The 72,089-nt window shown below is 36.9% G+C and overlaps 3 protein-coding genes across 4 annotated transcripts; 2 read left to right on the plus strand and 1 right to left on the minus strand.

The window, feature by feature from the left end:
- The first annotated feature begins 7,392 nt into the window (after window positions 1-7,392).
- On the plus strand, window positions 7,393-9,156 carry LOC107761866 (aldehyde oxidase GLOX-like). The gene has a single exon (XM_016580156.2). It carries the CDS (start codon window positions 7,455-7,457, stop codon window positions 9,135-9,137), a length of 1,683 nt encoding a protein of 560 aa, XP_016435642.2. The 5' UTR covers window positions 7,393-7,454; the 3' UTR covers window positions 9,138-9,156.
- A 23,245-nt stretch (window positions 9,157-32,401) lies between these two features.
- On the plus strand, window positions 32,402-38,514 carry LOC107761872 (xylose isomerase). 2 transcript variants are annotated; one of them, XM_016580163.2, is made up of 21 exons: window positions 32,402-32,534; window positions 33,711-33,790; window positions 34,027-34,137; window positions 34,232-34,306; window positions 34,387-34,516; window positions 34,613-34,704; window positions 34,938-34,988; window positions 35,171-35,247; window positions 35,328-35,382; window positions 35,484-35,585; window positions 35,822-35,873; window positions 36,038-36,083; window positions 36,165-36,220; window positions 36,354-36,405; window positions 36,535-36,614; window positions 36,735-36,805; window positions 36,915-36,955; window positions 37,107-37,206; window positions 37,453-37,524; window positions 37,615-37,692; window positions 38,313-38,514. In XM_016580163.2, the coding sequence occupies exons 2-21, from the start codon at window positions 33,722-33,724 to the stop codon at window positions 38,346-38,348; spliced, it is 1,446 nt and encodes a 481-aa protein (XP_016435649.1). In that variant the 5' UTR covers window positions 32,402-32,534; window positions 33,711-33,721; the 3' UTR covers window positions 38,349-38,514. The 2 variants fall into 2 exon arrangements, with proteins under 2 accessions (XP_016435649.1, XP_075077452.1); XM_075221351.1 differs by lacking the exon at window positions 32,402-32,534 and adding an exon at window positions 33,429-33,487.
- A 1,380-nt stretch (window positions 38,515-39,894) lies between these two features.
- On the minus strand, window positions 39,895-56,585 carry LOC107761870 (ADP-ribosylation factor 1). The gene is made up of 9 exons (XM_075221352.1): window positions 56,469-56,585; window positions 56,178-56,309; window positions 56,009-56,047; window positions 54,391-54,453; window positions 51,572-51,590; window positions 50,082-50,193; window positions 41,119-41,166; window positions 40,650-40,780; window positions 39,895-40,187 (listed from the first exon to the last, which is right to left on the minus strand). The coding sequence occupies exons 2-9, from the start codon at window positions 56,278-56,280 to the stop codon at window positions 40,154-40,156; spliced, it is 549 nt and encodes a 182-aa protein (XP_075077453.1). The 5' UTR covers window positions 56,281-56,309; window positions 56,469-56,585; the 3' UTR covers window positions 39,895-40,153.
- Between the last annotated feature and the right edge of the window lie 15,504 nt (window positions 56,586-72,089).

Raw genomic sequence — 72,089 nt, forward strand, 5'->3', positions numbered from 1 at the left:
TCTTGGTAGTATCCACGTCCTCTTCCTCCTCTTTGTCCACGACCACGACCTTTGAATGTTTGGTGGATTTTAACTTCATTGTTGAAGTTGTTACCATTACTTCTTCCTCTTCCATGACCTCCTCGACCTCGGCCTCGTCCTTCTCCGTTTCCTCGATAGCTTGTTTCACCTCCATAATCCTTGAAGGATGCCTGAGTTTTAAGAAGTTGCTCCAATGGCACTTCTTGTCTCCTTTTGATCTTTTCTTCGTGGGTTTGTAAAGAACCTTCCAATTGCTCCACCATCATAGAGTCTAAATCTTTAGACTCCTCAATAGCACACACCACAAAATCAAATTTAGGTGTTAAAGTGCAAAGGATCTTTTCTACCACACGGACATCTTCTATGTCCTCCCCGTATCTTCTTAGTTGATTTACAACAGCCTTCACTTTTGAAAAATAATCCGAGATGCATTCGGATTCTTTCATTTTTAATGTTTCAAAATTAGCCCTTAGAGTTTGAAGTTTTACCTTTTTCACCTTGTCAACTCCTTGAAGAGAATTTTGTAAAATCCCCCAAGCTTCCTTTGAGGTGGTAGCATCTGCCACCTTCTCAAACATGGCATCATCCAAACATTGGTGGATGAGCGTGAGGGCTTGTTGATCCTTCTTCCTTGTCTTTGCCAAGACTTCTTTTTCATTTTGAGGCAGAGCTTCCTCATTATCTGGTTTTGCATACCCTCTGTCTACAATTTCCCACACATCTTGGGAGCCAAGAATGGCTTTCATACGTAGACACTATTTCTCATAATTATCTTTTGTGAGACGGGGATACTGAAAAGATAGCGAACTATTATTTGCCATGGCTCTTATACCACATTGTTGGGATAAAATAAATAATCCCGCCCAGGAATAATATCCACAGTAAATAATAATAACACAAGAGAGTAACAATGACACCAAATATTTTAGCGGGATAAAGTACAATATCCGAGTGTATCAATATTACCACTATAATATTATAACTCAGTAGTGTCAAGAGACTACTACAACTTTGAAAGAAATAACACTCTTTATATAAAACACCTCACTACAATATTACTACCACTCACTAGTTATCTCACAGACAACAATCTGTGGATTACTCTCTCTAACTTCTATTGTTTCTCTCTTATTTTGGTGTGTATTAAAGGAGAAATGAAGCCTGCTATTTATAGGTAGATTTTCACCAACCAAACCAATTTGATTGGTTAATCAATGTGCAAATTCCAGCATCCCAATCTTGAAAAATCTGAAGTTTTTTTTTCTTCCGTCCATCACTCCTCTTCCTTTTATTCAATGTAGTAGGTGAGTCAATCACTCCTCTTTCTTTTTCTTTTATTCAATGTAATAGGTATGGACTCCACAAATCTCTCCCTTAATTTTGATTTTTCTTCTTATCCAAGTCTTGATCTCAATCTTTGAAAATCTTCAGACTTGAGAGCCTTTGTGAAGATATCTACAACTTGATCATGAGACTTCACATATTTGAGCTCGACTTCATTCTTCGCAATGCACTCTCTAATGAAATGATACCTTGTATCTATATGCTTGCTTCGATCATGATACACTGGATTCTTCGCGAGTGCATGTGCTGATTTGTTTCTGTAGCTTCCATTTGTGGCAAATTGAGCTCCTTCAATAATCTTCTTAGCCAAATAGCATGACAGGTACATGATGTTGCTGCTATATATTCGGCTTCACAAGTCGAGAGAGTAACAATGGATTGTTTCTTTGAACTCCAAGAAATAACACAATCACCCAAGAAAAATACAAAACCAGTTGTACTTTTTCTATCATCAATATCTCCCGCATAATCACTATCACAAAATCACATAAGACTGAAATCACTAGAAGAAGAATAAAATACCCCAAAGTCAATCGTACCTTTTAGGTAGCGAAGAATTCTTCTAGTGACCTTCAAGTGAGTAAAGGTAAGAGCCTCCATGAACCGGCTAACTACTCCAACTGCAAAGAGTATATCTGGCCTGGTACAAGTCAAGTACCTCAAACTTCCCACAAGACTTTTGAAGAATGTGGGATCCACTTTTTCTCCTTTATCAAACTTGGACAATTTTGTCCCACTTTCCATCGGTGTGTTCACGGGGTTGCAATCGAGCATGTTGAACTTCTTCAATATCTCCTTTGTATAGCTTTCTTGAGAGATAAAAATTACATCCTCCATCTGCTTCACTTCTAGGCCCAGGTAATATGACATGGACCCTACGTCTGTCATCTCGAACTCACGGGACATATATTTCTTGAAAGCTTCAAACAAACTTGGGTTATTACCCGTGAAAATAAGATCATCAACATAAAGAAAAACAAGTAAGATATCTCCATTAGTATGAACTTTAAGGTAAAAAGCATATTCATGGAGACAATGAGTAAACCCATTGTCTTGAAAATATTTGTCGATGCAACTATTCCATGCTCGCGGGGCTTGCTTTAATCCATATAAAGCTTTCTTCAACCGCAACACTTTATCTTCATAGTTTTTGACCACGAAGCCCAATGGTTGTTCAACATAGACTTCTTCTTCAAGATAGTCATTCAAGAAGGCTGACTTGACATCTAGTTGATGTATCTTCCACTTTATTTGTGCCGCCAAAATGATCAGCAAACGAATCGTCTCCATGCGGGCAACAGGTGCATAGATTTCTTCATAGTCAATGCCTTGCCTTTGCTTGTAGCCTTTAACCACAAGTCGTGCCTTGTATTTCTCCACATCTCCATCAGCATTCTTCTTTATTTTGTATACCCATTTCACTCCAATTGCTCGATGACCCTTAGGAAGAGTTGTTAACTCCCAAGTGTTGTTCTTCTCTATTGACTTGATCTCCTCCTCCATGGCTTGTCTCCATCTTTTGTTTGTAACAGCTTCATCAAAGTTCATTGGTTCACTGTCAGCAAAGAGACAATATAAAAAATCAAAATTAGTAACTTCTTCAGTGTCATCATAGATCTTTTGAATGCTCCTTGTCCTTTGCGGCTGTTCATTTGAACTTTCTTGAGAAGAGGGAGATGCAACATTTGTTGGAGAAGAAGGCGGAGTTGTGTCCTGCACAAGTTCCACAGTCTCCGGTTCTTCTTCATCACCAAAGTATGGAAGAAAATCATATGAAGTTTCTTCCTCAGCTTCCCAATTCCATGCCAGTTCTTCATCAAATTCAACATCACGACTTATCACCACCTTACCGCTGCTTGGGTTGTATAGCTTGTAGCCTTTTGAACTCGTATCATAGCCAACAAACACATGCTTGACACTTCGATCGTCAAGCTTCTCTCTCCCTTGATGTGGCACATGAGCATAGGCTATGCTCCCAAAGATTCTCAAGTGCTTGACACTTGCCTTTCTTCCACTCCATGCTTCTTGATGGGTTTGATCTCTAACATTTCTTGTTGGAGACCTGTTATTCAAATAAACTGCACAAGAAACAGCTTCGGCCCAAAATTCCTTAGGCATACTTTTAGCTTTCAACATACATCTAGCCATATTAAGAATCGTTCGATTCTTTCTCTCTGCAACACCATTTTGTTGAGGTGAATAAGGTACCGTTAGAGGGCGACGAATTCCATGAAGTTGACATAAGTCATTAAATTCGTTTGAGGTGAATTCCCCTCCTCTATCGAACCTTAGAGCTTTAATTTCATAGCCACTTTCTTTCTCTACAAGTACTTTGAAATTTTTAAAAGCAGCAAAAGCTTCAGATTTTTGGTTCAAGAAATAAACCCAAGTCTTTCTACTAAAGTCATCAATGAAAAGCAGAAAATATTTTCTTTTACCAAAAGAAGATGGATTGATTGGTCCACACACATCAGTGTGGACAAGCTGGAGCGGCTTGGTTGATCTTGACATGGCCTCCTTTGGAAAACTCCTTCTTGCATGTTTCCCAAGAAGACAAGCTTCACACAATTGATTTGGATGGTTGATTGATGGTATCTCATGCACCATGTTCTTTTCCCCCATTGATTTGAGCGCTTCAAAATTTAAGTGCCCAAATCGCATGTGCCAACACCATGATTAATCTTGCACATTAGCCTTCAAACACTTTGCATCAATTGTTTTAAGATTCAGAGAAAACAATCTATTATTTGCCATATGCACTTTAGCAATTAGAATTCCACTTGAATCTCTAAGCCAAAGATGCATATTTTTCATGTGGATGTCATATTCCTTTTCAAGAAGTTGGCCCAAACTTAAAATATTACTTTTTAATTTTGGCACATAATAAACATCTTGAATTAACTTGTGACTACCATCTTTACAGGAGATCAGAATCGTACCTATCCCTTCGATTTGAACTTTTGAGGTATCTCCAAAGGACACATTACCTCTCACTGTTTTATTGATCTCCACAAACTTCTCTTTGCACCCACACATATGATTGCTTGCTCCATTGTCCAAATACCACGAGCTGCAATCATCTCTATCTTCTTCCTTGAGTGCCATCAACAACGTTGACTCATTTTCTTCTTTCTTGTCATCAACAAGGTTAGCCTTTTCTTCAACATTGCTACAACATTCCCAAGAGTAATGGCCAAATTTATGACAATTATAACATTCAATTTTTGATTTGTCATACCTTTGTCCATTATTTTCTTGGTAGTATCCACGTCCTCTTCCTCCTCTTTGTCCACGACCACGACCTTTGAATGTTTGGTGGATTTTAACTTCATTGTTGAAGTTGTTACCATTACTTATTCCTCTTCCATGACCTCCTCGACCTCGGCCTCGTCCTCGTCCGTTTCCTCGATAGCTTGTTTCACCTCCATAATCCTTGAAGGATGCCTGAGTTTTAAGAAGTTGCTCCAATGGCACTTCTTGTCTCCTTTTGATCTTTTCTTCGTGGACTTGTAAAGAACCTTCCAATTGCTCCACCATCATAGAGTCTAAATCTTTAGACTCCTCAATAGCACACACCACAAAATCAAATTTAGGTGTTAAAGTACGAAGGATCTTTTATACCACACGGACATCTTCTATGTCCTCCCCGTATCTTCTTAGTTGATTTACGACAGCCTTCACTTTTGAAAAATAATCCGAGATGCATTCGGATTCTTTCATTTTTAAAGCTTCAAAATCAGCCCTTAGAGTTTGAAGTTTTACCTTTTTCACCTTGTCAACTCCTTGAAGAGAATTTTGTAAAATCCTCCAAGCTTGCTTTGAGGTGGTAGCATCTGTCACCTTCTCAAACATGGCATCATCCAAACATTGGTGGATGAGCGTGAGGGCTTGTTGATCCTTCTTCCTTGTCTTTGCCAAGACTTCTTTTTCAGTTTGAGGCAGAGCTTCCTCATTATCTGGTTTTGCATACCCTCTGTCTACAATTTCCCACACATCCTGGGAGCCAAGAATGGCTTTCATACGTAGAAACCATTTCTCATAATTATCTTTTGGGAGACGGGGGTACTGAAAAGATAGCGGACCATTATTTGTCATGGCTCTGATACCACGTTATTGGGATAAAATAAATAATCCCGCCCAGGAATAATATCTACAACAAATAATAATAACACAAGAGAGTAACAATGACACCAAATATTTTAGTGGGATAAAGTACAATATCCGAGTGTAGCAATATTACCACTATAATATTACAACTCAGTAGTGTCAAGAGACTACTACAACTTTGAAAGAAATAACACTCTTTATATAAAACCCCTCACTACAATATTAGTACCACTCACTAGTTATCTCACAGACAACAATCTGTGGATTACTCTCTCTAACTTCTATTGTTTCTCTCTTATTTTGGTGTGTATTAAAGGAGAAATAAAGCCTGCTATTTATAGGCACATTTTCACCAACCAAACCAATTTGATTGGTTAATCAATGCGCAAATTCCAGCAGCCCAATCTTGAAAAATCTGAAGTTTTTTTTTCTTCCGTCCATCACTCCTCTTCCTTTTATTTAATGTAGTAGGTGAGTCAATCACTCCTCTTTCTTTTTCTTTTATTCGATGTAGTAGGTAAGGACTGCACAACCCGCAGAGTGTTGGTGAGTTGGGAGTAAGCCCGAGGGGCTGATGTTGTGTGCTGGTGAGTTGGGAGTGAGCCCGAGGGGCTGATACTATACTGAGATTTACATATTGAGCCCGAGGGGCAAGCTTTTGATTTATCCTTACTGTGGAAATTATTTGTCTTTACTGTTTTAAAAGAAGAATTATCTGATACTCACTGTTTTACTGTATAACTGATTTTACTGCTATATTGTGCCGTTATGAGATTTCATGTTTTCAGTCGTTATTTATTTTTATTACTCACTGGGTCGGAGTACTCACATTACTCCCTACACCATGTGTGCAGATACAGGCAGAGCTGAGTTCGCTCCTGAGCGCTGATTCTTTCCAGGCCAGGCGGTGACTAGGAGTAACGAGGTAGTTGTTGACGTCCGCAGCCCCGTTTTCTCCCTTATCTTTGTTATTTATGATAATTCCAGACTTTGTAAAATATTAGTAAACTCTATAGTAGCTCATGACTTGTTACACCCCGATTTCGGGCTGAGTTGGGATGGTTTTCCTTGTTTTATCACGTTTATTTCGTATTTAAAATTATATTACCCATGATTTAGACTTATTCCTGCTAAGTAATTATAAAGAGATGTACTGTTTTGTTGATTGGTTGGCCTTGTCCTCACGAGAGGCGCCATCACGACCGGGTTGGGATTTTGGGTCGTGACAATCCGCCCCTCGGGCTCACTCCCAACTCACCACACACAAGCAACGGCCTCTCGGGCCCACTCCCAACTCACCTGGGTACCCTGCGCTCACTAGGGGTGTGTACAGACTCCGGAGGGTCTCCTACAGCGCAAGCGCAATATCAATAGGCCTGAAAGCCTTCACACATCACACACGTGGCCTGAAAGCCTCCTCATATAACACTCGAGGTCCCTAGTTTTTAGTCAAATCTTCGTATCCGTATCCCTACCTGGATTCATATTCCCGAATCTTAAAATTTAGATAATGGCGGATCTGACCTCTAGATTCGCACCCGTATCCGAAACCCGCACTCGTATCTCAACCTGGATTCGTACCCCGAATCTTGAAATTTGGATCATGAAGAATCCGACCTCCACACCCATACCAGAAACCCGCACCCGAGTCCAAACAACTTAGGTAGTTAGGTAGGTAGTGCTTGTATCAGCTGGACTAAATTCTGGCAGCCCTAACATTCTGGACACATGAACAAACAGAATCCACTTCTCGTGCCAATGAAAAGCATTCGTTTTCTTTGAATTCTACTGCAATTCAGCTTGAATTCATTCTGATCTCACAACTAAAACTGAAGAATGAAAGCTATCAATACTTGCTTTGAATTTATATATAAATATATGGACACTAACTATTCAACTCCTAAACTCTATCAAACTCAGACCAATAACGAACAAAACCAAGAATATAATCCTACTACAACTTTCTGCTTTCTTTCTACCTTATGGACAATGAAACCATCATTTTCCTCTTATTGGTAATGTTTATCAGTCTTCAATCTCTAGTAGCTTCTCAGATGCTGGTTTCTCGTAGCGGAATCCAAGGCGAATGGCGGCTGTTGCATGAAAGTATCGGCGTATCAGCCATGCACATGCAACTCCTACGTAATAACAAGGTAGTTATCTTTGATCGGACAGATTTTGGCCGTTCTAACCTCTCGCTTCCAGGGGGCCGTTGTCGCTATGATTCCCATGACTTGGTCATAAGCGAAGACTGCTCTGCTCACTCCGTCTTATACGACGTTGGGAGCAACACTTTCCGTCCATTAATGGTCCAAACGGATACATGGTGCTCGTCTGGTGCGGTCCTCCCTGATGGAACATTAGTCCAAACAGGGGGATACAATGACGGGGACCATATTATCCGTACTTTAGCGCCTTGCACAGGCAAAAACTGTGATTGGGTAGAGCTTCCTAGAACTTTAATTCAGCGAAGATGGTATTCAACTGACCACATTCTTCCTGATGCACGAATAATCGTGATCGGGGGAAGAAACCAGCATAACTACGAATTCTACCCGAAAAATTCCAGAGACGATCCCTCTTCCTTTTCCGCGTTCTGGTTACAATTCCTTAGTGATACCCGAGATGGAGATAATGAGAACAACTTATATCCATTTGTGTTCTTATTACCAGATGGAAACCTTTTCATTTTCGCGAATACAAGAACTATAATTCTTGATTACAAGAAAAATGAGGTGGTGAGGGAATTGCCTTCAATTCCTGGTAATGAACCTAGGAACTACCCGAGCACTGGCTCAGCAGTCTTACTTCCTCTAGACGAAAATCGTCCTATGCAAGCTGAAATCATGGTTTGTGGAGGAGCACCTCGTCGTGCATTTGGACTTACAGATTATGGCGTTTACATGACCGCTCTTTCTAGTTGTGGACGGATCACTATAAGCGATGATCATGTTAGCGACAGTAGCTGGAAAATGGAGCAAATGCCAACGCCACGAGTCATGAGTGACATGCTAATACTACCCAGTGGTGATATTATACTCATAAATGGTGCAGCAAGAGGGACAGCAGGTTGGGAAAATGCACGAAATCCTGTCACCAGACCGATGATTTACAGGCCAAACAGGGCGGAAAACAACAGGTTTTCAGTCATGGAAGCATCAACAAGACCGCGACTTTACCATTCCACAGCCATTTTACTGACCGATGGACGAGTTCTTGTTGGAGGAAGCAATCCACATAAATTCTACAATTTTACTGGTGTGGATTTCCCAACTGACTTAAGCTTAGAATCCTTCTCTCCACCATACTTGGCGCCTGAATACGCGCCTCTAAAACCAACCGTTCTATCCATTGATGATATCTTGATGTACAAACAACCATTTTCTGTGACTTTCACAGTGCCTAAGTTCCTGAAAATGGGGATTGTTTCAGTCAGGATCGTCGCGCCTTCATTCACTACGCATTCTTTTTCGATGAATCAAAGAATGGTGGTGTTGAAAAGGGTTGCAATTTCTACTGTCTCTGATAATACATATAGATTTATAGCATTTGGTCCATCAACTAAAGAGATTGCGCCACCAGGGTACTATATGCTCTTTGTAGTACATGCTGGCATACCTAGCTCTGGTGTATGGGTGAAAATTCATGATATTTCTCTGTATTAGATTTTGTAACTTGACATAAAATAACAGGTAGCTCTTTTGTTAGTCAATGTGTTGTGTGCAAATTGATTCGGACATCACAAATATTAAAAACAAGGTCAAATACATTAACGGTCCCCTAAACTTGTCAAAAAAATTCATATTGAACACCTTATGCTAGTAAAATGTGTGCGAAATTCAAAAATAGCCAGATTTACAAGTGGTCATTGAATAATAGCCACGGTTTCAAAAGTAATCGAAATTTAGCCACTTTTCATGTAAAGAAAAATCTGAAAGAAAACACTGTTCAAAATCCGGAAAATATTAACTCTAGAGTACATTATTTGGAGTTCCAGCATAATATACTGGAGTTTCAGTATAATATACTGGTCCAGTATAATATGCTGGAAGTTCATACACAGGTGCTCCGATCTCCAGTATACTATGCTGGAACTTTTCGCGCATTAGAGTTTCAGCATAATATGCTAGAAGTTCATACACAGGTACATCAATCTCCAGTATATTATGCTGGAACTTTACGTGTTGCAGCAAAATAGTGGCTATTTTTTAATGACTTTGCGAATGCTGGCTATTTTTCAATGACCAGTCCGAAAACTGGCTAGCCCGTGCTATTTTTACCTATAATTAAGCACGTCACTAACAATGAACTAGAAAACAAGACACATAACATATAATCACCTTGACATGGCAAAATAACAAATCAAAACGAGACATTTGGCCATAGATTTGAAGGAAATCTTTATGTGACAAGGAATCTCCTCCTAAAAGGACACAATCACACAAAGTTTATGTGAAGAAAACAGGGATAAATAATTCAACTCTTTAGACTGAATAATAGAATAATCCTTGTTATAGGATTGACTATTGTATACGGTCAAATTCGGGCTTGCCCATTCCGTGCGACTGATCAAGACTGGAGAGCGATAAGTCAAGGATCAGTCTCGTATTATATCGAACTATGGTGCAATGTTAGATTGCCGAGCTCTAGACCCTGAGATCGATTAAGATCGAGACTGACCAAAATCGAGACCGAATAAGATGGAAATCAAGGGAAGCTTATTGAGTCGAATAACATAAAGATGAAATATCTGCAATCCAGTAAGGATCACGGCGCGAAACCCGGCACGTATCAAGAAAATGCTGATTAATTAGTCAATCATGGAATTTCTTACTGTATTCAGAATTATATCAAGAGTAAGATTCCCCTACTATATAAAGGGGGTCTGATCATTTGTAAACGGATCACATTTTATGCAATACAAAGTAATATACTACCTTTCTCTTAAGCTCTCAATACTCTGTTACTTTGTTCATATTTTCAAGTGAAATATTCGTTTGGTTCGAGGACGATCTAGCTTGAGGACCAAAACTATACATTTCCTTTGGTTTGCTTTTATTTCTATTTGCAGTCAATTTCAATATCAATTTACATATCTTCTTATTTTGTGCCAAGTTATATCACGTATTCTTAAAATCGCGTATAAATTCAATTATTATCCGTTTTTAGGGTAAACAACTATAATTAACAGTTACTGATGAGATATTAATGGAGTTTTAAAAAGCTGGTATGTGCATGCTTTTGCTGTTTGCCGTGGTATACCATTGTCAATTAAGTATATTTTGACAAGATTGTTGTGAAGAAATTTGTCAAATGAAAAGATTATATTTTCAGTTGGATATAAATACTTCTTATTGTCGCAGTTTCTTTAACATCTTTTTTGAAATTTTCTCTTTTGCACTAAACTTGTCAATGTTAAATCCATAAGCAAAGTATGAGCATATCTGGGCAGTTTTCTGCTGGATTACTCGTATTCTAGGCAGGAACCATGGAATTATTTGAAGGCTCCAAGCCCTTCAACTTTCAATTTATCACAATCAACTACTATATATAACAAAGCAAGATATGATTATCTGCAGGGGCGTATGCAGCCCTATAACACCGGGTTCAATTGAACACATAACTTTTGTCGCGGAGTACACATTTATATGTTAAAAATCACTAAAATCGCAATATAAATTATAGACGTGAACCCATATATTTAAGGATATAATGAGTTCAGTAGTAAGAATCTTAAAGGTTGAACGCATAGAGTTTAATTCCTGGATCCGCGTATGAGGTAGAAGCCGAGGGTCTCCTGGAAACAGCCTCTCTGCCTTTCGGAGTAGGGGTAAGGTCTACGTACATACTACCCTCCCCAGACCCCACTTGTGGGATTATACTGGGTCGTTGTTGTTGTTGTTGTTGTTGCGTATGAGGTAGAAGGGATACTTGCTGAAAATTCATTTTTCTTTTATAAGATTTACTGATCCATTTAAATAATATGAGTGTTACAATCTTTATGAACCCTCTAATTCTTCTTTCCAAGAGTAAATAAATAAATTCAATGGTCTTTGAACTTGATCTTAAATTCTATGCATTCTGATCCAAGGGCTTTAAACTTGATTTTGAACCTTTGTTTTGGTTTTTGAATTCTTAGAATGTGCCGTGATCTTCAAATACTTAGAATGCTTCTTGATCTTTGAATCCTTAGAAAAGATACTTGCCGCTTGTAGAAAAAACTATAATATTTGATCCACGAGGTCTTTTTTGTTTCTTGTTTGAATTTTGCTTTTACTTTAAGTCATGGGACCCCTATTTATAATCGTGGGAGAAAAGAGTTACGATGAGCGCAAACTCTTCTCCGTTAATTTGGTTAGTTGACTTGAATTATTGACCAATCCAATCAGATTGAAGCAATGACAAGGCAATATTTGATTGGCTACATATTACTTGTATACGTGGCACACTTCTATTGGTCTTTTTTTATTTGAGTTTACATGTCTTGTCATTTCGACACGTGACATGATCCTATTAGCTCTTTCGTTTGACTTAGTGTACCAAGTCATTTGACACGTGACACCAAACCGAACCTCTAGGATAAGACGACGCTTTGGACTTAATAAAGTGGGCTCATCATTTATATCTCAATCGAATGGGTTAGCCAATGCATTTGGGCCTATTCATTAAATTCATGGGAAATTACCAGCTATGTCCATTTATAAGTAGCTCATTACAAAAATTGGTCAATTGATAAAATATTACTAATATTAGCCAATTAGCTATTTGTAGCAAAAAAAAATATCAAATTTTTGATTTGTTTTGAGTGGGTGCTATTAGAATAGATTGGGCACAACTTAAGGAGTTTGAATCTCAGTTTTGGGATGATTTGGTGAAGTTTTGAGGTGGTTTGAATTGAAAATTCGAAGTAAAAACTGAACATGAAAAAAATGATATGTGTATCACACTGTGTATCACATATGTATCATATTTGTATCAATTATGTATCACATGTATACATATGTGTGAGATACATGCGTGATACATGTTTGATACATGTGTCGCAAAAGACTTTTTTGAACTCGATTTAATTACGAATTTTGATACAAAACCAGTCCAAATCACCTTCAATCTTCCTCAAATTTTGTATATTGACTTATCTATATATTTTCAATGAATTTCAACTATACCCATCGAAAAAGTTCCTTTTTTGTTTAGATTTTTGGAATATTGTATATATATTTTTATATTTCATCACCTTATTTTGCTACTTCATCCGTGAAATTTTCTTTCTGTCTTGTATCTAGTGTTGCTAATCACGCTTAAAAAAATGGAAGGTAATTTTTTCTTTGAGAGAAAGAACCCTATTATTTGGTTTTTCAATTTTTGTTGGCTAGTTTTAGTAAGTCTATGACTAATGGCTAGAGGTTGATAAGTTGAGATTTATTTGGGACATTTGTGTAAGTTTCCTAAATCCATATGTATTAGACTTAAATAAGACCAAAACTAGATATTTAATTAATCTAATTATTTAAGTCCAAATAAGACCAAAACTAGATAGTTTGACCCTTATGCTCTATTTCGAAGGATTAACCATCTTGCTTTTTAACCTGCAACAGTAAAAGAAATTTGTCTTTGAATTTGCTATGCAAGTGTTTAATTTCATGGCTGCAACAGGTTGTACCTCTCATTTGCATTGTCAGACGTCGATAGTTGAACATAGTTAAAGAACTTCCTCACATCCTTTGAATCCATGATGTACCTGTAGGCATATAAATTTTGTTAAAATTAAATTCATAAAAAAAAATTGGGTTATATTTTAAATTCAAGATATATTGGTCCAAATAAATATTATGGGCTAATATAGTTGGATTAATTATATAAATCCAATATATATGGATTAAATAAATAAGTCTTAATCCATTGGGCTAGCCCATTTAATTGGGCTAAAGTGATGAGTCCACTTCATTAGGCCCAAGATGGCAACTTCCTAGAGGCTCAATGCCACGCGTGAAATGACGTGGCACGCCAAGTCAAACGGAAGAGCCAGTAAGATTATGCCACATGTCAAAATGACAAGGCAAGCCAAATCAAATTAAAGGACCAATGAAACCGCGCCACATGTGCAAGTGACATGTTCTGACCAATCAAATGCGGTCTTGGTACACTTCAATTTGATTGGTTGGAAAGAGTGTTCTTATCATAACTTTTTCCTCCTACAACTATAAATAGAGGTCTTCATAACTCAGAAAAGACACCAGAAGTTATAACAAGAAGCAAGAGAGAGCTCGTGGATCAAACGCCGTAAATTTCTCTACAAGTTTCAAGCTTCAAGAAATCAAGTTCAAGTTCAAGAACGGAGAACAAATCAAGTTCAAGAACAAAGAACAAATCAAGTTCAAGATCAAGAACGAAGAACAAATCAACATTCAAGGAGTACGAGTTCAAATCAAAATTCGTGCTAATTGAATTAAGATCATCGTTCGTGGCAGCAACTACATATTCAAGATCAAGCTCAAAGGCCCTTGAATTTATTTACTGTTGGAAAGAAGAATCAGAGGATTCATAGAGACTGTAACACTCAAATATTTGATATAAAATACTACGATTGTTGCAATATTTTCTTGATTTTATTTTCTCGACGCAAATTTATTGTCTACAAATTCTGGCACGCCCAGTGGAACAATCTCTACCTCTCATCTCAACTTTTCGATCACAAAAGTTCAAGAACATCGAAATGACTTCAAAGAAAATCAACTCCAGTTCAACTTCCACCAAGGCTGCTAATTCCAGGTTCTATGCTGATGTGGAAAACATACTCGAAGTTACCTTTGAAAGCTTTAGACCAGTTACGAGGAGCAAAGCAAGCTCGTTAGGACAACAAGCACCCCGAAGATGCAAGGCTTGTCAATTCCATGCGAATTTTATTCATCAACCTCCTGTAGTGTTGCACCCGACAGTTGCATCCTGGCCATTTGACGCTTGGGGATTGGATGTTGCTGGACCATGCCAAAGTCCTCTGGTGGGCACCTATACATCTTGGCTGCAACTGACTACTTCTCAAAATGGTTTGAAGCTATTGCTCTTAAGTAAGTAAAAAAGAAAAATGTTGCAAGTTTCATCCGAGTAAACATTATCTATCGCTTTGGCATTCCTCATTACATAATAACGGACAATGGCAAGTTGTTCGACAATAGGTTGATGAACAAGATTTGTGAACTCTTTGGCTTCAAGAAATGTAACTCTTCTACGTACAGTGCTGCAGCCAATGGTCTAGCCGAGGCATTCAATAAGACTCTATGCAACTTGTTAAAGAAAGTCGTCTCCAAATCCAAACGAGATTGGAATGATCTTATGGAGGAAGCTCTGTGGGCATATAGGACAACTCACCACACGCCAACATAAGCTACCCCTTATGCACTCGTTTATGGAGTTGAAGTTGTCTTACCACTCGAGCGTCAAATACCTTCATTACGATTAGCTATTCAAGAAGGCATCACTGATGAAGAAAATGCTCGACTTCGATTAGCAGAGTTGGAGGCTCTTGATGAGAAAAGGTTGGAAGCTCAACAGAGTCTTGAATGTTATCAAGCTAGAATGTCTCGCGCCTTCAATAAAAGAGTTCGCCCAAGATCCTTTTAGGTAGGAGATCAAGTCCTTGCCATAAAAAGACCCATTATTACTTCCCATAACCTGTAGGGAAGTTCACTTCAAAATAGGATGGGCCATATGTCGTGCTAAAAGCTTATTCAAGTGGGGCTTATAAGTTGGTTGATGCAGATGGCATGAGAATCGGCCCTATCAATGGCAAGTTTTTGAAGAAGTATTATCCTTAAAGTTGCAAAGCTCCTTGATGCATGAGCCTAAACTGAATGTTCCTATACTCCTGGCCCGCAAGAGTATAAATTGTGTACGACCCAAAAAAATTCTACCCATTCTGAACTACGATATGACTTGATCCTCTTCACCGAGGTACGTAGGAAACTTAGAGTTTCATTCTGAGTTCAGTCGCATAAGTTCAAAAGATATATAATCCCCCTATCGTTGTTCGAATGAAGTACGATGGAATGTAATCCATTCAATTGGCACTTGAAAATAGAGCTGAGATACCATTATTCTGTTAAACTTTGGATCCCATTTGATTTAAAAGGGGCCAAACTGCTAGGGTAAATTGGTGTCTTCAATAAAATGATTAATATATTTTAGGAGGCTGCCAAGCATTTGCATTGAAGTCCGGGGATTCGCTATGCCTTCACGACATTTCAAGTTCAATGAGACTTGAATCCAAGATACTTGATGAGAACAAAGCTCTTGAATTTCAATTTCTAACAATTAAAAAGGTCTTACAATATCGAGGCTTCCACACCAAGATACAAAATTTTGGTGAAGTCGCGCTAATTTAGAACTATCGGCATATCAGAAACCGAAGTAGACTTCGAACTATCATCTGAAACTATCCTTAAGGCATTAAATTTTACATGTTCTGTATGTTTTAGATTTTGAAGTTTATTTTCTAAGAAATCAAGTGGTTTGTGATTTCGACGTTCCTACTTTAAGATACAAAACCTTTGGCGAAGTCGCTCAAATCTGAAATTGTCGGTGTGCCAGAATTTAGTATTGGCATTGAAATATTATCTAAATGTATCCTTAAGGCATTAAATCTTTCATTTTAGATATGTTATAGATTTGGAAGTTAATTTTCTAGTAGATCAAACGGTTCATGATTTCGACGTTTCTACAGTAAGATACAAAAGTTTTGGTGAAGTCATGCAAATCTGAAACCGTCGTCGTATCAGAATTTAATATTGATTTCGGACTATTATCTGAAACTATCATCAAGGCATTACATTTTGTATTTTGGATAGTTATATATTTGCAATTTAAGTTTTCAAAAAATCAAACGGTTTGTGATTTTGACTTTTCTACACCAAGATATGATTTTTTGGTGAGACTGCGCAAATCTAAAATTTTCAACGTGGTAGAATCTAAAGTTGGTTTCAAAAATATTATCTGGGGCAATTCAGAAGGTGTTTGATTTAAATTTTGGATATATTTAGATATTGAAGTCTAATTTTCGAGAAATCAAACGGTTTATTAGTTGGACTCTCCCACGATAAAATATGAATCTTTTGTTACAAGCACGTAAAGCTGAAAATTATGCGACTAAGATAAAAGTCGGACAATGTAAAGCAAAAGAGAAGCTGAAATATTTAAGCCTTCGAAGTCTCCAAGTTGAAATCTTCAAATCCGTTGGTCTTCACGTTCGTCACTCTTCAAGTTGAAATATTTAAGCCCTCCAAGTCTCCAAGTTGAAGTCTGCAATGTCCGCCAAATCTTCAAAGTTTTCCAATTGTTCAAGTCGACGTCATCAAGTCCATGAAGTCTTCGAGTTGAAGCTTTATAACTTTCCAATCTTAAGGTGGACATATAAGTCCCTTTGCACCTTAAATTGGCTTCTTCGTGGGTTTGTCCTTAAAAGGAAACTATAACTTTCCAATCTTAAGATGGACATATACCCCTTTGCACCTTAAGTTGGCATCTTCGTGGGTTTGTCCTTAAAATGAACTATAACCTTCCAATCTTAAGGTGGACATATGAGTCCCTTTGCACCTTAAGTTGGCCTCTTCGATAGTCGGGTCATTTTGAGAGTAATCTCTCCGGTAGTCGAGCCGCATTGAGAGTAACCTCTCTGATAGTCGGATTATTTTGAGAGTAATCTCTCCGGTAGTCAAGCCGCGTTGAGAGTAATCTCTCCGGTAGTCGGGCCACATTGAGAGTAATCTCTCCGGTAGTTGGGCCACATTAAAAGTAATCTCCGGGTCATTTTGAGAGTAATCTCTCTGGTAGTAGGGCCATATTGAGAGTAATCTCTTTGGTAGTCGGGCCACATTGAGAGTAATCTCTCCGGTAGTCAGGTCATGAGAGTAATCTCTCTAATATTCGGGCAGGGATGAGTACTTATCCCCTTACACCCTAAGATTGTCTTCTTCATGCATAGATCATCTGGTTAAACAAGAACAGATCCTTCTTGTTTCACCTACCAAAAAAAAAGGGACAATAGAATAAAGAAAGCACAAGAAAATAAGAAAAAATTACCTTCGCGTTAATGTTTCCAAGTCGTCAAAAGTAGACTCAAAGTGATTTGCAAACGCTCAAAGTAAAATTAATAGAATAAAGAGTATCGAATTTATAGAAGCCATAAGGCAGTTCTTGGAGGTGAATTGCTGGTGTGGAATTGTGTATTTTGCACTCCAGATAGAATTCGACTACTGTGTTACTTCATAATAGGATTGGTCTCGTCTCGGAATTGAAATGATTGGCGGCTGCTACAATTGTTTTTCATATAGGATTTGACTATGTGTCTTCTACGAGAGATTGGTTCAATTATGGTGACAACACTCCAAAAGCGACTCAAATTGTCTGTAGGAGTTTGTGAACAATATGGAGGTAAAAGCTTACCTGCACCGGGTGTTTACACCAAATCAATAGATATATGACATGTGTCTTGTATATGGACTTCAATCATTTAACCATAGTAAATTTTATGCATTCTCATCTAATTAAATTAATTAACTATAGTGAATAATATAATTTGATATAAACATCTGGTGTGGGTAGTATTTACCGAATATGAAATTATGTTTAATTATTACACTAAGACAAAGGTTCCTTTCCCAATAGGGAATGTAGGGATCACTGGCGTCTACGATTTCATGTGGAAATAATTTCAATGGTTTTGCCATTCAAAGCAAGTTGTCATTATGTTGCTTAGGTAATTAACTGGGTGTATATGTAACAAATTGCATGGATAAGCCTTTGTGCTCTAAACTAGCCTAAGCCATATTTGATAGTCCGCCAATACTTCATTTCCCGTTTTCGGTTTTGACAAGTCTACACTTCAACAAGTTTTGAAATAGGGGCATTTGTAGGTATATAAATTTTATTAAAATTAAATCCATAAAAAAATTTGGGTTATATTTTAAATTCAAGATATATTGGTCCAAATAACTATTATGGGCTAATATAATTGAATTAATTATATAAATTCAATATATATGGATTAAATAAATAAGTTTTAATCCATTGGGTTAGCTCATTTAATTGGGCTCAAGTGATGGGCCCACTTCATTAGGCCCAAGATGACATCTTCCTAGAGGCCCAATGCCACGCGTGAAATGACTTGGCATGCCAAGTCAAATGGAAGAGCCAATAAAATCATGCCACGTGTCAAAATGACAAGGCATGCCAAGTCAATTAAAGGGCTAATGAAACCGTGCCACATGTGCAAGTGACGTATTCTGGCCAATCAAATGCGGTCATGTCACACTTCAATTTTATTGGTCGGAAAGAGCTTGGTCTTATCATAACTCCTCCCTCTCACAATTATAAATAGGGATCTTCATAACTCAGAAAAGACACCAGAAGTTATAACAAGAAGCAAGAGAGAGCTCGTGGATCAAATGCCGCAAATTTCTCTACAAGTTTCCAGCTTCAAGAAATCAAGTTCAAGTTCAAGAACGGAGAACAAATCAAGTTCAAGAACAAAGAACAAATCAAGTTCAAGATCAAGAACGAAGAACAAATCAACATTCAAGGAGTACGAGTTCAAATCAAAATTCGTGCTAATTGAATTCAAGATCATCGTTCGTGGCAGCAACTACATATTCAAGATCAAGCTCAAAGTCCCTTGAATTTATTTACTGTTGGAAAGAAGAATCAGAGGATTCATAGAGATTGTAACACTCAAATATTTGAAATAAAATACTACGATTGTTGCAATATTTTTCTGTCTTGATTTTATTTTCTCGACGCAAATTTATTGTCTACAGTACCTTGCAACATTCTGGTGTTCAAAGCATCTCTTTAGCAAAAGCAGAATACATAATAAGATAACTTGTTGGTATTATTCCTCCTTAGGCGTTACTCTAATTTGATAATGCAAAGAATAAAGAGCACTTCTAATCTACAACTAATCCGTGGTTAATTGTCATACCTCTCCACCATTATTTGTTGTAACATTTCTAGATTTTATGTATATGCAGATTGGGAGAATGAAGTTACTACTTCATAAATGGTTCACATTCACTCATATGACGATTTCTTAACTTTTGTGACTTCGTTTGTGAAAAGATACAAACTTTTCATAAGGTTTGAAGTTACCGTCTTTATGACAATTTTATCATTAAAACAAAAGTAATGTTACATAACATAACTCCCATTTGGCTTCTTACGGTTTTCTAATGGAAGAAAACGTAGGTGATTTGTCTATATAAATATCATCATTTGTGAGCTAAATACCTACCAAAAAAAATATTTATTCCATCATCCTCTCAAAAGACTATTCTTCTTATTATCCTGGAAGACTATTATTCTTCCTATTTTTCTGGGTAATTCTTTTTCTACAAACTCCAAACTTCCAGCCACGAGTACACGTGTTTGGGAGTACTGTGGAATCTTGGAGAGCAACCGATCTTAACGATTTGCACCCAGTCGGACCGAAATTGCTTTCAAGGCAGTGGCTTGCCACGATACAGTATTTATTCGATAAATTATTTCTATTCTCTTATTATTCTTGGTTAATATTATCAATTATTTTTCTAACAATTTGAAAGCGATTTCGTATATAAATTGACTAATGGCGACCACTTTGAACAAAACACTTCCTGATCTGTCAAAGCTTAAGCCTTTAGATGGCAACAATTATAAGCGTTGGTCCCACAAACTTTTAATTTTTTTTGAACAATTAGAAGTTGATTACATTTTATTTAATGAACCTCCTGTTGATGTTGTTTCCAATACTACTGATGTTGCTAATAGTTCTAATATAATTTCTACTGTTGCTGTTGATGATGCTGCTAAAAAGAAATTTAAAAAGGATAATAAAACTGTTCGAGGGCATCTGTTTAACCATATGACTAATACTCTCTTTGATTTGTTTATAAATTATAAATCTTCTAAAGTCATATGGGACAGTCTGGAGAAGACATATGGTGTGAATGATGTGGGGGGAAAAGTATGTAGTTGGAAAGTGGATCAAGTTTCATATGGTTAATGATAAGCCAATCATGGAGCAGGTTCACAATTATGAGAATTTGACTGCTAATGTTCTGAAGGAAGGCATGGAGATGTGTGAGATTCTTCATGCTAATGTTCTGCTTGAAAATTTTCCACCTTCCTAGAGTAATTACAGGAATTAACTAAAATACAAGAAGAAAAACTTTACTCATCAAGAATTGATCAGTCACATGAGGACTGAGGAAGCAAATCGTTTCAAAGACGAGGAGGTAGAACGACTTAAGGATAAGATGAAATTTCTCTCTCTTAATTCTTCTAAAGCTAACCTTGTAGAATCTGCTAGTACTTTTGTAAAATACAGGTTTAAAGGTAAACAGAAGAAAGTATATGTAAAGAAGCAGGATTACTTCAATAAACCGGAGGGCTAAATCCAAAAGTCTAAAGGACCTTGCTATGTCTGTGGAAAAAATGATCACAAGGCTTTCCAGTGCATCCAAAAACAAGGACAAAGCTCGAAACAGGGAGAAAAAACTCCAGCCCAAGCTAACCTTACTGAAAGTGATGATATGATTGATGTTGTGGTCGTTGAGGCAAATATGGTGGCTAATAAGACTGATTGGATACTGGACATGGGCGCTTCAAGGGACCTCTGCGCCAACAAGGAGTTGTTCCATGACTTTGAGGAGTCTACCGATGGCGAGTGTGTTTACATGGGTAAAGGAAAAGTTCTTCTTAAGTTAACTTCTGGAAAAAGCCTTGAACAATGTTCTGTACGTTCCCTCCATTCGTCAAAACTTAGTTTCTAGTAAGCAGGCCTTAAACTTGATTTTTAATCTTTAAAATTATTATTTCTCATGGAGGAGACATTGTTGGGAAGGGTTACCTCAATAGAGGTTTATTTGTACTGAACATTGTTCAAGAAATTACTAGTAATGCAAGTACTTCTAATTCTGCTTATATTGTTGAGTCTATTGATTTATGGCATGGTAGGCTAGGTCAAATTAATATTGCTTCTATAAAAAGACTTAGAAAAATGGAATTAATTCATGCGATTAATGTTGATAATTTTTCTAAGTGTCCTGTTTGTGTAGACGAAAAATATACCAAAAAGCCTTTTAAAAATATAGCTAGTAGAAAGATAAAATTGCTTGAACTAGTGCATTCAGACTCAGCTGATTTTAAGAACTCTGTTAGTAAGGGTGGAAAGAAATATTATATCACTTTTGTAGATGGTTTTGCCAGATACACTAAGGTATATCTTCTTAAGTCTAAGGATGAGGATGAAAGCATATTTTTAAAATACAAAGCAGAAGTAGAAAACCAATTAGATAGGAAAATCAAAAGACATAGATCTGATAGGGGTGGTGAATATAGTACCAATTAGACAGGAAAATCAAGAGATTTAGTGCTCCATATACTCCCCAAAAAAATGGTGTAGCTGAACGAAAGAATCGAACCCTTAAAGAATGATGAATTTTATGCTTTTGAGTTCAGGTTTATCTGACAAGATGTGGGAAAATCTGTCTTATCTGCATGTTATGTTCTTAATAGAGTTCCTCATAAGAATTTAGATAAAACTTCTTAAGAGTTATGGAAAGGATTTTCCCCTAACTTGAAATTTCTAAAAGTATGGGGGTGTTTGGCTAAGGTTGGTCTACCTGAACTTAAACAAGTAGCTGTAGGACCTAAGACTTTTGATGTCGTTTTTTTTTGTTATGCTCAAAATAGTGTTGCATATAGATTTCTATCTTTGAATGATCATTCATTTGTGAATCTAGAGATGTAGAATTTTTTGAGCATGTTTTTCCATTGAAATATAATGTTCCTACTGATGTGCCTAATAATGCTTCTACATCTATATCTGTTAATTCTCATATTGTGCCTTCTTCTAGTATTACTGCTAATGATCATGAAAATAAACTTAGAAGGAGTAAGAGACGTAGAATTGAAGCTAGCTTTGGTCCTGACTTTATCACTACTTTCTTGACTGAAAATATTGAGCTTGATCTTTTGAATTATGAATTAGTGTCTACCTATTTAATAGAAGAAGACCCAAAGACTTATGATGAAGCAATGAGGTCAATAGATGCTAATTTTTGGAAAGAGACCATTAAAAGTGAATTAGACTCTATAGTTTTTAATCACACTTGGGACTTGTCTGATTTGCCTAAAGGTTATAAACCCATAAGTAACAAGTGGATATTTAAGAAGGAATTGAGACCTGATGGTACAATTGAGAAATATAAGGCTAGACTTATTATGAGGGGATTTAACCAAAAGAAGGGCATTGATTACTTTGATACTTATTCTCCCGTAACTAAAATTTCAACTATTAGAACTCTTGTTGTCATAGCCGCTATCCATAATTTAGTGATACATCAAATGGATGTCAAAACGGCTTTTCTAAATAGTGATTTAGAGGAAGAGATCTATATGACTCAACCTGAGGGTTTTGTGCTCCAAGGACAAGAGAATAAAGTATGCAAATTGAGAAAGTCTTATATGGTCTTAAACAGGCACCTAAGAAATGGTATGAAAAGTTTAATAGCACACTAGTAGATAATGGGTTTGTTGTTAGTGCATTTGATACTTGTGTTTATTCCAAGATGGTAGGATCAGATTGTGTGATGATATGTCTATATGTAGATGACATGTTAATCTTTTGCCCTAATGTGGATATTGTAAATGAGACTAAGAATTTGTTATCTTCTAAATTTGAAATGAAAGATCTTGGAGAAGCAGATGTAATTTTAGGGATTAAAATCAAAAGAACTGCTACTGGTTTTTTTATTGTCTCAGTCTCATTATATTGAGAAAATGTCGAAAAGGTTTGATTGTTTTGATGTAGCTCCCGTGAGAACTCCTTATGATCCTAGCATACACTTGAGAAAGAATAAAGAACCTAGTGTTTCTCTAACTGAATATGCTAAGATAATTGGTAGTGTAATGTTGCAAATTATACACGGACTGATATTGCTTATGCTGTTAGTAGATTGAATAGATATACTCACAACCCCAGTAGTGAACACTCGAATGCTCTTCATCGTTTGCTAAGGTATTTGAGAGGTACTATGGATTGGTGTTTGCATTTTAATAAATTTTCTGCTATTTTAGAAGGATTTTGTGATAGAAATTGGGTTACTGACAATGATGAAGTTAGCTCCACTAGTGGTTATAAGTTTACTTTGGGTGCAGGTTCTATTTCGTGGAAATCTTCAGAACAGACTTGTATAGCACGTTCCACTATAGAATCTGAATTTATTGCTCTTGAGTTAGGAGGGCAAGAAGTTGAATGGCTGAGAAACTTATTGGCAGACGTGCCTTTGTGGGGAAGACAAACTTTACCAGTGTCTTTACATTGTGACTCATAAATGGCAATTGGAATTGCCAAAAATAGTGCGTATAATGGAAAAAGAAGACATATTCGCATTAGACATGGTGTGGTGAAACAATTATTAAAATATAGTGTTATTTCCTTGGAATATGTAAGGTTCGAAAGAAATTTGACGGGTCCTTTAACCAAGGGTTTGGCAAGAAGAGTTATCCTTGAAATATCGAGAGGGGTGGGGCTAAAGCCCATAGATTTAAGAAGTATGGTGAATACCCGTTCATGATCAAACGAAGCCATATGAGACTTCAATATGCACTATATTTTCTATCCCTATGATGTGTGGTAGTACTTTATAAGGTTGAGCCTATTTTGCTCTTAATGATTCTATATCCTTAAGATGGTCTATATATTGATAGACTTGATGGAATCACCTACGTGAGTGTAAAGGTGCGGTCGCCTTTTATGAAAGACTTGAGATGTCTTTTTAGAGCACTTATGAGACTCATAGTGTATGCATGACCATAAAAGCACTTTATTATTATCGCGGAATTTGCATAAAATTAAGGATATAGTATGTGTATTGGGGGTCTCAACTCATGTTCATTCACTTCAAGAGTACTTCACTTTGTGGATATTAGTCGTTGCCTCATTTCACTACGTGTCAATTCAAATCGAAAGATATTGACACTTAAGTACATGTTCCTTCCTTTTGTCTAGGAATTATTCTTATTCTTTATTTTTACATTAGTGGAGGATTGTTGGTATTATTCCTCTTAAGGTGTTACTCTAATTTGATAATGCAAAGAACAAAGAACACTTCAAATCTACAATTAATCTGTGGTTAATTGTCATACCTATCCATCATTATTTGTTGTAACATTTCTAGATTTTATGTATATGCAGATTGGGAGAATGAAGTTACTATTTCATAAATGGTTCACATTCATTCATATGATGGTTTTTTAACTTTTGTGACTTCGTTTGTGAAAAGATAAACTTTTCAGAAGGTTTGAAGTTACTGTCTTTATGACAATTTTATCATTAAACCAAAAGTAATGTTACATAACATTAACTCCCATTTGGCTTCTTACATTTTCTGATGGAAGAAAACGTAGGTGATTTGCCTATATAAACATCATCATTTGTGAGCAAACTCCAAACTTCCAGCCACGAGTGCACGTGTTTGGGAGTACTATGGAACCTTGGGGAGCAACCGGTCTTAACGATTTGTACTCAGTCGAACCGAAATTACTTTCAAGATAGTGACTTGCCATGACACAGTATTTATTCGATAAATTATTTCTATTCTCTTATTATTCTTGGTCAATATGACTATTTTTCTAACATAGCTCAATTAGATCTTGTTCTAATTAAACACCTATAATAGGCCTAAAATATATCAATATGATATGTTTCGTACTAACGTGGAAATATCTTAAGGGGTCGTTTGATAGGAGGTATTAGAAAAAATAATGCAAGCATTAGCTCTATGCATTACTAATACATTGTTTGGTATATTTTTTTAACATGTGTATAACTAATTCTTGTGTTAGTTATACCTCATACTTGGTATTATCCTATGTATAAATAATGCATAGAAAATTATGTCATTAGTAATACCAATGTCATTAATGCATGCATTAGTATGGTTAAAGATAAAATTATTCTTAAAGTCCCTTAAAGCTAGAAAATATGGAGGGCATTTTTGTAAACAACTATTTTTCTTAAAAATTATGCAATGCATTATAATTTTAATAGGAAAAATTTTACATAAGAACGACTGAACTCCCTACTTTTCAATTTTTATTGCCCATATTTCAATTTACAACCAAATAGCCCAAAACAATAGGCTAAGATTCAACATCCACTCCAATAGGTTCTAGAAATTATTATTTAATTTTTAAAAAAGATTTCTCAAGCTTTTAAGTTGATTCGAATCAGTAACTGTGACTCAAATATTAGTTCAACAAATCAAATCTATTTGGGTGGTAAAAATTAAATTTTTAACAAGCTTAAATATGTGGGTTTAAATTTTGAATTTGATTTTGTGAGAAATTTAGAGTGGGTATTATTTAGACTTGTTAAAAATAGTATAAGGAGGTTGTATATAAAATTTGAAGTCATTTAATAGAGATTTGGACTGGTTTTGAACAAGAATAGCAACTGAAAATCGTAGAAGAAGTTCGTCTACAGACGTTTGTATAAAGGTGTATAATAGTGTATAACACTCATATACACTATTATACAAGATTATACATAATTATACAAAAAACTGACTTCGTCTTCTTCCTTGCGTCTTTTCTGAAATTTAACTCAAATCTTGCTCAAATCTACTCCAAATCACTTCAAATTTAAATTTTGAACTCCTTTTGATATTTTCAATCAATTGGAACAACACCCAATCCAAACAACTAACAAATTCAAAAAATCCTATTTTCGAAAGCAAAGCTTTGAATGACCTTCAATGGTGGACTTCTACTCTTCAATTTTCTGATATTGCAAACATGGGGAGAAGCAGAAAAGCAGTAATGGCGGACGGCCCCTTGAAGCAAATGTAGAAGATGTTAGAAGACGAGAGAGAGTGAAAGCAATGGTTGTGAGAATACATATTTAACTTCATAGCTTTTAGAAGCAATGATTGTAAGAACACAATTTTTGAATTTGTTAGTGCTTTCAAAATATGTACAATATGGGTTAGGTCCGGTAATGTCACGAACCCAAATACTCCGGTCGTGATGGCGCCTATCACGGTACTAGGCCAGCCAAAACAACACGAACAATGTGAAGATCTTTTGTAAAATTCATTTTTCTAAACAAATTAAGTCTCAAATCTTTCATTTTAAAAATATCAAAAGAAATACGCGAAAACAAGTACATAAAATACATCAACATATCCTTAATTTGGTGTCACTAGTCATGAGCCACTAAGGCCTCATTTGTTTTTTTAAGATTAAGACATCTGAATCTGATTACACATCTGAATATCGAGATGTGTATTAAGATTAAGACAACTGAATCTGAATACACATCTGAATATATTTAGATGTGCATAAAGATCTAAATAGAAATAATTAAGAATGTTTGATTTTTAACATCTGAATGTATAAAATTTATCTTTATTTGAAAATTAATAAACATAAATTCAAATGAAATACTAACTAATCTAATATTTTATCAATAAAATATATAGTTTATTAAAATATGATAGTTGTTGGTGGTGATGGCTAACGGGTGAATGCCGACTAGAGGCGGTAGTTGGTGGTAGTTTTGGTTGATGATGGTGGTTCATGCTAGTAGCTAGTAGTGATTGATAGTGGTGGCGATTATGATTGAGGATGGTGGTGGTGGATGGTGATTGTTAATCATGGCGGGCGATGGTTTTAGTTGTGACTGAGGTAGGTGGTGGGTGGGTGGGTGGTGATAGGTTATAATGATGGGCAGTGCCGACTGTGGTTGTTGATGGTGATAGGGTGATCAGTTGTGGTAGTTGAGGTGGATGAGTGTTGATTGTGGGTGAGAATGATGATGGTCGGAGTGGTAGGTATAGTAGGTGGTGATGGTCGATAATGGTGACGGCTATAATTGAGGATGATGGTGGCGTGGTGGTGGTGGTGGTGGCATGGTGTTAGTTGATAATGGTAGGCGGTGATGGCAGTTAATAATGAATATGTGATAGCATCTTAATGAAATAAGTCTCTGTTATGGATCTTAATCATACAAACCTATTTATACCCATTAAGTGGTTGTGAAGTAAAAAAAACAAACACACTTAATGATTAAGATCTGAATAACTAAGATTCAAACTTTAAAAACAAACGCGTTTAATGTCTGAGATCTGAATGATTAAGATTCAGACCTCCATTAAGTGCAAACAAATGAGGCCTAAGTACACTCAACATTGTTTGCTTAATACAAAATAAGTCTTAAATACAAAATATTGGGATAGGAAGGAGAAAGGTGGGGCTGCGAACGTCGTGCAGCTACCTTGCAATCTCCGGATAAGACTCTGAAGATGCTGAAAGCTCTCACTCCGATGTTCGGGCACCTGAATCTGCACACAAGGTGCAGGGAGTAACTTGAGTATGCCAACTCAGTAAATAACTAAAGTAAATAAAGTCTGAGTGCAGTGACGAGCATTTGAAACCATATGCATACTTTATCAAAAATCTCAACAAAAATATCAAAGTCAGAATCTGCAGTTCAATAACCAAATACCTCGTAAAAACTTCGGTTTCAATGAAAATCCTTTAAAGCATTTTTTCAATAGAGGCTCAGTATAAAATAAGAGAGTGAAAATAGGAAATCTCATAAAGAAGCCACTCGGGTAAAGTATCACTCATAAGTATAGCCCCTCGGGCAAGCCTCTTAGTCGCTCGTGACTCAGCTCTCATCAATTAGTACTCACACTTAGCACTCCAACTCAATAGATATCTCATAATAATAATAATCATTGCGGCATGCAGCCCGATCCATAATATATAGTCGACTACGCTCACTGGGGGTGTACAGACTCCGGAGGGGCTTCTACAGCCCAAGCGTCATATCGTTGCGGCACGCAGCCCAATCCAATATATATATATATATCATTGTGGCGTGTAGCCCGATCCATATATATATATCGCTGCGACATGCAGCCCGATCCATAATATATATATATGTAATACTCACCATTAGGTCCTCAATCTCTTAGTCATTAACCTCACGGTCACTCGGGCATTCAGTAAAAATCAGGAAAACTCAGCCGAAACAGTTTTCATATATTAAGAAGTAGAGTAATGAAACTGGATTAAACAATAAACAGGTAAAACATGATTGAGGATATGCTTTCAAATTAAAACAGTGTGAGGAAATTAGTAAAACGCCCATAAGGGTCTAAACAATTCGACACAAAGTCCCCAAACATGGCATTCAGCCCAAGTTAACAATTTTATTTCTAAAACACATGTATATCATATACAATATATCAAAATATGCAACTATACAGCCGCCAAGGGACGGAATCCCCACGGGTGCATGCCCACACGCCCGTCATCTAGCATGTGCGTCACCTCATTATCAAAACAGTACAAAATTCTGGGGTTTCATACCCTCAGGTCTAGATTTACAATCGTTACTTACCTCAACCAGATGAAATCTTACTCCGCGATGCCCTTGCCTCTAGACTCGGCCTCAACTTGCATTGAATCTATCCAAAATCAGAATCATAACATCAATATATGCTAAGGGAAGGAAGCCCATGCGAAAATAATCAAATTACATCAAAAATCCTGAAATTGGTCAAACTCGATCCCGGGGTCCCACATCTCGAAATCCGATAAAGATTATATCAATAGAATCTTTATCCCCCCCACGAGTCCATACATACCAAGAACATCAAAATTGGACCTCAATTGGCCCCTCAAATCCCCAATTTATGCTCTCCAATTTTCTAATCCTCTAATTTTAGGCTTTAAATCCCACTAATTTCATGTCTAATTAGTTAGAAATCCCCATAGAATAGAGTATTGAGTTCAAAAATCTTACCTCTAGGTGTTTCTCTTGCAATCCCTCTTCAATCCTTCTCAAAAAGCTTCAAATCCGCTCAACAATGGTGAGAAATGGGCTAAAAATTGCGAAGACCTCTATTTAAACCTTCTGCCCAGGTGCTCCCCTTCTTCGCAAATGCGGTTAAATCCTCGCGTTCGCGAAGCACAAATTTCCAGCTCAATCTTTCTCCTCTTTCGCGAATGCGAACTCCACCTCGCAAACGCGAAGCTTTAGCTTCCCAAGCCTTCGCGAACACGTCCCTTCCTACGCGAACGCGATGAACAAACTACCAGGGGCCCAGCTGCTCCAACTTCCCTACAAGAACACGGGACCTGCACCGCGTTCGCGATACACACTCTGCCTCACCTTTCGCGAATGCGGAACCAACATCGCGAACGCGAAGAGTAACTCACCTGCCTCCTCACATCCCTTCGCGAACGCGAAGGAAAAATCTCTGCCATAGAAACCAGAAAAATCTGCAACTCTCCAAACCAAGAATTTGATCCGTTAACCACCCGAAACTCACCCGAAGCACTCGGGACCTCAATAAAACATGCCAACATATCCCATAACATCATTCAAACTTGTTCCAACATTCAGAACACTCAAAACAACATCAAAATATCAAATCATCCTTGGATTCAAGCCTAAGGATTCCAAAACTTCTGAATTCTGAATTCGATCAAAAAGTCTATCAAACCTCGTCCGAATGACCTGAAAGTTTGCACGCACGTCCCAAATGACACAACGAACCTATTTCAATTTTCGAAATTCCATTCCGACCCCGATATCAAAATTTTCACTGTCGACCGGATAATACCAAATTTTCATTTTCGCCAATTCAAGCCTAAATCTTCCACGGACCTCGAAAATACATTTCGATCATGCTCCTAAGTCCCATACCTAACAAAGCTATACGAACTGTCGAAATTTAAATCCGAGACCCTTTACACATAAATCAATATCTAGTTGACTTTTCCAACTTAAGCCTACTCCAAAAGAGACTAAGTGTCTCATAACACTCCAAAACCACCCCAAACCCGAACCAACCAACACGATATGATGAAATATAGCTGAACAACACATAAGAAAGCAAATATTAGTTCAACAAATCAAATCTATTTGGGTGGTAAAAATTAAATTTTTAACAAGCTTAAATATGTGAGTTTAAATTTTGAATTTGATTTTGTGAGAAATTTAGAGTGTGTGTTATTTAGACTTGTTAAAATTAGTACAAGGAGGTTGTATATAAAATTTGAAGTCATTTAATAGAGATTTGGACTGGTTTTGAACAAGAATAACAACTGAAAATCGTGGAAGAAGTTCATCTACAGACGTTTGTATAAAGGTGTATAAAAGTGTAAAATAGTGTATAAGATGTGTTTATACACTATTATACAAGATTATACATAATTATATAAAAAGGCTGACTTCGTCTTCTTCCTTGCGTCTTTTCTGAAATTTAACTTAAATCCTGTTCAAATCTACTCCAAATCACTTTAAATTTAAATTTTGAACTCCTTTTGATATTTTCAATCAATTAGAACAAAACTCAATCCAGACAACTAACAAATTCAAAAAATTTTATTTTCGAAAGCAAAGCTTTGAATGCCTTCAAGGGTGGACTTCTACTATTCAATTTTCTTACATTGCAACCAAGTGATACAGGGGGAGAAACAGTAATGGCGGATAGCCCCTTGAAGCATATGTAGAAGATATTAGAAGAAGAGAGAGTGAAAGCAATGGTTGTGAGAACACATATTTAACTCTATAGCTTTTAGAAGCAATGGTTGTAAGAACACAAATTTTGAATTTGCTAGTGCTTTCAAAATATGTACAATATGGGCTAGGTCGGGTAATACTTAAAAATATCGGTCATATTTTGTTATAGTGTGAAGTTACATGTATTTTCTTGTAATTCTTTCATTTTTATACACCACACCAAACAATAGATAAGAAATAATATATGCATAACTAATGCTTGCATTACTAACCCATGCATTACTAATACACATATTCTGCATTATTCTTATACACCCTACCAAACGACCCCTACACCTATTCCGCTTTCACACAATGGTTAAAATCCCCCAATCCATTGAAGCACTGACGGAGCCACATGCACCTAAGGGATAGTAATCGACACCCGTTCATCAAAAACATTACATTATTAAACTTGATAATTTTTTTAAATATGTATATATAATGGCATCCCTTCACTTCTTGATAAGTTTATTTTTTTATGTTTTGATTCCCCTTAATAAAAATCTTGGCTTCGCCACTGCATTGAAGGAGGGGTATGTTTAATCTATAGTAAGCCTTGATGAGTAATTTATGAAGAATTTTTACTCTTTTAATATAATTTGATCAATTATAGCAGATTGATTGCTAATTTATTACGTTGCCAACTCATAATCATGGACAATAACATCTACGTAATTGATTTTTCACACTATTGTGTATAAAAATTAAACCATAAAAATAAAAACTATCTATTAAATGAAACAAGAGGGATGACCATGCAATTTATCCTAAATATTGGATGCAAAAAGTAAACAAATAACAGAAATATCTAATCATCACAAAGGGAAGTTCAAAGTGACGCACGGATCGCAATATTTCTGGACGGAAATACCCCTAATGAAGCTACAAATATTTTCTCATTGTTTCATTTTATGTGCAAATTTTTAATTCACACAAAATTTTAAAAATTAAAAAAAATGCCAATATAAATTAAGTATATGTAAGGTGTTAAATTATCATTTAAATAAGTGATAATAAAAGTTTATATGTCTTTTTATTTTAATGATTAACAATGAAAATCTCAATAAATGACTTCAAAATAAAATAAAAATATTAGAAAATTTTCAAAAAAATATATATATCACATGAAAAATATTATGCAAGTTTAATTGGGATTTGGGGGGCAAGAGTTGGAAACACGTCATAAATACGTGTCAAAGTATATCTTTTAATACATTATCTAAATCAAAAACCTTAACTATTGCAAATCTAGTCCAAATTAAACAAATCAAATATTAATGGATAATTCGTAATATTTTTTTATTTCCTTTCCATATAAAATTACTTAAATATCCAGTACAGCTTTTTACTATATATATACTCTGTTGCTTGCATAGAATCGTGTGAAGCTAGAGTTTTGTTCTCTGTTGAATCGAAAATCCTTAAACACATCTCTAAATCTTTATTTGTAAGCTTTTTCTCTCTGTTATCATTTGTTATTATGCAGATTAAATTTTGAATTTTCTCCAAATTCCTTAAAAATTTGAAGTTTTTTTCCTTTTCTCATCATATTTTTGTGATTTTTGATTGGTTAAGGGTGCAAAGTTGCGATTTTTGGATTATTCTTGTTTAAATTGATGTTAGAATTTTCTTGAAATTGCTGAAAACTTTGAGTTTGTTTGTTTTTTTCTTTTATTTATCTGTTTTTAAATTTTTTGATTGGGTATGAGTGTGAAGTTCTGAAGTTGCTGAAAATTTTGAGTGTTTTTTTGTTTAGATTAAGGTTGAATTTTGTTGAAATTTTCTGAGAATCGTTTTTTTTTTTTTGTAATTTTTGATTGGCAATGGGTGCAAAGTTCTGATTTTCGGAGTATTTTTGTTTAGATTAAGGTTGAATTTTGTTGAAATTGCTGAGAATTAGATTTTTTGTCTTTTTTCTTTCTCTTTTTTTCTAATTTTTGATTGGTACTGGGTGCAAAGTTCTGATTTTCGGAGTATTTTTTGTTTAGATTGAGGTTGAAAAATTGCTGAGAATTAGATTTTTTTTTCTTATTCTATTTCTTTTTGTAATTTTTGATAGGTAATAGATGTAAAGTTCTGATTTTTGAAGTATCTTTGTTGAGATTAAGAAAGGGAATGAGTTGAAATTTTTTCTTTCTGATGATCTTGGTTTACTTGGAGATTGTTAGTACAACAAATGTTGTAAATATACAAAATTTAAGTGTTATAAGATTGGTGACTATGCAAATAAATGCTGCCATAAGTTACTTAAAATTTTCTGGAAATTGGACTACATTTTTATGGACTTTTAGATGGATATATGGGTATTGTTCTAATTATGTAGTTATTTTCTTCAGACTAATAAAGGGTATGGATGTAAAGTTCTGATTTTTGGAGTATCTTTGTTGAGATTACTAAAGGGTATGAGTTAATTTTCTTGTTTCTAGTGATCTTGGTTTACTTGGAGATTTTTAGTATATAAAATCTTATGATTTGGGAAGGGTACCCTTGACGTAATTGGTAAAGTTGCCTCCATGTGACTAGGAGGTCACGAGTTGTGAACTCTTTGAATTGTTGATATCAGTCGACTATTGGCTATTGTTTAGTGATTAATTGAGTTGTTTTATTTTCTTATGCATTGCAGGTTTGAAAAAGATGATAGAAAGGAATCTTGGAAAATGTTTGTTGCTCCTTCTTTGTTTAAATGCTGTCTCAAATATAGTGGTATGTGAACCTCCTTTCGCGCACCTTGGATATTTCTTTAGTATGATTTTCATGAGTGTACATTATGTATAAATATTTTGTGAATAGTCAACTCTTTCTATATATTTTTCATTATGTACATTGGTGTTATAGTCTATCGGAAACAACCTCTCTGCCTTTGCCGGATAGGGGTAAGGCTGCGTACACTGGGTTTTTTGTTGTTGTTGTTGTTTACATTGGTGTTATCCCCAATGCAGACTGCTGCTGCTCCACCAACTTGTCCTGCTGATATTGGTAGTGATTGTGGAAGTGATTCGGGTGAATGGGAAGGGGAGTTCTTCCCTGGAATTCCAAAAATTAAGTATGAGGTAAAAATAATATATACAGAATTCGCTTGTTTCTCCTTTGTTACAACAGTTCGAGTATATAATTTTTTCACTGAATTTTATTTGCTAATGTTAGGGTCCTTCTAGTAAGAATCCACTTTCCTTCAAATGGTACAATGCTGAGGAGGAAATTCTTGGCAAAAAGATGAAGGTCAGTTGTAAATCACTTGTTTTTTGGATTCTTCATGAATTCTATTTTATCTATACCTAAAATTTCTCTGTTAAATATAGGATTGGATGCGATTTAGCGTTGCGTTCTGGCATACGTTCCGTGGCACGGGAGCTGATCCATTTGGTGCTCCTACAAAGTTGTGGCCGTGGGAAGATGGTACCAATTCCCTGGCTATGGCCAAGAGAAGATGTGAGTTCATAAATTACCTTTTTTTCTTCCAATTTAGAAGCAACTCTAAGTAGCTTTTGACCAAAAACGTATTTCTCACGTTGTTACTAATTACAGTGAGAGCAAACTTTGAGTTCCTGGAGAAACTTGGAGTAGATAGATGGTGCTTCCATGATCGGGACATTGCTCCGGAGGGCAAAACCCTTGAGGTAAATCCCGGGTTGTCAAGTTTTTATTCTACACCTCGGACCTAGTAATATAGGCGATTGACGAAGCTCATGTCAATGGTTGAATCAGATATGTTTAATGTTCTTAAACATTTTCCCCAATTACGTCTAAATGCTAATGGATCTACCATTTTTCTCTGATCTTTTATAAGCATAAGTTTGTTTCTTACTCAACGAATTCAACATTAACTCAAAATATATGGTTTGTGTTATAGGAAACAAATGCAAACTTGGATGAAGTGGTGGCTCTTGCCAAAGAGCTTCAGGTAATATTTATTCACTTAACAGAAACTGTTTTGCGATCCCTTTTTGAATCAATTACTAGTTCATCTCATCATATTTCTAATGGTTCTGCTATGAAACATGTGATATTCAATTATGATTTTCTGTGTTAGCTTGATAGATTGACGTTTTATCTTTGAATGCTTCTCTCTGTGTGGATTTACAGGGAAATAAAATTCATCTTTTGTGGGGTACCGCTCAGTTGTTCCTCCAGCCTCGGTACATGCATGGTGCTGCCACTAGGTATGCATTTTAATGTAGTTGCCTTTGATTCATCCTCTTTATGAAAAGAGTCCTCACACTCGGGAAATGTTTAATTACAGCCCTGAATTAGGTGTATATGCATATGCTGCTGCTCAGGTCAAGAAAGCTCTGGAGGTTCGAACTTCCTCTTTCCTCTTTATGTGATTTTGTATTGTGAGATGTTATTGAAGTAGGAATTGCTTGACATGGTACTTTTGTGTGCTGTTCATTTTCAGGTTACACATTATCTTGGGGGAGAAAATTATGTCTTTTGGGGTGGTCGAGAAGGTTACCAAAGCCTCCTAAACACAGATATGGAAAGAGAGCTTGACCATATGGTGAGATTGCTACTTGCTTCATAAAAGTTACTTGCAAAACTCAGATATGTTAGTTTCACTTTTTTCTTCTTGTAAACAAGTTAATGAGGAAGTACAACTAGTGTTAACCTACACTAAATGTAATACGGACATTTGTAAACAACTCACTAAGGGTTTTGTTAAGAAACCCGAGATTCTTTGTTTTGTAAAAAGATTGCTTACCGTATTGAGAAGATGTGGTTTTTACCTCCTCACAGGCAAGATTCATGGAAGCTGCTGTCGCTTACAAAAAGAAGATTGGCTTCAATGGTATTTCAGCTCATCCTCTTCTAATATTGTAGAATTTACTTTTCTACCATGGAATTTAAACAATTTAGATAAAAGCATGAAACTAGCTGATTTGACATCTTGTAGCCCATCATTCTAATTTGTTTGTATGTTACCCTCACTTATTTTTTTAAATTTGATTCCAGGAACATTACTTATTGAACCAAAGCCTCAGGAGCCAACAAAACACCAGTACGTTTACTTTACGTGATGCATCTGCTTGGAATACGAACTCCTAAACTGTTGCCTAAATTACTTATTTTGTTACTCTAGGTATGATTGGGATGCTGCAACATCTGCTAATTTCTTGCGCAAATATGGACTTATAGGTACTTAATTCATTCGCTGTTTCCCGTCATAAGTGCATATTCTCCAAAGAAGTTGCATGTGAGCTTTGTTATTTCATTTTTGACTTTCGAATAAGAGGGGTGTCTTATGATTTCCCCTTTGAGTTTTCTGCAGGAGAGTTCAAATTAAACATCGAGTGCAACCATGCTACTTTGGCTGGTCACAGGTTTGTGCTTTTTCTCTTTCGTAAGCTCCTGTTTTGATTTCGTTCTCATTCTGCTGGTTTGGTTGGATTTGATCTTTTTAAGTATATGCCGACTTTTGCACCTTCTTACAACCACTTTGTATTCTGCAGCTGTCATCATGAGCTTGAAACAGCAAGAATTAATGGTTTGCTTGGTAACATTGACGCAAATACTGGCGATCCCCAAGTTGGTATGGTTACATGAATATATGAGAATACTTTTATTGAACATGTAAATGTATTCCCTTGTGGTTGCTGTAAATACCATGAGACTTCAAGTTATGAAAGCTTCCCCCCCCCCCCCGATGCAGGTTGGGACACAGATCAGTTTTTGATGGATGTCGCTGAAGCAACACTGGTGATGCAAACTGTTATTAAAAATGTCAGTACTTATACATATTCTGCTCAACTACTAGAAAATTCAAAAATTCAAATCAGTAAAAAATTCGTGTAATTCTTATTGTTTAACAGCTCATCTTTTGTTTGAACAGGGAGGATTGGCACCAGGAGGATTCAACTTTGATGCAAAACTGTTAGTTCCCTACTACTATTACGTTTCATTTTCCGCCAACAATAATTTGAATTTAATTATTTCCAAGGACAATGTATGTTGTGTTGTCGGTTATCAGAAATTTATAGTATTTTAAAGGGTTGGAGATGATGTTTTTTATCTGTCCTAATAGGCGGAGGGAGAGCACTGATGTTGAAGACCTATTTATTGCTCACATTGCCGGTATGGACACTCTAGCCCGTGGCCTAAGAAATGCTGCCAAGCTAATTGAGGTAATGTTCCTTTCTCAACTACTAACTAAATTTTGGCGAGAGTTACGCACTCATTTGTCAAATGGTACTTTTTTCCCCTTAAACTTTTCATTGTTTAATAAACCTTCAAGCAAAAGATTGAACCTATACTTAGGTCATTAATCTTTTTAACCGTCTAAACCTTGGACTTCCAATAGGTCAATCAACTAATATACCAAAGCAGATATGCGATAGTGTACCTAATTTTCCTTTTTTGTTTGCTAACAGGATGGCTCCTTAGGCGAGCTTGTCAGAAAGCGATATCAGAGTTTTGACACAGAGCTTGGTGCTGCAATTGAGGTATTGTTTTACTATCACCTTTTCGTTTTCAGTATGTTTTCCGTGTTTCATTCTCCTCTAATGTTTGCCAAACGATCTGTTCTCCAACAGGCTGGTAAGGCTGACTTTGAACTGCTCGAGAAGAAGGCGTTAGAATGGGGAGAACCTAAAGTTCCTTCTGGAAAACAGGTGAGGCCATTTTTAGTATATGGAATTCATAATTTCTGGCTATAGCTTTTTTGGTCATAATTATCTGCAAATACTGAAATTCAGTATTTGAAATACTGGCGAAATCTTGAAAAACATATTTTAGTAGTATTTCAAGTAAAATAATGCTTTTTCCCTCGTAGAACGTCAGACGCTTTTTCAAGTGAAATTAACATTCAAACGCAACAACTTTCAATATGCTTTTGAATTTTTAACATTACATACTTTTTCTTCTTAAACTTCAACCTAATATTGTCCGAACGTCTGGTTAGTGTTATTCATGAGTCGATATTCCCCATGTTTCGAATGATCGACCATTTCTGCTTCTCAACAGTTTGCAGTAATTGAAAAAAACTGTTTGAGGTTAATTTTCAAGTATATTTTTCACAATAGAATGCAATTGCAGTCAAACCTTGACCATTTTTGGTTGCTATAGTGAAGTGCTGTTATCGAGGATATACATTATAACATAATATAAAGATCGGTTCCGAGAAAAACTTGGCTTTTACTGGTTGTTATATAAGGATGTTATAGAGAGGTCTGACTGTACTAGCATTGAGTCTCTCTGTGATCTCACTTTAATTTTATTCAAAATTTTGCAGGAACTTGCGGAGATGATTTTTCAGTCAGCATTGTAGAAACCAGAATTTAGAACTTAGCATGGTAGTAAATAATTTGAGTAGAAAATAAAAAGGAAAGGCCAAGTGTAGCACCTTGGATATTTACTAGCTTGAGTTGTTACTTTTTTCAGTGTAATTACTCACTGGTTTTCCACTTAATTTTATGGAACTGATTATGCTGAAAGTTGAATTTTTACCATACTTTCATTATGTTTTACCTAGTTATACTTCCATCATGTGACCAGGAGATCACGGGTTCTAGTCCTATAAGTAAGGTTGCGCACAATAGATCTTTGTGGTTCGGAGACGTCCGACCTTTCTCCGGACCTCGAGTAATTTTAGATGACTATTATTTAGGGGATTAGTGAAGGGGACCTTTGGAGCATTAATAAAGTTGTCTTCGTGTGGTCTAAAGGTTACGGGTTCGAGCCTTGGCATAAACTGTCTACATAACACCCTTGGGATACGGCTTTGCACCTGACCCTACGTGAACGCGAGATGCGTTGTGCATTATCTTTTTTTATTAAGTGGATTACTAATGAACCTACTCAATCCTACGACATGCCCATCGGAAGTGTTTGTATCATCATGCTTTGGGAATATAGAAACTCTTGGTAAGGAGCGTTTTTCCTTTAAGTCTTATATAACGCGAATATAGAAACTCTCGGTAAGAAGCGTTTTTCCTTTAAGTCTTATATAACGCGAATCGATAGTTTATGGTTAATAGGAGCAGTAAAAGATCAAAATCCACCTCCTTCGGCAGGGTATTCATTATTACTTCTCCGTATTCTGATCTATATGACTCTCGAGCAGTGTAACCTATTGCTTTTTCATTTTGTCTGATTAGAACGTCTAGTAATATTTGACAATTTAAATTTGAATTAAATTTGAAATATTGAGTGCATATCTCGTATGACAAAACCAAATTTAGACAGAAATTATTGAACTTGCAAGCATTAAAATAACAATTACATCTAGCAATACTTTAGTAGGGAAAAGCGACATATGATACTACTTTTGGTGGCGACACACAAATATTACTTTTGGACCAGTGAAAAATGAAAACGGCGACGTAAAAATACTATCTTTTGTACTTTTAGGGTCGCCACTGAAGTGGCGGCACACATGTATTACTTTTGGTGGCGACTATCAGAGTCGCCACTGTAATGACGACATAAATCTTTTGTTGTATTTTTTGGGTCGCCACTGAAAATGGCGGCAGAAAAATACTATCTTTTGTGGCGACCTTGCCACCGAAAACAGCAGCATACAATTATTGTTGCATTATACATTCTCCGATGTGATTGTTTTTATCTTATCCAATCTTCTATTATTATTCTCCAAGAATAACGAGCATAAATATCTAAATTGTTTATATTTTTCGTTCGATCTCACCTCAACTTTACTTACTTATGCAAATTAAACTCACAGTCCATATTCTGTATCACTTTTTTTTTATTCTTGAAACCCTTATTCTCTGCAACTTGGATAGAAAAGTGATTGCTTTTGCTGTATAATACCACAAAAATAATGTTAAAATCAAGACAAATGTACGAAAAGAGAGTTAAAAGCAAAACAATCTGATATCTCTTTGCAACAAATACATCTCTTTTCAAGAGAAACTGAATAGCTGTAATCTATGAAGAGAGGCAAAAATAAAACATCATATTCTCATTATCTGTGATAAGTATTAACACTATATCAGAGCAATTCACTTCAGAAACTATGACAATTAGAAAATAATCGGAGGCCGGTATCTCTTCACACATTATATCAAGTTCGCGTTTGTCTGTCTTCAAATCTATCTGCATCTTCAACAAAATTTAGCTACCTCCGGATTTGAGTGTATTACTCAACCTACAATTTTAGAAGAATCAAGTAAGTAGGCGTGACGATAGTAGGTATATTGTGTGTGCATGAATGTGTGTGTGCGTGTTTTCAACTCATGAAGACATTTCACAAGGAACTATAAATCCGATATGTACAACTGCAAAGCAAAAGAAGAGAAGGTGATCCAGAAAAACGTTTTGCGTAGGCTTGGAAATGCTGGATACTAAATTAAACATTAAAACTTCCTTTCCTCATTTCATGTTCCTTTGTGAAGCAAAATAAGGAATGCAGAAGCCAGAAGTATTCACATAAAGCCTACCAACAAATGGTGAGAGCAAATAAACCACGTGCACAATAACATGAACTGGGCACAACAAATAAAAACTCCCAGTGGTACGAACAAACCAGTGTTTCGATTAATATTGGTTACGTTCGTGCTATATATAACTACCATAACATCATCAACAAGAAATAGGAATATGCGCTCACCAGTCCAAACCCTCAAAAAGGCCCTCTCCTTTGATGGCAGAAGTCTTAAAAATAGCCCACTGCCTATTTTTAATCTTGTGCAACTCTAAGGCCTCAGTCACTGCAGCATCATCAAGTGCACCAGGAAGATCCTGTCAATAATAAAAGACTCTGAATAGCGAATGGATACATAATCTGACCAAGCCGCTAAATATCAGTCAGGATGTTAGCTGGTGTCTGTGTGCGTAAGAGAGAGAGAGAGAGAATGCAAGAGGGGGGCAAAGAAAGAACAACGATAACTGTACTTCAACCCCAAACTAGTTGGAGCCAGTTATATGAATCCCCTATTTTCAAATGCGCTCTATTTGATACTAAATAGTAACGCAAACCTACAGCTTTGTAATGAAAATAACACTGCATTTACTCCAGGATCAAATGAATCAAAGCTTCTTCCTCAACTAATTGGAAAACGAGAAGTGAGGACACAAACCTGCTTGTTAGCATATACGAGCACAACAGCACCTTTTAACTCTTCCTCCTGGAAAAGGAAATACAAATCATCAATGGTCATACTCACAAGCAACACACATCGTAAATGCCCTCAAAAGTCAATAAATGGTTGGAATCAAAAAGCTCAACTAGAAATTAGAAGATGCAAAAGAAGAAAAAAATGTTTGATGGCTCAGATGGCTTCCTGGAAGTATAGATCTGTGTTTCTATAATTTTTTGTAGCTCTTCCTAAAAAGTTGCACCTCTGGTACCCTCACAAATGCAATTCTGCCACTGATAGAGATTATTCCCCACTCGCTACAAAATGGCTTATTTACTGTGCAAAAATTACAGAATGAAAAAGTTAAAGCAAAAGCACGTATTGGAGAACCTTTCCGCTTTCAAGTCCCTTGCAAAGTTCCTCCGCGAAGCTTTTGGATTGGCGAACACATGCCACTTTCAGGTCGCAGACTTACGATAACGAAAAAAAAATTCTAAGATATTTGAACTTTCATCATTCAGTCTCAAACAAGTTGGCGTCGGTTATATAATCAGTTACCATGTTTCTCCATTTAAACTCATTTCAGGCCAATATTTTATAAAATAAAAATAAAAAGTACTAGAAATTCTCTATATTTTCTAATGGAATATAAATCTCTAACAAGGCTAAACTTCTAGAAAGCATGGACCTGAAATAAACGTACTAACATGAGTAAAACAAATTCCTAAATTATTGGTGTCACCTATATAGATCTTTTTCTTCCATTGTGTCCTTTTTTTGCTAAGTATACATGGTTTCAGAGAGATTGCAAAATTTATATGAGATTTTAGGTCTACCTCGTCCCCTGTCGTTGAAAGAGCACTCACTCAAAGAAATTATTGTCAATCAACTTGCACCGCAGAAAAGAATCTATTGCCAATCAACTTTTAGAAGTCCTATTGAGAGAAAAAGTCGCAAAAGACCTCTTTAGCGCCCGATCAGATTTTGCAAGCTCGATCAAATACCAAGTTTCGGAAGAACTGATTTGAGAACCTAAAAAATCCCTCTAACGCTGAGACCTCCCGGAGCGGAGCTTTACTCAATACTAACCCAGTTTCTTTTGATAAATTCAAAGAAATTCATTTACATGCACCAAGATAATGCAAGGAAATAGCAAGTATTTAGCATTGCTCTTCCAAAAAATTATACATCCAAACTATCTAAACAGGAAAAAATGTTCTTTTTATACTGGGAGTATAACTGAAAGCACGAGGAATATTTGATTCCCCATGGAGGTTTTCCAACTGCATCAGACACCTTTCTATTTCTTTTCCCCCATATCATCCAAAAAGTTCATGTCCAGTTCCCTTCCTATATTTCCCTATCATACTCAATTTCTATATCACTAGGGTTTCCTCCATTTCCGGGGAGCAACTAAAATATGTTGACAACCAAATAACACCAAACTCCATAAGCCCTATGTGAATTTGCAATGAAGAAGCAAATACCTATGTCCTCTCTCTTATCACTGCCTCCTAAATAACAACACTAGAAATTTTCTTAGATGTTCCTGAATTGGTTTTCTGAAAAAAGAAAAGTTCACTTGTACATCCCTCCAGAATAAGCATGACACCATCTCCTCCTCTGTTTTTGGCAATTGAGTAACTAAGTGGGAGGCCTCCTTTAAGGTTTACTCCTCCAACCACATATCTAACAATAAAACGTGTTGCAAATACATTTTCTCTACCAAAAAGCTAATGTATTTCAAGAAATCACTCTCTTTTTGAGAAGGTGATAAATTTAATTGATCCAGTTAAGCATGTGCTGTAAAAGATTTTACAAAAAGAATAAAAAATGTACGTCCCTATCCCATTAAAGCAAAAATTTTCTTATATATACTCCCTCCGATTCAATTTATGTGAACCTATTTCCTTTTTAGTCCGTGCCAAAACGAATGACCACTTGGAAACAATTTACCTTTATGCAATAATTTATAGTCACACAAAATATATGTGCCTCATTTACAACACAAGTTTAAAAGTCTTATATCTTTTCTTAAACTCCGTGCTCAGTCAAATGGGTTCACATAAATTGAAACGGGGGGAGTAATATTTTTGTTGAGTTCTTTTTATTTAGTTATTTTATTACAAGGTTCATTTTGGTATTTTTTTAAAATCGCGCTTTACTTCAATGAAGTATGCGCTTCACCTATCCATTCCTGCTTAAAGGTGGTGGATCGCTTTGTTGCAATTCTCGCTTTTAACAACACAAGTCCGACGTTTCTAAACATCTTCAGGTTCCATTTTTTCAGTTTACTTCTCAACGTATTCAACTTTTATATGTGCTATTCAATTTATGATAAACGCAATGTCAGGAAGCTTTTGAGAAGGTTTGAATATTCAAAGAAATTCTTTGCATTCAAACAAATCTAATAGTATTATTTTCGGTCCATGGTTATGATATTATCGGCAAATCTCTCCTTTTGCATTTCATGCTCAATGCAGCTTTGTGTTTGGGAATTATCTACTAGATCTTTGATTCATTACAAAACATTGTTTGAAAAAAGTACAAAAGGAAGCATAGCGTTTCTTCGATTGCTTCTGTTTATTGCGGGGATGAGACTATGTATTTCGTACATTTTACTGTTTTTTTTTTGAATTGGTAACTATTGTATATATTATAAAAATCAGTACATAGGTTGCACTGAAAACCAAATTTACATAGAGAGAATTTATAGATATTCTAATTTGAGACCTAGCAGGATCCTAGTATGTCTATGATTGTCAATGTATCTTCTGTGTACATCTGTTTGCACCAAAAACAAAATAGAAGAATACAATTGAGTTTGATCTTCTGCATTGAATTGCTTCTATCTTCAAAACATCTAGTATTCCTTTCCCTCCAGACTGTCCACCAAATACATGCCGGAACAGTCCTCCATCTATCTCTACTATTTGCTTCAGCTCCAGCTTCTTCCCAGCTATAGATGACATCTTTAATCCTGTATGGCATTGACCATGAGATACCCCTAAGACTAATAAAGATTTTCCATAGTTGGTCTGTAATCTTGCAGTGTAGAAATAGATGGTTGACAGTTTCTGCATTTTCCCCACACAGAAAACATCTTGAACACAGAGAAATTCCCCTTTTTATGAGATTATCCTGGGTTAAAACCGCCTCCTTTGCTAGTAGCCAAGTAAAGCAGGCTACCTTGTATGGAATCTTTGTTTTCCATATATGTTTCCAAGGCCATTTGTCTACCTGTTGATTATCATGATTCAAAATCTTATATGCATCCTTCACTCGGTAAATCCCTTTGTTGTACCTCTTCCACCATATTGAATCCAAACCTTCCTGTAGTCCTGTAAATGCTTCCAGCTCTTTGTAGAGGTCAGTTAATCTTGTTATCTCCCAGTCATTCAGCTGTCTTCTTAGAGCTATTTCCCATCCTTGACAACTCCTCATATCAGCGACTGTCTTATGCTGGTTTTGTGCTAAACCGAACATATCTGGGTATCTTTCCTTTAAGCTTCCCATTCCTAGCCAGTTATCATTCCAAAATGATGTATTCCTTCCGTTGTTCACTTTTTATGGAGGAATGATTCTTCATTATTATTGGCCAAAGTTCTCTGATTGATTTCCACACACTTACTCCATATGATGTACTGACTTTTTTTGACACCCAGTTGTTTTCTTCACCATACTTGGCTTTGATCACTTTGGCCCATAAAGATTGGGGTTCTTTAGAGTACTTCCATAACCATTTAATTCTAAGAGCCTTGCTTTGATTCTTCAAATTCCTTATCCCTAATCCACCTTGTTTTTTATCCATTGTTGTTGTCTTCCAATTGACTAAATGGAAGACCTTTTTCTCCTTATTGCCTTGCCAGAGGAATGTTCTTCGGAGTTTGTCCAATCTCTGTAAAATGCCTGATGGAATTGGGAACAAAGACATCATGTAAGTAGGTAGAGAGTCTAATACTGAGTTGATTAGAACTAGCCTACCCCCCAATGATAGGTACTGCGATTTCCATCTTGATAACTTCTTCTCACACTTTTCTGTGACTGAATTCCAGATTTCTTTTGATTTGGATCTTGCACCAAGAGGCATCCCAAGGTAAACAGTTGGTAGGGACCCCACTTCTCCTCCCAATATCTGAGTCAGTTGCCCCATGTTGTTAACTTCATTAATGGAAAAAATATTGCTCTTTCTCCGGTTAATGTGTAATCCTGATACTCCTTCAAATAAAACCAAAATGATCCTTAAGAATCTAAGTTGGTCTTTTTCAGCATCACAGAAGACTAGAGTATCATCAGCATATTGGAGATGTGTGATCTCTAGATTGTTAGCCCCACTCCTGTTTACCTCAAAACCTTTAACCCATCCACTGACTTTAGCCGTTTTGATCATGTTGTTCAATCCTTCCATGGCTATGATGAATAAAAAGGGAGATAGAGGATCACCTTGTCTGAGACCTCTGTGTGAGTGAAAATAGCCTTTAGGACTTCCATTTATGAGAATGGAGAATTTCCCAGTAGATATGCAAAATTTCATCCATCTAATCCATTTTTGCCCAAAACCCATTTGTTCTAACATTCTTAGTATGAAGCTCCAATTCACATGATCATAGGCCTTCTCGATATCCAATTTGCATAAGATTCCAGGTTCTTTCTTTTTTATTCTTGAATCCACAGCTTCATTGGCAATCATCACTGCATCAATTATTTGTCTTCCTTTGATGAACGCCATTTGTTGAGCATCCACAAGTTTCCCAACCACCCTCTTAAGTCTTTCAGTTAAGACTTTTGAGAGCAGTTTGTAGAAGCTCCCTATCAGACTGATCGGTCTGAAATCTCTCAATTCTTTCGCACCTGTCTTCTTTGGAATCAATGCTATATATGTTGCATTGAAGCTTTTCTCAAACATCTCCTGTGCATGGAAGTTGTTAAAAGCCGCCATGATATCTTCCTTCAAAATGTCCCAACACTTTCTGAAAAAAAACCCATTGTGTATCCATCTGGACCTGGAGCCTTGTCACTTGCACACATCTTCAGGTTGCTCAGCACTTCTTGTTCCTCAAAGTTACTCTGTAAAGACTCCCTTTCCGATTCAGAAATGCTTGGAGTATTTTCGAAATTGACTGTTGGTCTCCACTGTTCAGGTTCTGTGTATAGCTCCTTGTAGAATTCAATAATCTCGTTCTCTATTCTTTCTGGATCCTCGATTACTTCATGTCGAATCATTATTTGGTCAATGTTGTTGTTTTTCTTGCGTGCATTTGCAGTCCGATGGAAAAATTTTGTATTCCTATCCCCTTCTTTGAGCCACAAAGCTCTTAATTTTTGTCTCCATGCAAATTCTTCATTCTTGAGTTGCACCTCAATCTCCATTAGAGTAGCTGCTTTCCTGACTGATTCCTCCTCTGTCAACGCTCTTAGTTGTTGCGTTGTCTCAAAATCTGCTAGTTGACTTAGCAATTTTGATTTCTGCAGTCCCAAATTGCCTTCGTAACTTCTGCTCCATCCTTTTAGCTTGCCCTTGAGAGCTTTTAACTTGCAAGCTAAAATGTAATCAGGTCTTCTTGAGAATTCAAAAGATCCCCACCACTCTCTAATTCTGTCCTCAAAACCTTCTACATTCAGCCACCAATTTTCAAACTTGAAATATGATTTAGCTTGTTCCCACACACCGCAGTCTAGAGCCACAGGTGAATGGTCCGAAATCAGCCTTTGTTGGATAGTTTGCTTGATGTTTCTGAGTCTTACATCCCATTCTTCTGAAATGAGAAATCTATCAATTCTTGAAGCCGCTGTATGATTGTCCCCTTTGAACCAAGTATAGTTTCCTCCTTCAAGTCTAAGATCTATCAGCTCCATATCTTCTATAAAATCCGAAAACTCTACCATCGCTCTGGACCTCCTTGAGCATTCCCGTTTTTCAGAAGAGTACCTTGTAACGTTAAAATCGCCACAAACCGCCCAAGGACCTTCCATCAATCCCCTCACTGCACCAATTTCACTCCATACTTTTTTCCTTTCTATTCTACAATTTGGAGCATACACTCCTGTTATGTGACATTGAAAATTCTGTAGAAGAGCGTCAAACTTGCATGTCAAAGTGTATGCACCAATCTGTAACACCTCCCCTTTCCATACTCTGCAATCCCATAACATCAAAATCCCCCCTCTCGTGCCGCTAGCTTCTAAACTTGCATACCTAACCCATCTACCACCCCATATTTGCCTGACTATTTCCTCGATATCCCCCTCGACTTTTGTTTCTTGCATGCAAATAATGTCTGCCCTCCAATTCTGCACTTGACTTTTTATTATCTCCCTTTTCTTCTTATCATTTAGACCCCTTACATTCCAGGAAATTACTTTGATCCTCATATAGAAATAATTGATAGATCTCTTCCCCTACTCCTTTTCCCGTCACTCTTGAATTTGACATCGAATGAAGTCAAACCTTTTAATTCCAGTGATCCTTTGAATCTTTGTTTCTTCACCTCCAACTCTGACTCCACCCTTCTAACCTGTCTGCAGCTGTCAATTTGCATTAACAATTCCAATGCTTCTTCTTCATGTCCTTGGAAATCTACTCCAAACATTTTCCCCAATTTGATCATATTTTGATGGACCCATATTGTTGCATCCATGTCTTTATCCAATAATGGATTGTGTTGCTGAACTGCTAAAGGATTCACCTCCTCAATTTCCCACTCTTGAATAGGGCTACATTGCTTTAGATGTTCCAAAGTACATCCCACGTGATCATTCCCCATCTTTGAGTTTGTGCTTTGCTCCCCTTCCTTCTGTTTCAATCTTGCTAAATCTACTCCACCTTGTGGCTGACTGCAACTGGAAATTGTTTCCTTTTGCATACTTTCACGATTCACATTAAGGTTTTGCTCCCCTGGAGATGACTCTTTTGCCCCCGAGTGAGAAGGTCCTCCCATTTCCTCGATATAAGGCTTCAGCCCAGTATCAGAGAACTTACACGAGAGGTCATTAAAAATGACTTGTGCAGCCATATCGGGGTCATAGGATTTCAGCTTGACTTTTGACACTATACTGTTTTGATTCATCGAAGTTGAACCTTGTGTAAATTGACCGCTTGCCTTTCCTTTACCATTGTTTAGCTCATACCGTGTCTTTCTTTCAGCCCAGATTGGGATGAAAAATTTGGTACCGTCTCTTACAATCCCCACCTCATTGGGAGTCTTCCTGTCATCGCCAGCAATTTTGATTCTTGCCCACTTGAGATGGTTTTTGAGATCAGTTTCTTCTTCTGTAGCTAGCCAACCCCCACAGAGATCTCCTATTTCTTTGAAGATCTTTTGTGACCATAGATGTACAGAATCCCCATGGCTCTAATCCAGCATGTTTCCTCAATTTGTGAGTTTGGAATGCAACCGGCAGTATGATTCCACCAATCCAGATGAAGCTTGAATTTTTTCCATCTCCATTCTCCTTGCACAACCTGCTCTGCCATGAATCTGTTTGGAAATTCAAAAAGAAACATGTTGCCTGTCATTTCATAAATGTTTACTCCGTATGCTTTGTTCCATGACGCACTAGCCCATCGCCTTATATCTGCTAAAGTGGGTCTCTCATTGATTTCTTCCCCAAAAGACCCGATAATGCATCTTTTAAGTAGGCCTGTGTCCTCTCCTCCAATAGGGTCCAGAACAGAGATACCGCCATTGCTCGTGCTGACCCTTGCCTCTCGAAGCGTATTGGATTGCCATTTACTCTCCTTAACTGCTTGGGCATAAGGGAAATTGTCCACAGTGTTTCTAGGTGGTACTATGGGATTCAACTTGATGGTCTGATATATGAATCTCTCTATCTTAGCTGCTATGTCTTTCCAACCAGAGTTCAAAGTTAACTCTGGGATTATAATCACTGACCTCCCTTCTCCCTTCAGTGACAGAATACTCATATATCTTCCATGGGTGTTAAATTTCCTAGTGCAGAAATGTTCTGTCAATTGCTCCTTGTACTTCCATCTCTTCACTAGATTATTTTGATCTGTCGACGCTTCTTTAAGTGTAAAGCATATCCATTTCATTGCCTTTCTGCCCATGGATGATCTTCTCATCATGTTGTGGCTTCTCTCCACCCATTCAAACCAAGTGTCTTTGTTGGAATTCCATCTGGTGATGTCAAAAGATTTGAATCCTGCGTTGAAATATATCCTGTTGTCTCCCATATTGTACAAATCAGCTGCTCAGGTTCTGGAATTTTAGGGGTTGTTTAGAAGTTATCACAGTGAGCTATAGAGCTTGACAAAGAAAGACAGAACCCGAAATTTCTGAACAGAGAAAGGTTCCCCGCCACCGGAAAAAATAAAAGTTGTCGGAATTCAGAACTAAATGTATGGATGTACTCGGAATTTCCCAGCGAGTGTTCTGTCCAAATCGAAAATTTTGAAAATGTGTCGGGATTGAGCTCACGCGCCGGCGCGTGGTGTTTGCCTCGCCGGAAATGAGCCGCGCGTGGCGGCGCGTGCGCTGTTGTTTGTCGGAGCTGTTTTCAGAGGGTCGGTCGGAATTGAATATCCGTGCTAATGGTGTTTTTGGATTCTCAAGATTCCTTTTTCTCAGGCTCCTCGGGGAGTGTGCCTGAGAGCTCGAGAAAGTAGAGAGAGAAATTCCACCAAATGTTCACATTTTACTGTTTTAGCTTATGCTTCGGCTTAACTTTCTGCTTTTTAAGTTTTACAAGTTTTAAATATCTTAAAGTCAGTTCTTGGGGTATTATTGTGTGTTTCAGAATTCCTTCACTTAACAGGAAAACATTGAAAAGGACAGATGTAGCTCTTTTACAATACTAGCTGGTGTTCTGGTAAATCAAGTTTGTTTAACTGTTATTAGAATACCAACATAAAAAGATATGGCATACTTAGTGTCAAATGGTCACAATAAAACCTAATAAATTCACCAAGCAAAATATACATAAGAGCAGCGAGGAAAAGGCACCTCCAATATGGCATGGAACTCCTCTTTAGCAACCACGAGCCTATCAGTGTCACTTGAGTCAACAACGTAGATTATAGCTTGTGTATTAGGAAAATAGCATCTCCAGTATGGCCTAAGCAGCAAAAGAACCCATGAAAGGACCTTTCAAAATTTGACAAAATCACGAAATGGGAGATGAGATAAACATTACGATGGCAATCAAAAGAACAGACATAGTAGGTACATAGGATCAAAAGAAGACTAGATAAACATTTTGAGGCTTAAACATGAAACAAAGAGCGATTTACGAGAACCTACTGCACATATGGACCTTGTATGTCTAAAAGCCATTTAAATAGATCCGTTTTTGAGGCACTAAATCAATTAAGTTACCTCCCCTCCCTCTCCCCCTCCAACAAATCTCACAGAAGAAAAGGCAGGTTTGACTTGGCTTTTACTCACGCCTGAAGACATGTCAAGGTAACATAAAAGTATGCCAAACGTGATTATCCAATTTAATATCCTAGCTTATAGCCTACAACCTGGGAATCTGATACAGATTGTTCCTGTTTAGATGGATAAGCGTCTATAAATTTCCAGCAGTATGTCAATGAAAAGTAGTAGAGATTTGTACAAAAGGTAGGGATAAAAGCATAAGCTAGCTTTGCCCTCTCAAGATTCATGAATATCAGTAGTACAACCCAAATATATAGAAACCTTCAGATGATTGTATTCAGTTGTTATCTGATTTGCCAAAGAAAAGCCCATAGATGGACCAAAGAGATCTCTTTCCCTGGTTTCCTATCTAAACTAACAAGCAGAGACAAGATATTTTGTGGTTCTCAAAACAAAAAAGAATCTTTTTTTCCTCAATCGATACGGTTAAGGCACTGAGACAGGATCTTCAAGGTAAAAGTTATTGCATAAAGAACTCTACTGAAGCTTCTCCTAGTATGTGTAAAGGCCAAACCACTGTATAATTTTAATGCAGATCAGGAAAGATACTGCATCTATATAGAACAAATCAAGTCTTGAATACATTGAACTTCAATTTTCAGCCTCATAATCCCAATTTAACTTGTTGTTTGATATCTTCAGTGATGAGCCAAATCCTAGATTCCACGGAAAGAAAGAAATAATTCCCTTCACTCTAATTTTGCAATCACTCCTATATCCAGTTTTTATATATTATAATCCATTGAATCTCATCAGAGCATGGAAAATTGGAGGGTAAAGAAGTGAACCACTTATGACATTGGCCATCAAGTAAAGCACTGTAGAGATTAACTAGATGCATGCAGTATGATGATTATTTGTAAAAGAGATCAGCAGACTGCATTAATCACCTCAAATACAAAAAGAGATGAAGGATAGACTGATGGGCGAGACAAGTATATTAATCAATGAAGTTAACATCCACCATGCACATTAGTAGATTTTAAGATAGATATAACGAATAAAAGATATATATTTCTTTTTAGTATAAAGTTTTGGAGCCAATTAGAAGTTACCTGATACTAGTCTGACCCCCTGGATTATCATAAAAAAGAAAAAGAAACATTATTAGAAGAAAGCAATATTCTTGATTCTAGATAGAGATGAAAACAAATAAAAGAGATGATATGCACAAGAAATCAACAAAGAAAATCTATCAAAAAACACCGAAACGAGTAAAGCAATAATTTTAAAGAAGAAAGGAAACAAGATGAGAGGAAATGAGAAGAGTCCTAAACCATGGTCTTTGGTATGAACAATCAGAGAAACTTGCATTATTACACTTCATTTTTTATTATGATGCCAAGGTTTACTTTAGCATTCTCTAAATGAGGTTTAACATTCCACTTTCGCTGCTTGCCTTTGAACAGAAACAAAATTTTAGTTTTTATTTTCCATCCCATTTTCCTTCACTTTCTCTGCCTAAAGCTCATCCAACCTCAACAAAGGCTTTCTATCCCTTTCTAACCTTTCTATATGTTACTCTTGGTCGAAACTTACGATGAAATAGAAAATGGAACTTTTTTTATAACTGCAGTGTCTAGGCCAGCTTGGGCGCATCTCGACTAGTCCACGTGGTATCTGCTACCTCCAATCATCATAGGTACCGAGTAACTCTGTCCACCAAAGCTTGGACATATGGGAAGAAATCACCTAATATTTTTGCCTCCATTGGGATTTGAACCTGAAACCTCATGGTTCTCAATCTACGTCATCGACGACTGGGCTACACACTTGAGTGCGATATAAAAAAACACACTTGATGAGAAAAGCGTAAACCACACACTTGATGAGAAAAGTGTAAACCACTTGAGAATGTAGCTAAAGGAATCAGGTACTTCTTAAATTAAACTAGTTGAATAGTGAACTTGTTCGATGACCATCATCTGAAACTCTTGCAGTAAAACGAGCTAATAATTGATGATACAAAGTCATGGAATATTCATCCACCGCGTGAAACTGTACATGCTTTTAAGCAGCAAGCAGTGATATCACATGCTGAGAATTGCGTCTTGAGATAAATCCAAGACTTTGAATCTTTTTCCAGAGGGCAGGTTAGCCACATCGATTGCTTTATGCAAAGTGTTCTTAGTATCTTGAGTATTTAAGTTTTCATTCCAACTTGTTTTTACACTCCCTTTTTGTCCAGCACAATTTTTAGTGTAAAAAGACAATGACGGAGAAACCTCATTCCACCTATATCTTGGGATCTTATATCCTGCCTAAACCCAACGGAAAACGTGAACATTTCGAGACTGACAGAGATATCAAATATAAAATTAAAAACATCCCTTCTCATAATTTACTTCTATTAAAGAGATAATGAAGTAATTAAACGTGTGTTTTCTCTAACAGGGTTCAAGTACACCGCCACCCAGTACAAAAAAGAATCTCCACATGCTTGGCCCAAGAAAATGAGTTTAGCCCGCACATAAGGGGGCGACACGAGATGTTTATTGCTTTCTTACACAATGTTAGGTGTCATAATCGTGTTGTTGCCCCTAAAATGAAAAAAATAACAGATTTATTTTTAAGGTAGAAGAGGCACTAATTTGCAAATGAAACTGCATAACATACAATGCCACAGCTATGAAGCTGGACAAACTCTCGAATTCCTTTTTACACAATCTTCATTGTACCAAAAGAGAAGTATGTCGCTTAATAGGTTGTATAGCCTCTAATCGACTTTCTTTTTTTTTTTTTTTTGAGAAGGAGCCTCTAAATCTATTTATCTTTGTTAATTGACTTTCTCACATGGAAATATGCTAGTTTGCAGTTTAAAGTTTCATGATATTATATTACAGTTGATCTTTTGCTAAATTGAACAGTTCTTCTTTCATTTCTCCTTTTATTTTCCTGGTTTCTTTAATTCAGAAAGGCTTGCGTTTCAGTTGAATAAGACATGCACTTTCTATGGAATATGGTGAACTCAAACCCCACCCACCCCCACCCACACACACAAAAATAAAAAACACCCTACCTTGGAAGCCATCAGAGGTCGTTCTTCCCCACTTTGCTACACTAGTGACTCAACACCCAACCTTATGGATGGAGGCGAAGGATCTTTCCCACTAGGTTATCCCTCCTTTGTCAAGACATGCGCCTTAATTACTAAGAGCCCGTTTGGATGGGCTTGTTTTAAGTGACTTTTAAGCCAAAATAGCTTTTAAGCCATAAGTTAGGAATTCTAGCTTTTTGTTGTTGGCTTGTTTTTGTCATTTTAGCTTAAAAACAAGTGCTTAAAAGCACTTTTTTAATTTATCCAAACACTACAAAATGGCTTAAAAGCGATTTTGGCTAAAAAGCACTTAAAACAAGCCAATCCAAACGGGCTCTAAGCTTTATGATAAAAAATGTGACCAGTAACCACAAAGCTTACACGTGACTTAATTAGAGATAAATGAAATTTTTTTTACGACTTCCATGACATGATTACTTAAATTTGATTCTGAAGGCCCATGACCATACCCATTGAACATATTTAACCACATAAAAGCATCAACGAGCACGAAATTACTGTCTTAAGCGAAAAGCTGAAAAAGATTGAACTAACTTCAGAAAACTAAAGCTGAGATTGACCTCAATCAGAAAACTGGGCAGAAGAGAAGCATTTCTTTTCTAACAAAATCTAGTTAAGGTTCAGCAAAAATTTGACCAAAAGTTTCTTAAAAGCTAAACCATTCAATACCATAACATTGACCACAAAAACTCAGAACATAGAGAATAATTAGTTTGAACTTCACTCAAGAAAATTTTCCTTTAGATCACGAAATGGCATCCAAAAATGAAGCTACGACAAGTTGGCTGCAAAGCTCAAATAAATCAATCGTCATACCTAGATCCCAAACTTGAAACTTTATATTGTTATACTGCACCGTCTCAACATTAAAACCAATTGCTGCATCATGAAAATAAAAAACATAAATCAAAAACCCATCCATTACAAAAAAAATGGAGAGATACAAAAAGAAAAAAAAAATCCTCTCTTCACTTAAAATGTGTGAGTAAATGCAATGAAGTGATAGCTCAATGATTAATGTGGAGGCTGAGGTTCAAATTCAATGGATGTATGGGTTTGCTTCCAATCTAAATCTTGATGTTCTCCTTACTAGTGTGTGTTAGGCGGTAGCAATGATTTTAAAAGCAAAAAGAACAAAAAAGGAACATGGTCCATGGGAGTTGAAGTGAAAAGCGAAAATTTGAAGTGAAGGGCACAATACATGACATTAAAAACAATATTAAAAGCATATATGAATTTGGTCCTGTTACCTTACTCAAAAAAGCATATATGAATTTTGTACTATACTGATCAAATTGCAATTAAAATAACTAATTTCAGTACTCAATATGCAATAATGCTGATATTTGTCCAAGTTTTTGAAGTTGATATTAAAAGAAGCGACTGCTTCTCGTGATTACTTTGTGCATCATTTTTTAAGTGTCACACTTCCATAAAGCGCATAGCTTCACCCACGAAGCGATAAGCCATCCGCTCACATTACTTCATTAGTTTAAGCGACAAAGGGATAACTTTTACTAATGATACTAGGGATGAACATTTCCAACCCGTATATGGCACATAAATTTCTGTAAATACGATTCTACCTCATCACAAAAAAAAAAAAGATCACAAAATTGTGGCCACCATAATTTCATATTCACTACAAAAAGGCCTAAATTTATCTCTATTTGACCTGGCATTAGTAATAATTCCTCTTCCTCCAAATGGTCTTCCCGTTTCTCTTTCAAGACTTAAAATAAGTGGTCCTTTTAACTCATATTCTTAAAAATGAAATCTTAGGTCTTTGGTATAAGAAAAATGGCAACTTATACAAACTCTTGTATCGATTTGAATATCATATTTTTTTATTAAAGGTGGTGGTCGGGCGAGATTGCCGAAACCTCGACTATTCCACCGAGTACCTACGCACCTCGACTATTCCACCAAGTTGGTCTTGCTACCTCCATCAGCACATATACCAGATAACTTTGCCCACCAAAGTTAAGCGTTTTTTGCCTCCACTAAGATTTGAACTGAGACATCATGGATCTCCTCTCACTTTATTGACCACTAGACCACACCCAAGTGGTAGAATAGATTATTTCTTTTCAAGTAGGATTAATTTATACTTGGTGTAGTTTGAAAATTTTGGTAAGATTGATCCAAGCATAAAGGGAACAAATAAATTTAGAGGAAGAGTGACATAAGTAACCATTCACTTAACTAAAAGGGATTTTACACAAATAGCCGGATGGGTTCACTATTTACGTTTTCTAGCTGGTATACATAGATTTATACATGATTACACACATTATGCATGGATTATAGATATTATACACTGAGTAAGCCGTATGCTATTTTGGGTTTAAGCTGTTGGATGGGCGGATATTTAAGTTAATTCTTCTAACTAAAATATGAAAGAAAAGAGTATGAAATAAGAAAGAATACTTACTTGGAATAGTGGAAACTACTTCACCCATCTGAAGCCGATCTGCATATTAACCCCCAAAATAATTAAACATCATATTAATCAAATTTTACAAAAAAAAAAAAAAAAAAACAGAATCCATCCAAATCACAAAAGGAACAAAAGGGTATTTTAAAGACTTAATAAATCATACAGAGAATGGTAGTTTTTCCAGCATTGTCGAGTCCAAGAACTAAGATCCGAGCTTCCTTATTCCCAAATAACGATGAAAACAATCGCGAAAACACTAATCCCATTTGCCCCCCCCTTTTGCTTTGCTTTACTTCTGTGTATACAAAATCAAAAAAAAAAAAAAATCAGATCTTGTAAAAAAAAAAACAATTAGCAAATATTAAATGTAGTGAATATTTAGACAAGAATATTGAGATACAGTAAAGGCAAAAAAAGGGGAAAATATTCAGATTTGTGATTGAAAGTGAATTACCAGAGAAAGCTCAAGGGTCTGCTTGGGGATTTGTTTAGTTTTGGGGTTAAGTATCGGAGAAATAAGTGTGAATGGAATGAGCAAAGAGACATAGGAGTTTGAAAACTAAGGTTCTCTTTTACAAAAAATTAATTAAAATAATTGAAAAATAAAAAAAATCAATATCTATATCTATATATATTAAAGCAAGAAACTTACAATATATAATTGACATTACGGTGAAGTGAAGTGGTAAGCTAATAAATGTAAGTAGTATATGGTAACTTTATTATGTATTTGACTATTTTAGTTAAATACAAATATAATATAGAGAGAGAATTTGAATTAAAAGATAATTTTAAATTTATAGATAAAATTCTAAAATTTGAATTTAAATTAAAAATAATTTTTTATTTTATCATGTTATCATACTTAATTCGGTTAATGATCATATGTAATCATGTTAGGAACTTTTGTTATTTTTTATAATTATTTAAATACTACTTTGCCTCTAGCAAAAAAAATACTCCATATAACTATAAAACTCTTTCACATTTAAAATCCTATAAATATAGTTCTTTGAAACAATGTAGCTAGATTTGAATAAAACGAAATTTTTTTAAAATAAATATAATATATATATATATAGGGTACACGTCTATATTTATCTAAATAACAAAAAAGAGTTTACAAAACCAAATAAAATTTTACTTACATATATAATAAATTAAATATACATGCTGGAGAAAGAAACATCACAAAATCAGTCAATATTAAAATTGAAAAAAAAAAGTTGTTTCTTTTTTCTTCTTGAAGAATATTTGTTTGAAGAGTTAATTTGCATAAATAGACATCAAACAAATAACAAAAGTTTGGCTATACAATTGCTATCATTAATTTCAATTTAGCACATTCAAGGAATTGAAGGGTATAAGTTGAAACTCCTTCATTTAGTTGTAGTCAAGCCAATATTGCAAGGGTATAATATTTTTTTCGTTGAAGAATATTAGTATTGAATCATTAGATTATGTGAAAGGTTTTTTTTTCAAACTCAACAAGAGATAATAGAAAGACAAGGTATTTTTGAACATTAGTAGGGAGTTTTAAAATTATTATAATAGAAGTTATGTCATGGATAAACTCAAAAAATCGAAATCTTATGGAATATTTACATAATATCCGACCATATTTATTGTTTACTTTTTATAGCTAATATAAATAGATGATATACTGATAACACAATTATACACATATTATATATGAATTATATATATATATATATTACACATCATTCAATTTTTTTAATTTAAGTGGTCGGGTGAGCACCTATTTAGCTGATTAGATAAAGCCAAAAGAAAAATATGAAATAATTTTAACCAAAGATTAAAAGTATAATTAAAGTTCATATGTAGACAACTTTTATTAAACTCATCCTTTTATAGTGAAATAAATTAATTTTTTGTAACAACATAAATAATGACATAAAAAATAAGATAAAAGAAAATAAATATTGAAAAAAATATTAGAAAGATCTAAAAACGAGAAATGAAAGATGACAACAAATTTCTTCTTATGTTTCATCTTTTGTTGAGTATAAAAAATTTGAAAGTTAATCTCATCAATTTCAAATATTTTTTTTTCAACTCAAACATAAATTATAAGATAAGGATATCTTCGATTTTTTTTTTTAATTTACATTATGCATCATTTTTTTAAAATCACTATTACTAACAAACTCATATGATATTTGAATTTGAATTGGAATGCAATTTGATTAGTTTGCATTGAGGTTAAGCCAAGTATGGTGTCGAAAGATAAACTACTTGACAATTTTAAGACAATATATGCAATGATTTATAATAATAATCAGCTAATTTAACATTTAATGATTCAAGAACAAATTCTTTGTATATATAAGATATTAAAAATTTAATCCTGCGGCTAGAGATATCGATAAACTTAAAGTGGAGTCATACTGAAATAAATCCTCCCAAAGAATCATTTAAATTTTTAGATAGCCAATTAAAGTGAATTTTAAATTAAGGATAATATCTTTACTTGCATCATTATAAAGATAATTATTATTGTAATATATATAAAGTTTTAGAAATTGAAATTTCAAAATAGAAATATTTTTTGAAAGATAAAATCATACCAACTAAGAGTTCAAGTCATAGTATAAGAGTAATGTCGTAATCAAAAAATCGTTTATATCGTGTCAACCTTTGTGCTTTGCCATAAATATGAGTTATTATTTCACTTTGTGGCTATTTTTAAGTTCCAATGACACCTATGAGAATAGTGCAAAAATAAAATTATCACTACGAGAGTTGAGAAAATATTAGTCTTTTTTATGTAGTGTTTCTTAATTAATATATGACGATTATCTATAATTATTTAGAAGGTTTAAATGTTAAGGTTATTTACATATAATTCAAATAACCTAGATATTTAACATGGTTAATGTAAAATATCAAAATGGAGTAAAAAAAATCGCTAGCTAAAGAATTTTTTATATTTTTAGATAGCCAACTAAAATGAGTTTTGAATTAAGAATTTTATTTTCAATTACATTATTATAAAAATAATTATTATTGAAAAATAATGTTTTAGAAACTGAAATTTTAAGAAAGAAATATTTTTTAAGAGATATCAACACACCAGAATAAGAGTTCAAGTAGTAGTAAAAGAGTTAAATGACATGTAGTAATATCATTGACTACATTCATTTGTTTGAATTCTTCCTTTGCCAGCATGGATAGTTAATCAAGCATATTGATTCGTGTTCGATTTCACTGGAATGCCAAGCTGTTCTTCATGTATGTCTGTACCAAATGTATTTCTGCCTATTTCAAGCCTACCAATTTGTTTAGTTTCAATTACCCCCATTTGAGCAGTAAATCGAGCTGATACGTGCAGTATTTTGGGACATTTGTTTGTATTGTTAGCCTGCTGAAAATCTGCCCTGTTTTGCACTAGATCTGCACAGTTTTGAGTGCAGATTCTGCACTGTTAACCCTCGTTATTGAATCTGTCTTGGTTTAATTGAAATCTCTCATGTTGTGACCATTAAATGAACTTAATCATTTGAATTGAATCCGATTTTGAAGCAATTTTAAAGGCGGAACAGAGTTTTGTACTCTATGTTCCTGAGAAATGAGATTTTCACTTTACTTTTCAACATGAAACAGTCTTGAGGGGTTTATTAAACTCACTATGAGTTGTGCATTTGGAGTTTTTGGTTGTCCTCATTGTCCTTTCAGTTGTGAACTATTTCACTGGTAAAGAAGGTAGTAGTGAGCTTGTTTACGGCATAGGATTCTGCATGCGTAATTTGAAACTGGAATTTCTAGCTTGCTATAGCTATTGTTATCTATGAATCCTCCTATTTGATAAACTTGGTGTGCGCTAGAAAGTCAGATCACGCTATACAGCTGGGCTGACCATTACTTTGGCTGATTATGTGAGCTGAAATTAGTCATTGCTATTGCACTTGAATTTCACTCTGTTTCACCTCTATGTTCACTGATTATTCTCATGTCAAAGGAATTTTCATATATTTCTGAGTCACACTCTTTTCCTTTGCTGGTGTGCTACTAAAACATGAAGAATTGAATTGGTGCTTACTTCTAAGTTGTCTTGTTCCTTTAACTGGTTTACTGCAATTGTTAGCGTTTCATGGTTAGGCGAACCTATGAGCATATAATTAGATCATCACGACTACGGGTACGGTTCCCGTGATGTAGTTGCGGTGATTAATTTAATATTAGCTCCAAATATGAATATCCTATTTCATTTAGTTGAATAGTTTGGAGGCGTGCCATTCATACATTTGAATTACATAGTTTACGGCCCCCCCGAAATTTAGTTCAAGTTTTCCTTTAAAAATTGGAATCGAGGTGTGTCGTGCCAAATAAAATCTCAAAATGCATGGCCCTCATTTTAAAACCTTTAGAAATCGAGATGTGTCATTAGCGAATTTTCCATGGCGCTCGCAAACTTGAAAGTGCGTAGTTGCTTTAGGTGCGTAATTTAAATTACTTTCTTAAACTCGGGTGTGCATTTATGTGACCCAAATCCAAATCTCAATAACGCTAGATAAAATGTGTCGTGAACCACGGGTGCATTTATGTGACATGGTTCAAGACGTGTTTTAGATGGCGTTGAATCTGTCTTAAAAATAATTAAATAAAAGTGGTTATAAAGTTGAAATTGAACCATAGGCTAAAACATGTATTAAAATCAGATAATAGGCCAATTATAACAGTTGAGCGATCGTGCTAGAACCACGGAACTCGGGAATGCCTACACCTTCTCCCGGGTTAACAAAATTCCTTACCCGGATTTTTGTGTTCGCGGACTATAAAACAGAGTCAATCTTTCCTCGATTCGGGATTTGAAACCGGTGACTTGGGACACCATAAATTATCCCAAGTGGCGACTCTGAATCTTTAAATAAATAAATCTCGTTTCGATTGTCAGTTTAAGTTAGAAAAACTCCCTTATACCCTTTACGGAGGTGTAGGAAAAAGGAGATGTGACAAACCTCACTTTTTTTACCCCACCTTGATATACGTGCATGGTCCGAACCTATATTCGGAAAGCCTTCTATGTGAAAATATGAGAAATAGAAATTTTAGAGTTAAAATTTTGATTATGGTTGACTTTGGTCAACATTCTTAGCAAATGGACCCGGATCCGTGTTCCGACAATTCCGGAAGGTCCGCAATAAAATATGGGACTTGGGCGTATGCCCGGAAATGAATTTTGAGGTCTCAAGCCTTAGAAATTAATTTTTGAAAGAAATTATTTTACTGAATTATCTAAGGAATAAAGAAAAGAATTAATATTTGAAACCATTGTTATCGGGCCCTTATTTTGGTTCCGGAGCCCGGTACAAACTTGTTATAGTATTTGAAAGATAACTATGAAATTTGGTGAAAAACGGAGTTTATTTGACGTGAGTTGGACTTCCGGTTGACGTGTTATGAACTTTGAGAGTTCTTGTTGAAAATGTTGAGTTTTGAGGTTTAATTCATGATTTTACATGTTATTTTGATGATGTGATCGCACGAGTAGGTCCATATGATGTTTTTGAGTTAGTATGACATTTGGTTTGGAGCCCCGAGGGCTCGAGTTAGTTTCGGGATATTTTTACACTTAGGAAAAAGTTGCAGATTCAGAGAAGTTGCAGGTCTCTGAAGCCAGGTCTCGCGGTCCGCGGTGGGGACTTCGCGGCCGCGGTGGGATTTGTGCGGTCTGCGGTGAGCAAAACCAAGCCTTCACGGCCACACTTGTTTTCGTGCGGTGCGCGGTGGAGACCTGTGCGGTCCGCACAGGGCACTGGACCGCAGCACCTCAGGAAGGTCTGTGCGGCCGCAGTCCATTTTGTGCGGTCTACACAGAGGGTCTGAGAGAGGTATAAATAGACGGGATTTTCAGTTATTTTTCACTTTTCAAAACCCTAAAACATAAAAGACGATTTTTCAAACAACATTTGTTCTCCAAATCAATTGTAAGTCATTTTTAATTAGTTTTCTTCAATCATTAACATCTTTTAACATGATTTCAACTTCAAATCAATTATTTTTATGGGGGAAATTGGGAATTTTTGGTAAAACCTAAGAATATTGAAATTTGGGGACTGAGATCTCAAATTGAGGTCGGATTCCAAAATCAATTATATATTCGGACTCGAGGGTAAATGGGTAATCGGGTTTTAGTCCGAATATTGGATTTGGACCAAGCAGGCCCAAGGTCGATTTTTGACTTTTTGGGAAAATCTGTATAAAACCTATTTTCATGCATTAGAATTGATTCATTTAGCATTTATTGATATCGTTAAGTAAATTGTGGCTAGATACAAGTGAGTTGGTGGTGGAAATAAGAGGTAAAGCGGTAGTTGAGGCTTGAATTGTGTTCGTTGCATCGAGGTAAGTGTTTGGTCTAACCTTAGCTTGAAGGATTAGGAGTTGAGTCTTATTTGCCACATGATAATTGTTGAGTACGATGTATAGGCATGGTGACGAGTATCTATACGTTGGTGTCTAGCATGACCATGAGTCTTTAAATTTTGAAGATCTTAATTTTGTTGTATCTTTCATGCATTGGAGATGATTTCTAACTGTTGTGGAAAGTTTATGGAAGGAATTGTAACCTTGAACATCGAGGAGCATTGACTCAAGTTATATTATGAATTGTGAAAGTATATGAGATGATTGAACCCTTTGGAGCTTTGGCTCAAGTGGTAAAGTGAGTTATGAAATAAAAGTGAAAGAAAGAGAAAGAGTTATTAAATTGTTCCCTTGCCGGGATATTATTGCTTTGTTGATTATCTCCCTTGCCGGGATGTTGTGATTATTGATGTTGTTCCCTTGCCGGAATTTAATTATTTAACTGTTGTTCCCTTGTCGGGATCTCTATTACTATTTTGTTTATTCCCTTGCCCTTTTGCTTATGATTGTTGTTTGGGTGAGGAAGAGTGTTAAAGCACAAAGGTTGATGTCGTGCATTGTTTGCTATTGTGAGGAGAGAGTGTAAAGCACGAAGGGTGATGTCGTGCCGCACAACGTACCATTCCGTGCCAATTCTATTGATTATATGGTGAGGAAAGAGAGTAAAAGCACGAAGGGTGATGTCGTGCACATTTTGATTATATGATTGTTTTGGTGAGGACGAGAGTAAAAGCACGAAGGGTGATGCCGTGCACATTTTTATTATATAACTGCTTTGGTGAGGCTGAGAGTAAAAGCACGAAGGGTAATGTCGTGCAATTGTTGATTTCTGCTTCCTTGTTGATATTCTAGTTATGTTGTTTCTTTCCTTATTTGATGTCTTTCTATTCGGAACTATTATCTCCCCATAGCATGTTTTCCCCTCCCACATTGACTGGTTATTTTTGTATTTCTTTCCGCTGTATATGTATTTGAACTGCACAGGTTTATTTGGTAGTCTGATCCTAGCCTCGTCACTACTTCGCCGAGGTTAGGCTAGACACTTACCAGCACATGGGGTCGGTTGTGCTGATACTACACTCCGCATTGTGTGCAGATCCAGGAGCAGCTTTTGGACAGTAGTTAGAGTGCTTCCTTCAGTCTACCCGGAGACCCAAGGTAGACCTACAGGCATCTGTATGCCCTGGCATCTCCCTATATCTCTATTTCCTGTGTCATTTCCTTTTGTCCAGAAACAGTGTATTGTATTTCTTCAGACCTTGTATGTAGTAACTCTTAGACAGTTTGTGACACTATGACACCAGGTTTTGGGGTATTTTAGGTTTTAAAGGTTGTAATAGACGTAGCCTTAAGATATATAATTGTTGACTTCCGCCCATTTATTTAAAATTCCACTTTTATCATATTATCGACTTGTGTTTGCTAAAAAGAAGCAAAAAATGAAAGTGTAGCAAGTAGTTAAGGTTTGGCCTGCCTAGCTCCCATTAGTAGGTGCCATCACGACTCCCGAGGGTGGAAAATCCGGGTCGTGACAAGTTGGTATCAGAGCTCTAGGTTACATAGGTCTCACTGTTCATAGACAAGCTTAGTAGAGTCTAAGGGATCGGTACAGAGACGTCTGTATTTATCCCCCAGAGGCTACAGAGTTAGGAAAAACTTCACATTTGTTCTTTCTTGTCGTGCGATTTTGTTTCTCAATACTAATTGAACTTCTACTCTGTTCTTTTGCGGATGGAGAGAACAAGCCCTTCCTCATCCTCTGCTCAGTAGCCCGAGCCCCCAGCAGCAGCTTCCACGAGGGGCAAAGGGCGAGGCCCAGGTCGTACTAGAGGCCGAGGTAGGGGCAGATCTCAACACCGAGCAGCAGCCCTAGTGACGGAGCCTTAAGTTGATTTTGATGAGGATGTTCCGGCTCCAATAGTTTCGGTGGGCCCAGCTCAGGTCCCAGAGGGGTTTATTGCTACCCTAGTTCTTCAGGATGCCTTGGTCCTACTAGTGGGCTTCGGCCTCATGGAGAGTGTCACCCGAGCAGGCTTGCTTTCTGTAGCACCAGCTGTCTCTCAGGCTGGAGGAGGAGCCCAGACTCCTGCTACTCACACTTCGGAGCAGGTAGCTTCCCAGATTCAGACTCCAGCGGTTCCGCCAGTTGGAGTAGTACAACCAGGTGTGGTAGCTCAGACCGGTGATGGAGCGGCTATGTCCGCCGATGTTTTGTGGAGACTGGATAGGTTTACCAAGCTCTTTACTTCTACTTTCAGCGGTGCATCTACTGAGGATCCCCAGGATTATCTAGACAGCTGCCACGAGGTTCTCAGGAACATGGGCATTGTTGAGACCAATAGGGTCGATTTTGCTACATTTTGCTTGTCTGGATTCGCCAAGACTTGGTGGAGGGATTATTGTTTGGCGAGACTAGCCAGATTGCCAGCCTTGACTTGGGAGCAATTTACAGTGTTATTCCTGGAGAAGTTTCTCCCCGTGACTCAGAGAGAGGCCTATCGGAGGCAGTTTGAGTGCCTCCAGCAGGGTTCCATGATTGTTACCCAGTATGAGACCAGGTTCATCAACTTAGCTCGCCATGCTCTCATCATACTCCCCACCATGAGAGAGAGAGAGGATGAGGAGGTTTATTGACGGTCTTATTCAGTCGATTCGTCTTCAGATGGCTAGAGAGGCAGCGAGTGAGATTACTTTTCAGGAGGCGGCCAATGCGGACCGTAGAGTTGAGATGGTTCTGTCATAGGGAGGCGGTCATGGGTCAAACAAGAGGCCCCGTCATTCAGGCCGATTCAGTGGTACCTCATCCGGAGGTCGAGATTCGTATGGTAGAGGCCATCCTCCTATGCCCTTTCAGTCAGTGCTCCAGGTTTCTCACGGTACTCCAAGTGGTCGTGGTCCCTAGATACAGTATCCCGATCAGCAGTCCTACAGTGCACCACCTGCTCCTATCAGTGCACCACTGCTTCAGAGTTTTCGGGGTGGTCATTCAGGTCGTCAGGGCCAGCAGTTTCAGCAGCCGAGGGCTTGTTACACTTGTGGTGATACGAGTCACATTGCCAGGTTTTGCCCTTAAGCACCGAGTAGCTCTAAGCATAAGGGTTCTCGTGTTATGGTACATGCACCAGGTGTTCCACAGCCCGCCCAGCCAGCTAGAGGTAGGGGTAGAGGTGCTAGAGGTGGAGGTAGAGGTACTAGAGGTGGAGCTCAAGCCGCTAGAGGTGGAGGCCAGCCAGCTGCAGGTCGTCCCAGAGATGTAGTTCAGGGTGGTGGGGCCCAGCCCCGATATTACGCCCTTCCATCCAGGCCCGAGGCTGAGGCTTCACATGCAGTCATTACATGTACTATTTTGGTTTGTGATAGAGATGATTTCATGTTATTTGATCCAGGGTCTACCTACTCGTATGTGTCATCTTATTTTGCACCGAATCTAGTCATGCCTAGTGATTCATTGAGTATTTCTGTTTATGTGTCTACACCGGTGGGTGATTCTATTGTAGTAGATCGAGTCCATCATTCTTGTATTATGGTGATTGGGGGTCTTGAGACTCGTGTGGATTTATTGCTTCTAGACATGGTCGATTTCGATGTTATATTGGGGATGGACTGGTTATCACCTTACCACGCTATCTTGGACTGTCATGCCAAGACTGTGACCTTAGCCTTACCGGATTTGCCCCGTTTAGAATGGAGAGGGACTCCTGGTCATTCTACCCGCAGTGTTATCTCGTATGTGAAGGCTCGACGTATGGTCGAGAAGGGGTGTTTGGCCTATTTGGCATATGTTCATGATTCTAGTGCTGAGGTCCCTTCTATTGATCCTGTGCCCGTTGTTCGTGAGTTTTCTGATGTTTTCCCTTCAGACATGCCAGGTATGCTACCCGATAGGGATATTGACTTTTGCATTGATTTGGCTCCGGGTACTCAGCCTATTTTTATCCCCCCGTATCGTATGGCCTCGTCGGAGTTGAAAGAGTTGAAGGAACAGTTGCAAGACTTGCTTGAGAAGGGTTTCATTAGACCTAGTGTTTCGCCTTGGGGTGCGCTAGTGTTATTTGTTAAGAAGGACGGATCGATGAGAATGTGCATTGATTACCAGCAGTTGAACAAGGTTACAATCAAGAATAAGTATCCATTGCCGAGGATCGATGATTTGTTTGATCAGCTTTAGGGTGCCATGGTGTTTTCAAAGATTGATTTGAGATCTGGCTATCATCAGTTGAGGATTTGGGCATCTGATCTCCCTAAGACAGCTTTCCGCACTCGGTGCGGGAATTATGAGTTCCTGGTCATGTCATTTGGGTTGACCAATGCCCCAACAGCTTTTATGGATTTGATGAACAGAGTGTTCAGGACTTATTTGGACTCGTTCGTGATAGTTTTCATTGATGATATTTTGATATATTCCCGCAGCCGGGAGGAGCAGCATCTTAGAGTGGTTCTTCAGATCCTTGAGGGATAGTCAGTTATATGCTAAGTTCTCGAAGTGTGAGTTCTATTGTATTTCTGGATCATGTTGTATTAGCATAGGGTATTCAGGTTGATCCGAAGAAAAGGCAGTCAAGAACTGGCCTAGACCAGCATTAGCTATAGAGATTCGGAGTTTCTTGGGATTGGCAAGCTACTATCGTCGGTTTGTGGAGGGGTTTTCATCTATCGCAACCCCGATGGCCAGGTTAACCCAGAAGGGTGCCCAGTTCAGATGGTCGGACGAGTGTGAGTTGAGCTTTCAGAAGCTCAAGACAGCTCTGACTATGGCACCAGTGTTGGTATTGCCCACAGGTTCAGGGCCTATATACAGTCTATTGTGATGCATCTCGTATTAAGCTTGGTGTAGTGTTGATGCAGGATGGCAAGGTCACTGCCTATGCTTCACAGCAGTTGAAGATTCATGAGAAGAACTATCCGATTCATGACTTGGAGTTGGCAGCCGTTGTTCACGCATTGAAGATTTGGAGGCATTATCTGTATGGCGTGGCATGTGGGTGTTCACGGATCACAAGAGTCTTCATTATTTGTTCAAGAAAAAGGAATTGAATTTGAGACAGAGGAGGTGGCTAGAGTTGTTGAAAGATTATGATATCACTATCTTGTATCATCCGGGAAAGGCCAATGTGGTAGCCGATGCGTTGAGTAGGAAGTCAGCCAGTATGCGCAGTCTTGCTTATATTCTGGTCGGTGAGAGACCGTTTGCTTTGGACGTTCAGGCTTTGGCCAATCAGTTTGTGAGGTTGGATATTTCTGAGCCTAGTCGTGTATTGGCCTGCACGATCGCTCGCTCTTCTTTATTGGAGCGTATATGTGATCGGCGGTATGATAATCCCCATTTGTGTGTCCTTAGAGACACGGTGCAGTGCGGAGGTGCCAAGTAGGTTACCTTAGATGATGATGGAATTTTGAGATTGCAGGGTCGAGTTTGTGTGCCTAATGTGGATGGGCTCCGAGATTTGATTTTAGAGGAGGCCCATAGCTCCCGGTACTCTATTTATCCGGGCGTCGCGAAGATGTATCAGAATTTGCGGCAACATTATTGGTGGCGGAGAATGAAGAAGGATATCGTTGCATATGTAGCTCGGTGTTTGAATTGTCAGCAGTTTAAGTATGAACATCAGATGCCTGGTGGTTTATTTTAGGGGATTGAGCTTCCCGAGTGGAAGTGGGAGCGGATCACTATGGATTTCGTTGTTGGACTCCCGCAGACTCGGAGGAAGTTCGACGCAGTATGGGTCATTGTTGATAGGCTGACCAAGTCAGCACATTTCATTCATGTGGTAGTCTCCTATTCATCTGAGAGGTTAGCTGAGATCTATATCCGGGAGATTGTTCGTCTTCATGGTGTGCCTGTATCTATCATTTCGGACCGAGGTATGCAGTTTACCTCGCGTTTCTGGAGAGAAATTCAGCCAGAGTTGGGCACCTAGTTTGAGTTGAGTACATCATTTCATCCTCAAACGGACGGGCAGTCCGAGCGGACTATTCAGACTTTGGAGGATATGCTCCGAGCTTGTGTCATTGACTTTGGAGGCTCGTGGGATCAGTTTTTGCCTTTAGCAGAGTTTGCCTGCAACAACAATTACCAGTCGAGTATCCAGATGGCTCCTTATGAGGCTTTATATGGTAAGCGGTGTCGATCTCCGGTTGGATGGTTTGAGCCGGGAGAGGCTCGATTGTTGTGTACGGATCTAGTTCAGGAGGCTTTAGATAAGGTCAGGATTATTCAGGACAGGCTTCGTATAACTCAGTCCAGGCTAAAGAGTTATGCAGACCGCAAGGTTCGAGATTTGACATTCATGGTAGGTGAGTGGGTATTGCTTCGAGTGTCGCCTATGAAGGGCGTGGTGAGATTTGGGAAGAAGGGCAAGCTTAGCTCTAGGTTCATTGGCCCATTTGAGATTCTTGATCCAGTAGGAGAGGTGGTGTTACGACCCAAACCGATGGGCCGCGACGGGCGCCTGAGTCTTACCAATCAAACACCCCTAAGCATACGTCTAAAATATGAACCTGAATAACATCTGCTGCATTACAATATTAACATACGTGAAAGAAGCCTGCCATCAAGGCATATGTACGTATACAGACAAAATACAGTGGGCGAGCCGGCAAGGCTGCTATAGACAACTATACATCAAAAACTGGAAGCCGACAAGGCCACATATAACCTAACTAGACATACTGTCTACAGACCTCTAACAGAAATATAACTGTACAAAGATAGGACTGAGCCATGTCATACTCATATACATATATATGTACAAACGTATCGTACCAATATCAAAGGCAGCTCCGGATCAAATGGAGCATGCCAACTCTCGCTGATCAGGGATCCTAAGAAGGAGGACCGTCAGCTTGCCTACATGCACCTGCGGGCATGAAACGCAGGCCCCGTGGAATAGGGCGTCAGTACGAAAAATGTACTGAGTATGTAAGGCATGGAAATTAGTACGTAATAGACATAGATGAAACATGGAATACTGAAACACATCTTTAAATCTGAATAACTTTGTATATTTTGAAACGTTTATAACGTCATGCACGTGCGTGTAAATGTCAAGCCATGCATAGGTATGGATTTACATAATATCATCAGCCTCTGAGGGCATCCCATCACATCATATCGGCCACTGTGGGCAAAGTCATAATCGTATACCAGCTGATCAGGTGGTGGTGCGTATATAACGCCATAACCATTCCCATATCCCATATACATATATATACATACATATATATGCGTATATAACATATATATATATATATATATATATATATATATATATATATATATATATATATATACGCGTATATAACGCCGTTTGAATACATACATATATATGCGTATATAACGCCATTTGAATACATACCCATATATGCGTATATAATGCCGTTTGAATCATATTTCAGCCACTGTGGGCAACATCATCATCATATACCAGCTGATCAGGTGGTGGTGCGTATATAACACCGTAACCTTTTCCCATATCCCATATACATATATTTACATATATACGCGTATATAACGCCATCTGGTCATGGTTCAATGCACATGTACGAAATGCATGAAAAATACGTAATAATCTCAATATTCCTTCCGGATAAATTTTCCCAACTGCGTATTATTTTGAGACCCATGAACAGAAGAAAATAATAATTCTCATGGGAAGTCAAGAATATAGACACCCCTACTATTTCTATGAATAGAATAATTTATAGAAACCGTGTATTTGCTCGTTTCGTTCATATCGTATGGATCATGCCAAAAGAAAGAAGGGATAGCCTTAACATACATGTTTCTTGAATTATTTGATCTAAATAAAGCTTTTACTTCCGTGAATTATGTTCGGAACGAGAAAGTGAAGCTTCTGCTTTTGAAATTGGAACGAGACTTTGGCTTGGATTACCTTTAAACTGAACGAATTTTCTTTGCTTCTGCCTCACGTTCTTGGCTTTAAGCCAAAAGTATTTTGATGTCTTGAAGCTTTTACGAATCACAGCTAAAGGCAGATTGTCTTTTAGACTTGGACTTGAGTTAGTGCTTGTTAATATTTCAAATAAGTAAGCTAAAGGCAGATTCTCTTTTAAAAGAAGTTGGTTATCTCATTCTTTTTGATTAATAAGGCTCGTTACAAGGTTTTGATAAGACCTTGACCTTTATGGTTTTTGACACATGGAAAGTTAATCCTTGACTCACTTTAAGATAGGGGAAAAGCTACCACGTTCCTCTTGGGTGGTGTGATTTTAATTTATCCATTTATTAGTTAACCGGGTAATGTTTCGTTACCCGGATCTATTACCCGCATAATTTAAAAACTATTACAAATTACTTAAAATTATAGTTATTTTTAAAATAATTCATATATACTTTATATATCATACTACCGTGGTCACATGGTAACTTGCATGGTACTAGTTCATAATTGTCGGGTATTATTGCTCGACCCGTATTTTATTCCAAATTGTCCACTTTCAACAAAACTCGTTTTTGTTAATCCGTGTACCCCTTTATCTCTTAATCACTTATTCATCACTTGTTATAAATAGCGTAAGTACGTTAACATCAAGATGATCTCATTCCCGATTCTACGTCAGTTGACCGAAGACGAAACTTTTAATGTACGAAAATGCGAGACGTAACAGGTGGCTTATACACTTGTGTTGCCGCCGAGCTTATCAGTCGTGAATCCAGTGTTTCATGTGTCCATGCTTCGAAAATATCACGGCGATCCATCCCACGTGTTAGATTTCAGCACTGTCCAGTTGGACAAGGACTTGTCTTATGAGCAGGAGTCAATAGTTATTCTAGACCGGCAAGTTCGTCAATTGAGATCAAAGAGTTTTCCTTCTGTTCGTGTTCAGTAGAGAGGTCAACCCACTGAGGCATCGACCTGGGAGTCCGAGTCCGATATGCGGAGCTGTTATCCCCATCTTTTTCCCGACTCAGATACTTCTTTCTTATGTCCGTTCGAGGACGAACGGTTATTTTAGAGGTGGAGAATGTGCGTTGCAAGTGCATTAAGTGTTCCAAGGCCTAAAAACCTCCCTTTTTTACCCCACCTTGATTTACGTGCATGGTCCGAACCTATATTCGGAAAGCCTTCTATGTGAAAATATGAGAAATAGAAATTTTAGAGTTAAAACTTTGATTATGGTTGACTTTGGTTAACATTCTTAGCAAACGGACCCGGATCCGTGTTTCGACGATCACGGGAGGTCCGCAGTAAAATATGGGACTTGAGCGTATGCCCGAAAATGAATTCCGAGGTCCCAAGCCTTAGAAATTAATTTTTGAAAGAAATTGTTTTACTGAATTATCTAAGGAATAAAGAAAAGAATTAATGTTTGAAACCATTGTTATCGGGCCCGTATTTTGGTTCCGGAGCCTGGTACAAACTTGTTATAGTATTTGAAAGATAATTGTAAAATTTGGTAAAAACGGAGTTTATTTGACGTGAGTTGGACTTCCGGTTGAAGAGTTATGAACTTTGAGAGTTCTTGATGAAAATGTTGAGTTTTGAGGTTTAATTCATGATTTTACATGTTATTTTGATGATGTGATCGCATGAGTAGGTCCATATGATATTTTTGAGTTAGTATGACATTTTGTTTGGAGACCCGAGGTATCGGGTGAGTTTCAGGATGTTTTTACACATAGGAAAAAGTTGCAGATTCAGAGAAGTTGCAGGTCTCTGAAGCCAGG

Source organism: Nicotiana tabacum, chromosome 9, assembly GCF_000715075.1.
Source record: "Nicotiana tabacum cultivar K326 chromosome 9, ASM71507v2, whole genome shotgun sequence".
NCBI lineage: Eukaryota > Viridiplantae > Streptophyta > Magnoliopsida > Solanales > Solanaceae > Nicotiana > Nicotiana tabacum.

What these genes read in the sequence shown, in the direction of transcription:
- LOC107761866 (XM_016580156.2), top strand. Translation starts at nt 7,455, where the DNA reads ATGGACAATGAAACCATCATTTTCCTCTTATTGGTAATGTTTATCAGT.
- LOC107761872 (XM_016580163.2), top strand. Translation starts at nt 33,722, where the DNA reads ATGATAGAAAGGAATCTTGGAAAATGTTTGTTGCTCCTTCTTTGTTTA. An exon ending in CAGGAGCCAACAAAACACCA is followed by an intron (nt 36,084 to 36,164) that starts GTACGTTTACTT and finishes TTGTTACTCTAG; the next exon opens with GTATGATTGGGATGCTGCAA. An exon ending in AGCTTGGTGCTGCAATTGAG is followed by an intron (nt 37,525 to 37,614) that starts GTATTGTTTTAC and finishes GTTCTCCAACAG; the next exon opens with GCTGGTAAGGCTGACTTTGA.
- LOC107761870 (XM_075221352.1), bottom strand. Translation starts at nt 56,280, where the DNA reads ATGGGATTAGTGTTTTCGCGATTGTTTTCATCGTTATTTGGGAATAAG. An exon ending in TGGAAAAACTACCATTCTCT is followed by an intron (nt 56,048 to 56,177) that starts GTATGATTTATT and finishes GTTAATATGCAG; the next exon opens with ATCGGCTTCAGATGGGTGAA. An exon ending in TCGTATATGCTAACAAGCAG is followed by an intron (nt 40,781 to 41,118) that starts GTTTGTGTCCTC and finishes TATTATTGACAG; the next exon opens with GATCTTCCTGGTGCACTTGA.